This window comes from Mustela putorius, unplaced genomic scaffold (assembly GCF_011764305.1).
Source record: "Mustela putorius furo isolate JIRA1106 unplaced genomic scaffold, ASM1176430v1.1 tig00003845_pilon_pilon_pilon, whole genome shotgun sequence".
NCBI classification, from domain to species: domain Eukaryota; kingdom Metazoa; phylum Chordata; class Mammalia; order Carnivora; family Mustelidae; genus Mustela; species Mustela putorius.
In genome coordinates, this window is record NW_025421998.1 from 14,386,113 (window position 1) to 14,458,201 (window position 72,089).

At 44.9% G+C, this 72,089-nt stretch overlaps 1 protein-coding gene across 1 annotated transcript; it reads right to left on the reverse strand.

Annotated features, from left to right (window-relative positions):
• Window positions 1–33,226: 33,226 nt before the first annotated feature.
• LOC101683204 (spermatogenesis-associated protein 31E1-like) lies at window positions 33,227–39,048 on the reverse strand. The gene is made up of 4 exons (XM_004739714.2): window positions 38,598–39,048; window positions 38,166–38,223; window positions 37,559–37,619; window positions 33,227–37,318 (listed from the first exon to the last, which is right to left on the reverse strand). The coding sequence occupies exons 1-4, from the start codon at window positions 38,781–38,783 to the stop codon at window positions 33,280–33,282; spliced, it is 4,344 nt and encodes a 1,447-aa protein (XP_004739771.2). The 5' UTR covers window positions 38,784–39,048; the 3' UTR covers window positions 33,227–33,279.
• Window positions 39,049–72,089: the final 33,041 nt, after the last annotated feature.

A 72,089-nucleotide genomic window follows, 5' to 3' on the forward strand; every position in this document is an offset into this window, starting at 1 on the left:
CTTGGAAAAAGTGTGGTCACAATTCTCCACCACTCTCCCCGCGTCTCAAATGGACCAACTAATACATTGACGTCTCCCTTGCGTTGGTCTGATTTGCCTCCTAAGAGGCTTTAAAAAGTAATTTTCATGTGGTTTTATTTTCTTCTAACCCTTGAGTAACGAAGACTGGTTTTCCTCTCCCCCTCCAGCTCCGGTGAGGCTGTGCATTGCCTAGAGGTTAGCAAGGCAGTCTCCCAGCCTTGGGGGGGATTGCTTGGTGAAGATGACCATGTGTTGCAGACACCAGAGTGGGGACATGCACTTCTGGGAAGGCTCCGTGCTCAGAGCTAGAATCAGTGTGGAAAGTGAGCGTGCGAGGACAGTGTCCAAGGATCCCGATGTGGCTGAAAGATTGGGATGGTTAGCTATAGGCGTGGAATTATGTGAGGAAAATCCTTCCTCGGCATGTGGTACAGACTGACTTGGAGGAAGGGCAGAGGGTGGAAAAAGCTCAGGCCACCTGGCCGTATGAGATGAAAAGACTCAAGTGTTAGGATCTTTGAAGACACGTTGTTACGGAAGGTCCTAGAGCTTGTGACCTTATCCCTCCACAGATTTAGATGGGCAGGAGCTGTGGACTGAATGTTGGGGTCCACTGGCCCCCCAGTTCATATGCAGAAGCCAATGGTGGTCAGTTATTAAGTCCTTGGGAGATGAACAGCCAGCCTCCAGGGACTTAACCAGACTACCCCGCCAATTCAACACCCTTTTTCAAAAACCAGTGAACAATGCCTCTCTATTAAAATGTAAGGTGTAATACTTGATGGTCTTGAGAACACCGAGCTTTTCTTTTTCTGCATGGTGTCCACATGGCCGTGTTGCCAAGAGGAGGGATAGACACCTGCTCTAGGACAGGTTCCCTGAGGATTGAGAGCTTGATCCTCAGGGAACCTGTCCCAGAGCAGGTGTCTATCCTTCCTCTTGGCAGGTTATGTTCCTACTTAAAAACAACTCTGCCACCCCCCACAAATCCAGCCGTGAAGGGTACCAGAGAAAAGGAGCACGAAACAAAAGTAAAACTCAGTGAGATGCATCTCATGATACCACAGCAGGGCTGAGGCTGATTTTCCAATTAACTAGTGAATGAATGCCACTGAACGCATGTGGGCTGGGCTCTGCCACTGACTGTGTGTGGGCTGGGCTCTCCTCATGCTTTCCTGTCGGTACCTTTAAGGAGAGCAACCTTGGAGTCACCTAAGACAACCCGAAGGAAACAACTTCCGTTATGACAACAACCCTTCATTGTTCTAACTCCTTCCAAACTCCACGAACCTCATGGCGTGATCTAAGACAGACATGTCTTCAAGGATCCATCAAGGGACATTTGGTGAACACAAAGGAATTGTGGGAAGGCATGATACCCGGTCCCTGGAGTCGCAAACATTTACGATTTCTGGGAAGTTCACCACATGACAGTGAATCATACCCTCTTCTCCTTCACATCGGTTTCTTGATCACCCAGTAAACTCAGGATCAGACACGTGATAGATGCAAACACACTCTGCCTAGTTACAGAACGCTGCCTGGGGGGAGGCTCTGGGGGAAACCGAGATGTCCTCCCAGTCCGTCCTGAGAAATTGCATCAGATGGAGCCATCCCATGACAGGAAGAAAAAATATCTACTTATTTCAGAAATGGTTTGGATGTTTCTGGTGAAAATTATTTAAATCCTACATGGATTTCACCACAAGAAAATGGGCTGTGCTTTCCAAGTTTGGAGAGCACCCCCTCCCCCCACACCATGGTATTTAAACTCAAAATGTAATGGACACAAATAGTTCTAATGAACTTTAAGATTTCTTGTGAACAAAGGGAACAAAGAAACAAAAATAAAATGTGCCCAAAGCTTTTAAACATCCTGAATTATTAATCTCCACTAGAAGTCAGACCTTTTTTTTTCTTGCCTTTTTTTCCTGCTTTCAGCAATCCCCAGGTCTACAGGAACCCACTCCTGGCCCAGCACCATCCACTCAGGACAGGGGTGTTGGCAGGTGGAGGATTCCCTGGGGCCTCCTGGGTGATCGGGCACTCAGATGTCTACCCACAGGTGCACCTGTGCTCACAGAGTTCTCCCACACAACATCCCCCCCCACACACACCACTCACTTTCTTATATTTGTTTGCTTATGAGGGTCTCATAGGAGCCTGGAGTGTTGGGGGCCCTTGTGGTATTTTTGAATGCTTTCTGGAATATTCAACAATTCTGCAAATAGTGGTAATCATGTGGTTATACCTGACCACAGGAAGCCATTTACAAGAATTATACTTTTTCTGGTTTTTTTTTGTTGTTGTTGTTTTGTTTTCAGTGGACTTTCCAAACTTTCAGAAGCCTGCTCAGAAAACTAGCTTCTCATGAGAATGCGTGAGCCTGAATTGGAAGTAAGCGTGATTTCAGGAGGGAAGATATCTTAGTAGCAAGAAAAAAAGGGGCCTGGATAAAGCTCTAGTATAGGACGAGGCCACACTGAGAAGATTGGCTTCTTGTGATTCGTATTTCACAAGAGACAGTGGGTATTTCTAGGATGACACAATGCCGTGAGCTGCCTAGAAACAAAGTCACAGGGTCATTAAAGCACAGAAGAAAGTACGAGACTACTGTGTTTTGGGGAAGAAAATGAGATTCAATTTTGAAAACTAAAATTTATCAGGGGCAAATGTCATCACCACATTTCTTGCCTTTTAATCCCCGAATCAGTCAAAAAGTGAGGTGATGTATTTTCTATTATATTTAAATGAAAGATCTTTTCTCCATGTGCAGGATTTATGCTCTAGGTGAAAACTTACACCTGCATTTTCCAAGCCTTCCTTCAATGCTGGCATTCTGTGCTTCTGACATGGGTTTGGGAAAGGCCCTCTGGTTCCACACGAAAGGCCCAGAATCTCACGTGTGACTGCATAACCCACTGTGGTCATGCCGCATGGCACGGAGAACAGGGAGATTATCCGGCAGTGCCTGATACAATGACATGAGCCCTTAAAAGCTAAAAACTTTCTCTGGCTGGTGGCAGAAGACAGAAGCAAAAGGAGAAGTCAGAGTCCACGCATTGCAAGGATTTGACCCATGGTCGCTGGCCTCGAATGTGAAGGACGCCAGGTGGGAGGGAGTATGGGCCACCTCCAGGGAGCAGAGCATGACCCCTCCAGGTGACAGCAAGCAAGATACCAGCATCCTCAGGCCTGTGACCTCGGGGAACAGGATTCTGCCCACGATCCAATTAAGCCACACGAGGCCTAGGGCAGAGCCCAGTCCAGCTCTCCTGAATGCCTGACTTACAAAACCAAGATAATAAACGGATGCTGTTTGAGCCCCTAAGGCTCTGTCTGGTACTTGCTGGGAGAAAACTAAGATAGCTGGCCTGTGGCATTTATCAAATTCCTAGGTGATTTAACACCATTGGAGTCAATGATCAGCTCTGGAATGGGCTACTTACCTGCTGCTTGTTGCCGCCTGTGTTTTTGCACATACGACCTAACATATTCTCTGTTACCATCTTCATCAAGATCAAAAGCTTCTGCACAGCAAAGGAAACAGTCAACAAAACAAAGAGGCAACCCACGGAATGGGAGAAGATATTTGCAAATGACAGTACAGACAAAAGGTTGATATCCAGGATCTATAAAGAACTCCTCAAACTCAACACACACAAAACAGATAATCATATCAAAAAATGGGCAGAAGATATGAACAAACACTTCTCCAATGAAGACATACAAATGGTTATCAGACACATGAAAAAATGTTCATCATCACTAGCCATCAGGGAGATTCAAATTAAAACCACATTGAGATACCACTTTACACCAGTTAGAATGGCCTTCTTTTCCTCTGAACACAAAAGCATATACAGCTGTTTTTAAAGCAGTAAAAACAGGCCATCATGTTGATTGGGTTTTTTCCCCTCTAACTTGTTTGGAATCTGGGGGTCAATTATTTTAACCACTAGCCGAACCCAACAGACACATGTAACGCACAATCCTCTGAGGTTGACTGGTTCTCTCTGGAAAGATGTATCAAGTGTAAGTGCATTCAAACCAGATTTCACTTCATAAAATTCACCTTCCTTTCATTGTGGATGTTTGGGGTTGGGATGGCTTATCGAGTTTCCCTTGCCCCCAGCTCACTGACTCTCCATGTTTTCACCCCACACATGAGGGGAGTCGTCGTGCACACATCATTTTAAAGAAAATCAAACTCATTCTAAGGTTTAGATCCCTTTAAAAAAGTAGTTTCTACAGTGTTCGTGCAAAGTTCCAGCTCAGGCTGGGCACTAAAGGCTGAGTCTCAGGACCATCAGAGTGCAAATTGGAGGCAGTCCCAGGTGCACCAACCAGCGGACAACCTCTTTGCTGTGGCAGGAGACACGGAAGGTGGTATTTGGCATGAGCACAAGTATGCAATCTTGGGAGCGATCCACGACATCGTGTGCATCTGTTCCTTCCTTTTCCTCCCATTGGATGATCAATGTCCTTATTTTTCCCTTGATCTGGCTCTCCTGGAAACATCCAGCAGAGCTAATTCAAGCCAGGACTTAGAAGCCCAGGAGAGGGCAATGCCAAGAAGCCAAGATATAGAGACAGGACATAAAAGTTATAAAAATGTGGGGAGTGGGGAACTAGGCAGATACAATGCTTGAGAAACAATTCCCACCTGCACAGATGGTGTTTTTGGCCAAGCTCTCTAGCAAGTGGTGTGGACACAGCTCCCAGGGCACACACTTTATATTAGGAGAGGCAGAGACCTATGAGCCATCACTTCCTCCTTCAGAGACACCCTCTGGTGACCTGTCCCCATGACAGCAATGATGCCAGGCTACTGAGCTCAAATTCTACCTCCCCTTTGAACACTGTCTTATCACTACAGGGGCATCTGTTGCTGCTTCAAACTTCTGGAGTACATCCTGGATATTCTGCTTTTCTGTAAACAACATGATTTAGTTGTTTGTGGCACAAATGATTTCTTAGCCCAAGAAAGATAAACTATATCTCCTATTCTGTGCTTCTCCTATTTCTTTCTATTACTGCCAAGGGCAAACATAAGAAAGGAATGGGTTTGGTTAAAGTAGAAAAGCATAGCAGGGTGAGTTTGTGGAGACAAAAAATGTAATTTAATGATTCTGGGACCCATGCACATTTGGGGGGAATCCGAGGCGGGGGCAAGTAGGTCAGGCGCTACTGTGTTGCTGGGACATGTTCCTGATTGGTCATAAAAACAAATAAGCTCTGCTCTTCTTCAGTGTCTTCTCCCTCATAATTCTGATTTTCTGGAACAACCTCCTGACCTGTGCATAGTCTTTGGTTGCATGGATTTACTGTGCTCTATTCTCACCAAGTAACCCAGCTGATTTTCCCTCCCAAGCAAGGCTTCCCACTTGCCAATTATTTGGGAGACAATGGAACCAATTAATTCACTTCAAATCTGTTTAAAATAATCAGTAATTTTAGACAGCAAATTAGACACCATTTTCTCCAAGTAAGAATTTGTGATTGAACTCTCGACTTTTCATTTCATCGGTAAAATCCAGTATTTTAGATTTTTGTTCTTTTGAAAGTATACCATGGATTTAAATATTCTGAAAATGAGAGAGTCTCAAAAAGAAACCATTTGCTTCCCTCGTGATGTCAGTCCATGGCCCTGGATTTTTTTTTTTTATTTATTTGTTAGAGAGAGAGGGAGAGAGAGCGAGCACAGGCAGACAGAATGGCAGGCAGAGGCAGAGGGAGAAGCAGTCTCCCTGCCGAGTAAGGAGTCCAATGTGGGACTCGATCCCAGGACGCTGGGATCATGACCTGAGCCGAAGGCGGCTTCTTAACCAACTGAGCCACCCAGGCATCCCCACAGCCCTGGATTTTGTGCGGGTATGGAAAGAGTGCCTTCATCCCATTTACAAAATCTGATGGATCAATTGTGGTTGCCTGGCGCCTGGACTCCACTTGGAGGAGAATGTGGTGATCGGGTAGTCATGTCTGCCAGGAATGGCAGGGGATGGTGTGGAGTGCATAAGAGCTTTGGACAGCGGGTCTCTATTACCAGGGCCTGAAAATGTGTCTTCAATCTGTTTATTTTATGACCAACAGTGCTGACATATTGAATTGTCATGATTTCAAATCTCAATTTTTTCAATGGAGATGTCTTATATAATGACATTTGGCTAAATGTAAAAACAGCAACAGTTGTTAATACCTATTGAGTGACCAGGGCATGCCAGGAATTGTTCTAGATGAGTTCCTGTGTTTCGCCATTATGCTATATATAATCAAAGGTATTGATTGTCTCAAGTATTTTTCTAAAACATGAGAGACAGAAAGGGTTCAAGGGAGGTTCTTGCAAAATAAAAGAGAAGCCCTTTTATATCATTATAGGAAGTATAGTTTTTATACTCAAACAACTGACTGAGAATCTTTAAGGAAGGTAGTAACTGTGATTATATATTTTTTAGAAAGATTAAAGGGAATTCCAATAAAAATGAGTCAGTAGATTAATACACAGATGAACTCTCATTGCTGTAAATGTGAAGTTCTGATAGATAAATTATGTAAGGGGAAGGCAAAGATGAATAGGCGTGCTCTGAAACAAAATCCACCACGCCATGGGCAGGAGGGGGCAAAGCAGAAAGTGAAGCCAAAGTCATGGGGCTGGTGGTCCCAGGCTGTTCACAGGTTTCCCCATGTGTGGAGCAGGAACTGTGTGTTTTACAAGACTTGACACCAGGGCTGAAGGTAAGACTGTTCACACCTGAAACGAGGCAGAGGGGTTGTTTTCAATGAGATCTGAGCCTCTGACTCATATGGAACAAGAGACATGGGGAGCAGGGATGCAAAGATCAGGCTCATGATGAGAGCTGAATGAAGCCCATGCTGTGTCTTCAGTCCCCAACCTCAAAGGGGGTAAGATCTCTGGATCATTGCAAATCCTGGTCCTGATGGAGGGGGCTGGGAGCCTGGGAGTAATAACACCCCATAAAACCCCAGCATACGTATGCATATGTGCGCACACACACACACACACCATATCATCATACCACACACACATCATAGCACACACACACAAACACATATCACATCTAACACCACAGACATCATATCACACACACATGCACACATACGTACATGCATATGCCATATCATCACACCATACATACACACCCCACACACAGACCACACACATATTTCTCTCTCTCACACACACACACACAGAACATATCACCACATACACATGCACATGCCCAAACACCATACATCACACACACATACATGCACACACACACCCCCTGTATCACCACATCACACCACATAATACACACAGTTTATAGGTTGAAGATGCTTCTGCTCATGGGAGCCTACAAGTTAAATTTACTAAACTCATAAAGAAATTTCATGCTAAAAATAATAGCAAAATTGATACCAGAGAATTACCTGAGGGTGTAGACATTGAATTTAGAGAAGCTTTTGGCAAAGATTTTAGAATTAGAATGTACAGGAGCCTCAAGAAGATAAATTAAACAATAATATCCATTAAAATAAAAAAAAATGCAACACATGAACCGGCAGGTGTGACATGAGAACAGGCTAACTTAGAAATGCCCGTTAGGGAGAGGGCACCCTGCCAGAGAGACTGGAAGAAGGCAACCCTTTTACAAAGGGACTTTTTAAAAAATAAAGTCTGTTTGCTAGATAACAACTGGGTGTATGCATTTAAACTTGTCCCCTTAGTCCACTGACCAGAAGCCCACTTTGTGTCTGGTATGGAATGCTGTGGAGGATGAAACTCTCCAGGGCTCTGCATGAGTTTTAATGTTTTCAACTGTAAGAAAGAGAAAACCTGGTTAGAAATATCTTTAAACTGTAGGAAAAGTTAGACCACATAACAAGAAGGCCGAGTAGGGAAGTTCCAGAGTTGATGCCTTCTCGGGCTCAGTGATGTCATCAGGGATCAGGTTGCTTCCACCTTTCTGCTGTACCATCCTCAGTGTGTCCTGCCCAAGAGGAACCCCCACCTCGTGACCCCAGCATAGCTGCCATTGCTCCGGGCATTCACAGGTTGGTGTCGACAAGCATACAGGACACCAGAAGGAGGCAAGGGACCATTTCTTCCAGGTCTATTTCTTGTCTAGATTATTTGTGGTTTACCTGGTGGAGCTGGGCATGGGACCCAGCCCTCTCTGAAGACATGGAATGTGAGCATGTCTTCCATGAGCATGTGTGAAGTAAGACACAGCATCAAATATTAGCACAGAAATGCTGGCTAGTAATTACTTCATCATCTCAGATACCACAGGTCCTCATGGCAAGATCCTGGTAATGAAGGCATTGTGGACTGATGTCTCCTCATTCCCTCACCACAATATCCAGAAGATATCAGGCAGCTGGAATATTCTGGCAAGGACCTCACATGTGTGGTTTCTTCAGAGGCCCTATAAAGGAACCACTGGGGACACTCCACATCCTCAAATCTAGCAGCTCATCTCCTGGGTGATGGTTGCCTTTACAAAATACTCCTCTGTATCTTATGACTGGGTTTTATCCTGAATATAAATGTATTTTGTTTTATTTTTGTTATTGATTTATTTCTGTTTTCTGTTGTCTCCACTTCCCCTCCATTAGTTATACCAGTTCCTGTCCTTTTGTCCTTGACCTCCTCCAACTCACAAACTCTCTGGCGTTTCACTCAGACATAGTTGGGTCTTGCTTTGGGATCTCTTGGGAGGAGCTTTTCTTGTAAGAGACAGATTTGTCCTGTTTTCATCTATTAGTGTAAGGGCCAATTTAGCCAGAGGGAGCCATTTTGTTGTTTATGCCATAAACTTAGATTGACCCTGCCCCTCCCAGAGGAACTTACTTAAAAGCAAGTCTGGGAAACCAGTCCCAGGTAGCAAAGCCCAGATTTAAGGGCCGGTCAGTCCAGGTGGAGACATCCAATCAGTGGGGTGCACATACTGTCTCCCTAGCTACCAAGGAGAGTGGGCCCCATCTTTTGGGTGCCAATTCTGACCAAGGTGATAGGCTGGTTCAAATATCTAGTAGGGTAAATTGAAGTTCAATTGGCCACCCGTGTGTGACCTAGCATGACTGTGCAGTTTTCTCTGTGTGTTGCAATCTCATTGGCCACCTGTGTGTGGCCAGGCTCAACTACATGGCCTTTGCTCTATAAAAGTTAGTCTGTGGGGCTGGGAGGGGTCGCCTCTTTGTAACAGCTGGCCCCAATTGGTTGTTTGATTCTTGATGCTTGGCATGAAATAAAGCTTTGCTTGACCTTTGCTTTGTATCAGTCTCATTCCTTTGATTACAGACCTAACACTGGTATATTTATTCATATTCCTGTGATACATTCAAAGTCTTCCTTTGTTTCCTGTATATTTCCATATTTTTTTCTCTTCTCTGCTTTTGGAATTTATTCTGATAATGTTATGGTTCAGTAAGCATATGTTTGATTACTTTGAAGGTTAACTATTATAATGGTAAATGAAGTATATACATTTTAAGAGTATACAGTAGAGTATGGACATAAAACTCTATTTCCTGATTCTTAAAATCTCTTCCTTTTGGTTCAGAACTCAAAAATGGCATTAATGATGTGGTCTTTGACTGAAGACTATGGAAACTAACAGACTGTAAAAATCACATGGTCTTGGAGGCAGACAGACCTCTCTGGCAAGGCTGGTGCAGGTGACCATCTTTTCTGTGGGTCTATTCTGTGAACTGAAGCTAATCTTTATGGTTACCTTTTGAATGTTTTTGATAATTCTAATTTCTACAGAATAGACTTGAAATTAGATGAATTAACCTTTTTAAAAAAATTAGTAGAAGCTTTGAAAAAGCTCAGTAAAGACCTGCTAGCCTAAAGGAAAACACCTCAGATAAATGAAAAAACATCTTTTCGATGCCTCTTGTGAGAGATTACTTTTTGATTCTAAGTTAGAAAAGGGAAAATGCCTGTTTGATTTTAGAAGCCACTAGGGTGCCATTTAATCCAACAGCAATTTTTCATGAAAGACCATAAACATGAGTGTTCCAGAGAACAAAAGGGCAGTGAAACAGCATCACAAGCAGCTCTAGAGACAAGGCAAGGAGGGCATTGAAGGGACATCTTCTCAGGGCGCCTAGGTGGCTCAGTTGGTTGAACGTCCAACACTTGATTTCAGCTCAGATCATGATCTCAAGGTTGTGAGATTGAGCCCCACGTCGGGCTCCACACTTGGCACGGAATCTGCCTGTGATCCCCTCTCTCATTCTCCCTCTACCCTTCTCTCCCATCACATCCTCTCTTACCTGCTGCTTACCTACTGTCCATGAATTGTTATAGAAATATAAAATAGTTAAAAATTCATACACAACCATGTATGTGAGTGTAAGTTTTAGTATCTGACACTCTATTATAACTTAGATTCCGCCAAACACACACTTTCAGAAGAAGATCTTTATTATGAAAGAAAAACTGATCAAAAAGGAAAAAATATTTAGATATATAGAACAATTGAATGAGCCCAAGAAATTGTGCTCCAATCAAATAGAAAGAGGGAAACTTCCTGAATTTTGAAAGAGTATAATTTCCAAATTTTGTGAGGAAGTAGTCCCTTTTCTTATTTTCTGCTATGTAAATCACATTTTATAGGGCACAGAGCAACTGCTGCATAGATAGTGCATGGTTTTCTATAGACAGAAAAAATGTGTTTGATATTCCTCATAATTCAACTGAGATGATGAATTTACAAAATGATGATCTGCTTTTGTGCTGCAATTTAACTCTTGGGAAGACCACTACACTCCAAGTGCTTTGGGTTTTGATGGCGTAGGTTAAAAATTGCAGCTAATGAGGAAGCATTGCTAACATGGGCCTTTGGGTCAGTGGACCCATCAAACAGATCTTGCATTTACTCATGATTCTCTAGCTTGCCCCAGACTGCTGTTCCCTTGGCCACAAGCTTCTCTGTCTTCTGGGCACGATTTTCATTCTGCATGCTTTGCCATGAGCACAAATACAAGTACAGGCTAATTTCTGTCCTTATTCTACAGAAATTTGTAAGATAGATAAAATGTGCACAAAAATAGTTGTAATAGTAGGAGGGATTTCCTATGAGCCCCAAGAGTGCTATTACTGTGATGGCAAATGACAGCCCCCCCAAAGATATTCACATTCTGATCCTTGGAACCCTGAGCATCTGTTACCATACGTGGCAATGGGATTGCAGCTTCGATTAAGAATTTTTAGAGGAGCTGATTATACAGGATTGTTTGGGTGGGTCCAATGTAATCACAAGGGTCATTACAAGTGAAAAGGAGAGGAATGGCCAGGGTCAGAGTCAGAGAGATACTATGCTGTGTCTTTGGAGGTGGAAGAAGGGGCCAGAAGACAAGAAATTCCAATACATCTACAAGTTGTAAAAGGCATAGAAACAGAGCTCCCTCTAGAACCTCCAGAAGGAACATGACCCTACTAACATCTTAACTGTAGTCTAGGAAGAACTGTGTGGACCACAGTTCTAAAGTGACTAAAGAGAATGAACCACTGTGAATTGTTTTAATCCACTGTCTGTGATGACTTGTTAAGGCAGCAGATAGGAAACACACACACAAAGGAAATGCAAAGAGGGGATCACATTTTCAGCCAGAGCAATAGAGGAGATTTTACTTAAGGAAGAAGCATTTGTTGACCTTGGATGGGATTGTGACCTTCAAGCGAAGTAGTGCCATGAATCAATGGGAAGAGCAGTGACTGTGAGGCATGTGTTGAGGTTCTTGTGAATGGTTGCATTGGCCAATCTGGGGATGTGGGAAGAGGAGCTTGGTGGAAGGACTGGGCAGGGATAGCAGGACATGGAATTGGGAAGCTGGGCTCAAAGTGGAGTTACCTTGGAAGAGTCCAAGCTCAAGAGTGACCTAGTGTATTCTGGGAAACTCATCTGCAGTAGTGTCTGTTAGGGCCAATTTAATGTTAAAACCTGTTTAACTATTAGGGCCTGCTTAGCCAGACCAACTCCATATTGCCTAGGTAGCCATATTGTTGTTTACATCCACGGACTTCATTCCAGGAAAAAACACCCCAGTAGTTCCTGGTATGGTTCTGGCTATCTATCCCGGGAGTAAATGCCTTAACAATAGAAGCCCCATACCTTGGTCGGCAGTTATGCCCTATAAAACTAGCCTGTGAGATCGGGAAGGGGTCGCTCTCTTCAGAGGCGGCCCTGGCTGGTCAGTCTGACTTCTAATGCTTGGCATAGAATAAAGCTCTACATAACTTTCACTTTTTCTCAGTCTCGTTCCTTTGATAATGGACCCCAACAGTGTCTAGTTGGAGAGGGGAAGGGGGGATAGCATTAAACAGGAGGAAGAGGGGTGCCTGGGTGGCTCAGGGGATTAAAGCCCCTGCCTTTGGCTCAGATCATGATCCCAGGGTCCTGGGATCGAGCCCTGTGTCAGGCTTTCTGCTCAGCAGGGAGTCTGCTTTCTCTTCTCTCTCTCTCTCTGCTTGCCTCTCTGCCTACTTGTGATCACTTGTCTGTCAAATAAATAAATAAAATCTTAAAAAAAAAAGAGGAGGAAGAGATGTGGCCATGGACACTGAAAAGTGGGGTGGATGAGAAACTGGAGGCCTGATAATGTGCAATTATTCATTTACTTATTACAGAGATATCTGTCTTAAGTGTTTTCCTATAGCATCTCTCTGACTCTGATACCTGGCCATCCCTCCTCCCCTTTTCACTTATGATGACCCTTGTCTAGATTCAGATCTGGGCACCTATCAGAAGCTGACACATTACAGCATGGGGAGAGGGATACATACTAGCTAAATATCCCCACACATCCAGGTAAAGGCACCATAATAAAAGATGCCAGAAAAGGGGGGGGTGTCTTATACTGCACATTATAATGGTGACAAGGTGAGCTCACCCTACCTGAGATCTTAAACCATTGGCGAGTGATTGAAAAAAAAAGAAAACAACTATAGATCAAGGCCCAAATGATGCCATCCTGAAAATTTGGATTTGTCCTTATTAAAATGTTTACCTTAAAGCCCATACCTTGAGTTCCCTCTTCCTGGGCAGACAGGTAGGTGCAATTGACTAATCGCTCTCGGGTAAGCAAAAATGCATAAATGTCAAGGAGACAATAAGAAGCACATCCTGTAAGAATGTTTCCGTGATTTTCAGGAATTCGCTCTTCAAGTTACGCTCTCATTTTCTACTGTCGCGTTCTACACAGATCCTTCCCTTCAAATTTAAGACAAAGAAAGCCCTTATCTCAGTTAATGCATTTCTTTGTGGTTTTCATCTCGAAGATAATTACTTCTAACATTTTTTTTCTATGTATACTTCACGTTGTTAAGGAGGATGAAGGATGCAGGATTTTATGATAGAGTGTAGTTCTGCTTTTAGGCACATTTTCTTCCTTGTATGAGAAGACCCGGCTGTGTTCATGTCCTGTTCTGGCCGCTCACATGAGTTGTCAGAGGGATGACTGTCTTCTGGAAAGAATCAGTTTGGAAAAAGAGTTCTTTTGGAGGTGGCCTCCACAGCTGAAAACAAGTAGGGAAATCTGCTTTTCAGTGTAAATGAAGAGAAGTTCAGAATGGAGGCAAGTGCCTCAACCCCAGGGAACAGGGTATTTTGTGGGAAATCCCCAGAAAATGGGTCTTCCCATTTTGTGAACAGACAAAACTTCTGGGGTTACGGGATTTGCCGGAGCTTGCAAACTTAAAAGCACTGGGCCCTCACACAGAACGAGGAATGACGTTGTGTGTCAGCAGAGACGCTTATGGAACAGCAACAAAAAAGCTTCCTAAAAGCCACATTTGACAGAAAACAAAGATGTGTCTGGATATCAAGGCTCTTGGGATGAGGTTGGTGACACTTGGGTACACTGGCTCTCATAGACACAGAGCCCTGTCATGGGTTTGGGGGCTTTCAGAGAAGCCCAGGCTCGCATCGGTTGTGTGGTTCATCTGTTCCCAGGTCTTTACATTTGCTTGGGGAAGCTTGTGCCCAGGGATATGAGATTCCAAACCAATTCCTTGTTTCCAGCAGGAAAATCTTTCAGGGCAACTTAGGTGGACAAACGAATCTTGTTTTAGGGCAGCAGCTTGCTCGTTCCCCAAACTGTTTTCTTCTCAGAAAAGGGTTTCTTGGGCCACCTGGGTGGCTCAGTGGGTTAAAGCCTCTGCCCTGCATCAGGGCTCCTCCTCTCTTTCTGCCTACTTGTGATCTCTGTCTGTCAAATAAATAAATAAAATCTTAAAAAAAAAAAAGAAAAAGGTTTCTTTAGGAAGACTTGCTCCAAAATCTTCACCTCACTATTTCCACCAAGCCTACAACTCCGAGAGTACATGGTCCTGACAAAGCTTCCGTGAGCCCCTTGGCTGGGGATGTGAAGCCCATGAAGTCCTTCTGAGGTGTTATTAAGATGTCAAGGTGCCATGCTTCCCCAAGGCCGCTGACCTTCTCAATGCCTGGGTTTTTCTTCGGTGTCCCTTAAAGGGCAATGGTGGGCAAACCACACAGCATCACAAAATATTGTGGTGATGCTTTTGTTACAGAAGCAGTGCTCAGGAGGCTGCTTTTGGCAAACTCCACAAACACAAACCCACCCTAAACAAACCACTGACATCCTCCCCAGGGGCTCTGTGGCAATCATTAGAGAGCAGGACCCGCTTTCAGGTCCCTACCATCTCAGAGGAACAAAGATGAAGTCATTGCATCTGAAGGTACAGTAAGTGGGAGCGGGAAGAGAGAGATGAGCAGACATGAAGAAAGGGGAAAGTGAGATCAGGTCCTGTCAGGGCTCACTTTCTCCAAATGAGAGGCTGCAGAAGTAAATCTCTCTCCTTCCTTCTCCCTTTCTCTCCCTTCCAAGTTCCAGCCCCATCAGTGGGGGAGAGAGACGCAGATGGCCAGTGTTTACACAGAGGGAGACTGGAATGGGGATATTTGAACAGAGAGGCTGGGTAGAGCTGGAAAAGCAGAAGTTTGCAGTGTAGAGAGTAATGTGAAAGTCCAGCAGCCCACCACAGACATAAACGAGACCACTGGGTGGTGTGTCACCGAATCAGACCCTAACCCTAGTGGTCGGTGGCAGTTTGTTCCTGTTTTCTTTCCACAGTTTTGTCTTGGTCACTCTCCCACATTTGTCCCCTGTCCTCGTGTCATCTGTCAGCCCTGTCACTAAGAGGACCGCCCCAGTTGTCGGCACCCCTGTCAGAATCACCTGGTCTTTCTTCTTCATTTGTCCTTTTGTACTGGAGTAACTTGCATCCTGGTACAGCGACTGTCACCGCCTGCAGAAGTGAGACCTTCCTTGATAATAGTCGTGCTGAAGTACACTTAATTAACACACTGAGAGAAGTTATTCTTCTTCCAATAATTAAAAAGAGAGTCTATTAACACTGATTATTTCCATAACTCCAATTAATTACATTTCTTGAAAAATCAAATAAAAATTCATCATATGAAATAACAATTCCTTTTCTTGGTAACAAAGATCCATTTTTCTTACTAATTAGTGTCTTAATTCTCTCCAGGCTGCAAGGAACATATTTGAGCATTTAAAAAAAAATCTTGCCTGTGCAGATTGTACTATAGAAAGCATATGCCTACATAAGAAGTGGTAAACAAAACTCATTTTAAAGTAGAAGTCAGCAGTAGCTGGAGAGTTTGCATGACGGCTGATTTCCTGTCAGTCTACTCCACAGGACTTTTCATTTCTTGATTTTTTTTTTAAAGACTTTATTTATTTATTTGACAGAGGGAGAAAGAGAGCACAAGCAGGGAGAGCAGCAGGCAGCAGGCAGAGGCAGAGGCAGAGGCAGGCTCAGCAGGCAGGGAGCCCAGTGTGAGACTCGATCCCAGGACCCTGGGATCATAACCTGAGCCAAGGGGAGATGCCTAATGACTGAGCCACCCACGTGTCCTTTCATTTCTTGATGTCTTTTTCTCCAGTTCCTTTAAATGCTGCAAACCAGCTTCAGATCCTTTACATTTTACTAGTCTGCCACAAAATATAGAATGCCATGCCAAATATGTTTGGATATATTTCTGTCACTTTTTACATAAATATATATGATAGCTTTATTCATAATTGTGAAAAACTGGGGGAAAAAGAGATGTCTTTCAATGCATAAGTGGACAAACGCTCGTATGCTCATCTAAAGGAATACTACATAGCCATGAAAAGGAACAGACTAAATTCACATTGAGTCTTGAAAGAAGAGTCTTGAAAAGACTATGTATTATAGAAATTCAGTCATAGACATTTTGGAAATTCACTCATAGACATTTTGGAAAAGTGGACAGCTGGGAACTTAGTGGTTGATGAGGGTGGGGGTGGGGAGAGGAGATTACTGTAAAGGGCGACTGGTGGCAATTTTGGGGTCAAGTTTTTGATGAAACTGTTGTCCATGATAATCTTGATGGCGGATATAGTACTCAATGTACTTGTCCAGAGGCTTAGATCTCAGCACCACAAAGACTAAATTGTGTTTTCTGCTCCTTCATGCTCCTTTCCTGAATTCGTTGCCTTCCATCTTGGCTGTCAGATGGATGGCAACATTCTTGGGCAGCGACATTCATCAACAAGGCAACAGGATTCTTTGGATGGAAAGGTCTTGCAATACCTTCCAGGTGTTGACCATTCTGTTTGTTGCAATAAAAAGAAGTTAATTTTTTGAGAAAGATATATAAGCACATTGTTAGCTGAGAAAAGTAATTTCTCTGGAGTAGGTACTTAGAAATGGGATTGTTGTGGAGACTATATGCTCATTTTCCGTGTCAGTAGGCATCGGTCATTTGACTCCAAAGGGGTCAGTATATGACAGTTTCCGTTTCTTTATGATCCAAACAAACCTGATATTATCAGACTTTAAAAATCATGCTCACTTTCTGAATGAAACATGATAATACATGGTTTTAGTTTGGATTTTCCTGATTGTTGGTAATATAGAATATATTTGTCATATAGGCATTAAGATAATTTTCTATTTTACCTGTTGCTATTTGCTTCCCCACCCCCTCACCATGATCACTTACAGTTTTACATATATTCTGGATATTGCTCCCAGTTTAGCGATGAAGAAAATAAAACTAAGTGTGGTTTTAATTATCATGCCTGAAGTTACATGACTGATGATTTCCAAGGCCCTGTTTGTAGCCAAGTGTTTCTGCACATAAGGATTTACTGTAACAGAGCTCATCTCCTTGAGTAGCTCTATTAAAACCTATGTCAGCTTCTTTCGTTTTATACACTATCAATAGGATGACATTATAGGATGATGATCTTACTTTCTTCCTTTCATGCTTTTTCATGGAAATTGTGCATTTTTATGTTACACTAATGCCAACAAACCATGTGTTATCTGATTGAGTATACTCCACTGTGAAAACACTTCAAAGTCTGCCCAGAATTTGAATACAAAGTTTCAATCAGCAAGTATTTTGCCAGTGCTAAATTATTCATATGCTCGTAAAGGAAAAAGGAGGTGTTACACTAACAAAAATAATAGGAACACGGGAATTCCTGTAACCAGTGGCACACTCTAGAAAACAGAATCTTCTTGTAAAACTATCGGGAGACACTTTGTTCAAGTTTCTGGTAGCAGTTTCCATCTTGGGACATTGTTCACACACTGCCCTGCATTATGACATGTGCTGACAGCTGAGGATCCTGCTTCACCAATAACTAGACCCACGATCGAACACCTGTCTCCTGATTTCAGGTCTTCTGATACTTCAGAGGCTCATGAGAGCTATTTTGCCTGCTAGCTCTGACTGGTTTTCCCTAAAGGATGTGTATTCGTTTGCAAAGGGCAGCTGCAACAGAGTAGCCTAGAAATTCAGTGTTTCCCAGTTTTGGAGCCTGGAAGTCTGAGGTCAGGGTGTCTGACCACGGAGTTGGCTCCTTGAGAATCTGCGCCAGCTTCTGTCCCCCACTTCCTAGGGGTTTGCTTCAGCATCCTTGCCTTCCAGATACTTCACTCTGATCTTTACTTTCAGTTTCACGTGGTGGTCGCCCAGGCATGTCTCCAGTCCAAACATCCTCTTTTTACAAGGGCAGTCATATGGGATTAGGGGTCGCCTTAATGACCTCCCTTGACTTGATCATCTGCAAAGATCCAAATGAGGTCACATTCATGGGCACTAAGTTCAGGCTTTAACATCCTTGTGGGGGAGATCCACAGTCCCAAGGTTTTCCTCCAGTATTATAAAGTTCTTCCTTGCTAATTGTTCCAGTTACTATATCCATTGCCTATGTTAATCTGAATCTGTTTTCTGGGGTGTCTGGGGGCTTTAGTAAGTGAAGCATCTGCCTCTGGCTCAGGTCAGGATCTCAGGGTCCTGGAATCAAGCCCCCTGTTGCAGAGCCTGCTTCTCTCTCTGCCTCTGCTCCTCCCCTAGCTTGTGCATGCACTCTCTCTCTCTTAAATAAATAAAGAAAATCTTGAAAAAAATCTGTTTTCTTTTGTCTTTTCCCTTCTTTTTTTGTGGTTTTGTTAATTCTCATTAATGACTTTCCTAAAAGCAATTCTCCATCTTTATCTCCTAAATCGGCCAGACAATCTGCTCTTATGATGCATAATTTTCTTGCTTCTTTTAATGACATTTCATTTTCATAAACTCTGGATATCTCCCATCAGACCCTGCCTCTCATCCTCGCTGCTTTATTTTGTTTTATCTTGTCTCATCATACTAGGTTGCGACCATTATCTGAGCATAGTGATGCTCCAAACACAGAAGTACACTAGACATGCTTCAAAATTGCAAGACTTTGCATTAAAGAATGGGACCCATTAGAGCCATGGAGTACTTTCCTTCTGGATCCACATGGCAGTTTCGATGGTTTAGCGGGAACCATTTTAAAGTCACGAGAAGATTCGTGTATGCACACATGTGACATTCTGCAATCTGTGCTATTTCTCCAGGAAAGTTTGGATTGGTGGATTCTCTGTGCATTGCCCAGGGCCACCCCACTTCCATGCCCAGCCCAATCCCACCATTGGGAGCTAGCCTCCATGGGGGTTCACCCAGCCTCTGGGACCTCAGTCAGCCAGTGGGAGGTGCTGGGGATCAGGAGGGCAGGAGCAGGAAGCAGGATACTCACTCCCTGCCCTCTAGTCCTTTCTTGTATGCAGCTGGCTGTGGCTGGAGGGGCAGAGACCCTTGCACTGCAGGTTCTGGTCCAGCTCCCAGAACACATCCCGTCTCCAGCCCCTTCAGACCTGGAGGTGAGCCGTCTGCTTGCCGGTGCAAGTCCCTGTGTGCCCACACCCCTCAGGGTCCTCTTCACCCTTGTGAGGCCTCCCCTCTTCAGCGAGCACATTGTGCATGCCGTCTGTTACAGTTTGAATCCAGGCCTCCTTTCTCTGTGAACCTTGGAAAGGCCGCAGGTGCCAGTCTCCTAGAACATGCTGGGCTTTCAGACACGGGCTGCTATAAGCTTTTCTAGAACTTTTGAGTTTAATCTCGAACTTTAATCGATACCAGTGGAGTGAGGGAGGCTTGGGATGAATGTTTTTATTATATTCCCCAATTCAATTACATTCATGATAATATTTCCATTTTAGAACAATTTTATCTTTATCAATTATAAAAATGCCTCTAGGATTCACTCACTTGATGTATTAATGTAATTTCCCCCAACTCTGTAAGAAAATGAAATCACTATGCTTTGAATCCCGTCCCCAGGGGGAGGGTCTTTCCACAAAGACGTCCATTTGGCAGAAGTGTACCCTATGTGCAAAGACACAAAGTAAGCTGGACTGTGGCATATGTCATTCCTCTGCTGTTATTTATGACTGGTGGGTTTGGATGACTCTGAATTGTTCAGCTCTCTGCTTGGGGCAGCCCAAAAGAAATCTCAAAAAACCCCAGTTCCCCTCTACTTATTTGAAGGAGTCTCCAAACAGTGAACACAAGATTGGTCACTTTGGTGACTCTGACATGTTACTATGGACCCCATGGCCTATTGTGCATCTGGTTCACTTCAAGAAAATTAAAAGAGTTTATGTTTGGATGCTCAGAAGAGAATGCTTTAGTAAGAAATAAAGAGGACAGAGGAGGTGCACAATGGAGCTCAGTCCACGGTAAATCCCAGCCAGCTCCTGGGCACGCCAGCTGTGCCCTATTGACCCAGCGGCTTCTGAAGGCTGCCCCAGGGCAGCCCCCTGACCTGGTCCTCAGGGAAACGAACAAGAAGGAGGACGTGAGAGGTTTCTCACAAAATGAAGCCTGTTCAATTAGAAAGGCCTGTCCTTCATCCTGAGATTATGTCCTTCTTAGACTTCGCATTAAAATTCACCTTCTTTCAAGACGTCAAAGTCGTAAAGACAGCTTCATATTTTATACTGTGTTTTGTTTTAAATATGTTTATGTCTTTCTTTGGCCAAAGCAAACAAACCAAACAAACAAACAAAAAAAAAGATAAAAAAAAAAAAAGAAAAGAAAAAAAATCACATCTTACTTTGGGAGGTGTTGGTGGACTGGGTCTTTGTGGTTCCCAGGGACAGAGGGGTGGAGAGCAGGGTCTGCTTCAGCGGGCCGCCAGCATGCGCTGACTGGCCTGGGCCCCTCTCGTGGACTTACAGCTGGCATTGTGTGGTTATAACCGAAGTTTATATTCCTCACCAGGAATGCACAAGGGGCCTGCAGTTCCTGCCGCTGACCGGCCAGCTGAAGAGGCCACTATCACAAACAAGGGGAGGGGGACAAGGAGGGATGGCTGTGTCTGTGATGGCCAGGCCTCTAGGGTTCCTGCAGGAGTGCTTCCTCTATGGAGCTGCTGGTGACATCAGTGACCAGAGAAGACCAGGAAAGTCTGACATTGCTGGAAGACTTGGAAACACGAATCAATGAACGTTCTGGGGGCCGTGAGCTGTGGCCCTGGCACCCACAATGCGCTGAGGAAACTGCCAGGGGCCATGGGTCACAGGTTGTGAAGCATACTCGGTACTCAGCATTTCCTTCTGCTCATCATGGCACAGCGTATGTAAGTATGTGGAAGCAGTACACACGTGGGAAGGGCCTTTCATTCCTGATAAGGGGAGCAATCCATCCCAGTTCTGGAGCTCCATTCTGCAGAGCAAGGCCTGCAGACGTGCTGACTCCTGTGGTTCTGGGAGAGCCCATCCCTGCCTATGCAGCACCCTGCCAGCCCTGCAAGCACCCCAAAGGCAGGGCCTTTTCCACGGGCCTTTACTGTGGCACAAAGCCTTTTCCACACAGCGAGGCTGGAGGCACTCCCGAGCCCATCGCAGACGGGGAACACATTCTGAAGTCCACTGGGGCAGTGTCGACCTCAGGCAGGGGCGCTCAATGCTTTTTCACTGGCACTCACCCTGGGGATCTCGCTGTCACCACTGGTGACAGTAATTCACTGAGTGCAAGCCCTGGGCAGAGGTAATGGTTAAGGGAACAACTTTATTACATCGCCAGATGCTGTCCTGTCCATGGTAGCCAGATCAAGTGAATTACCATGTCCGTGGCTATCAGACATGTGAAAAAATGTTTATCATCACTGGCCATCAGGGAGATTCAAATCAAAACCACATTGAGATATCACCTTACACTAGTTAGAATGGCTAAAATCAACAATATAGTAAACAACATGTGTTGGAGGGGATGTGGAGAAAGCAGAACCCTCTTACACTGGTGGTGGGAATGCAAGTTGGTGCAGCCTCTTTGGAAAACAGTGTGAAGATTCCTCAAGAAATTAAAAATAGAGCTTCCCTCTGACCCTGCCATTGCACTACTGGGTATTTACCCCAAAGATACAGATGTAATGAAAAGAAGGGCCATCTCTACCCCAATGTTCATAGCAGCCATGGCTACAGTTGCCAAACTGTGGAAAGAACCAAGATGCCCTTCAATGGAAGAATGGATAAGGAAGATGTGGTCCATATACACTATGGAGTATTATGCCTCCATCAGAAAGGATGAATACCCAACTTTTGTAGCAAAATGGACGGTACTGGAGGAGATTATGCTGAGTGAAATAAGTCAAGCAAAGAGAGTCAATTATCATATGGTTTCACTTACTTGTGGAGCATAACAAATAACATGGGAGGACTTTAGGAGAACAAAAGGAGAAGTGAGTTGGGGGAAATCGAAGGGGGAGATGAACCATGAGACTGTGGACTCTGAGAAACAAACTTAGGGGTTTGGAGGGGAAGGGGGTGTGGGGGGGTGGGAGAGCCTGGTGGTGGGTATTGAGGAGGGCACAGATTGCATGGCACTGGGTGTTATATGGAAGCAAATGAGTCATGGAACTCTACATCAAAAACTAATGTCACACTATATGGTGACATAACATAAGAAAAACAAGAACAAAAAAGAATTACCATGTTCACAGGCCACAGGTGTGGAACCTGTCAGAGGAGTTGGGTGGGTGACCTGTCCTGAGTCACTTAGCTACAGAGCCTCAGAACTCAAACCTGTATGGCCCTAAGCTCTCTTGATTTGCAGACACTGCTGTCACGGGCCCAGCTCCCCACTGGTGCACATAAACAGCCCCCAGCTGACTCTTCAAGTGCCCAATGCAGTCCAGCCCTCTCCGTCCTACACAGCCAAGCCCACGTGTCCCTGGGGCCCCCACTGACCTGTGCTGTCACCCACTGACAGGTGGCGTCTCGGCCTTTCTGCAGGAGCTGCCCAGATGCCCACTTGGGAGGTCAGATGTTTTGCCATTCTCTTGTCCTCTCAGACAATGCTCACTTCTCTGTGGAGGGCCCAGACCCCATTTCTAGGGGAGAGTGCTGAAACTTTGAAGCTGGAAGAGGTGTGATTTTCTTTCTGCAAAACAAACAATCTCCATTGTCATTGTCAAAGGTACTGATGAGCATGGAGAAACAGGAGATTACATTTCAAGGGCCAGGATACCGAGACTACCTAATCATTAATGCCATCAGTGAGAGGTCCCCATGTGCACATTGAAGCAGGGGATGACTTCCAGGGGTCCTGGGGAGAGCCATGAACATAGCACCCACTGGCGCCCACTCTGTGCATGTGCTCCGGGGGCTTGCACAGCAGGGAGTTTGCAGAGAGGGACTCCCGTGTCTCTGCGATTGGGCCCCACGTTGTGTGGTCAAACTCTGTGCTCAGCGAGGAGTCTCTCTGTCCCTCTCCCTCTGCTCCCCTCCGTGGGTGCACTCGCTTGCTCTCTCTCAAATAGATAAACATAAAATCTTTATAAATAAAAGGGTAAGCAGCTCCCTCATTTTTATTTTGTAAGCCATCCCAAACCACCAAGTTCCTGAGCTTCATAAATGTTTCAAATCCGAAAACTCCCAGCGGGGAGGTGAATGGTTCTTGTAAGCACAATGAACTCTTACTAAACGCTAGTTGATCTGCCTTTAATTTTTACTGTTTCTGGATTTTTGACATTCATAATTTTGTGAAGAATATTTTGCAAAAGCACATAGTCAGTTGGAGCCGAGGGTTGAAATTCTTTGATATCTACAGGGAAATTATAAAAAGGGATCAAAATGTTTGCATTCTTCATATCTGCATCTTTCATTTTCATTTCATTCATGATTTTTTTGGTAATTTCGACAAGAGAAAGATATCAGAATTTATACTTTGTTCATACTCATGGCTACTACCACAGCTCAGTGACTTAGTAAATAGCACTAATTTTATTCTATTAAATACACAGAGGTTTAATAACTGTAATTGTGATTTTAAAGATACTGCTCTTCATAGGTGTTTTCTACCATTGTTGAAGATGTCTTTAATTAATTGAGTTTTGTTTTTTTTCCCACTCAAGTCAGTTCCTGAATGATGGCCTAAACTTCATTGTAATTGTTAGTAATTCCACAAAAATTGTCTTCACCTTTCTTCATAGTAGAAGTGACCCAGGAAGAAATCAGAGTAGGTATGGTGTTTATCCCAGACATTAGATATAGAGACAGTGTGCAGGTCTTCAGATTAAAAAAAAACAACGTAAGTCCCAATTGGGGTCACTTAAACCAAGTTTGTAAACTCGTGCTTAATACATAATCCAACTCCAATTTCAACCTCCCCCAGAAACTTTGTCTTAGCAGATCGGTCAGGAACTTTCCAGTGAGCCTGCCATGTTGCCCCTCTCCATGCCCCAAAGAAACATGATGTCATCTCATGATAAGACCCACTGCCTTTTCTCTAGGAAGCAGCCTCACCCAGAACATTTTTTTAGTTTTGCTAGTAACTTTCTTGCCCCTGCCCTCCATCTATAAAAACCCTTCTGTGGCTACAGTTCCTTGGAGGGCCTTCTCAACTTGTGGATGGGGTTCACGAATCATTTACTACACAGCCCATTAGACCTTCAACTTTTTTCGGTTGAATTTTGCTATTTAACAGGGTGCTTATAATGACTAATCATAGAGGTTAAGCTGTACATGTTGGGGTCTGCTATCAAAGGAATGAGACTGAGACAAAGTGAAAGTTATGCAAAGCCTTATTCTATGCCAAGCATTAGAAGTCAGACTGGCCAGGGCCACCTCTGAAGACAGCGACCCCCTCCCGATCTCACAGGCTGATTTTATAGGGCATAACTGCAGACCCAAGGTACGTGGCTTCTATTGTTAAGGCGTTTACTCCTGGAATAGATACCCAGAACCGTACCAGGAACTATGGGGGCGTTTATTCCTGGAATGAAGTCCATGGATGTAAACAACAATATGGCTACTTAGGCAATATGGAGTTGGTCTGGCTAAACAGGCCCTAATAGTTAAACAGATTTTAACATTAAATCGGCCTTAACAGTACATACAGTTTGTTTGTTAAAAACACAGGAACAACCTGCAGAATAGAATTCCATTCACATGGAAGGCATGTACTGAATACGGTGAAGTAGTTGGCCTGATTTTTTAATTAATTATTTTTATTTTTTTATTTTTAATTTTTTAAAATTTATTTATTTAATTTTAATTTTTTAAATTTCTTTTCAGCATAACAGTATTCATTGTTTTTGCACCACACCCAGTACTCCATGCAATATGTGCCCTCCTTAATACCCACCACCTTGTTCCCCCAACCTCCCACCGCCCACTCCTTCAAGACCCTCAGGTGGTTTTTCAGAGTCTATAGTCTCTCTAGGTTCACCTCCCCTTCCAATTTCCTTCAACTCCCTTCTCCTCTCTAACTCCCCATGTCCTCCATGTTATTTGTTATGCTTCACAAATAAGTGAAACCATATGACAATGGACTCTCTCTGCTTGACTTATTTCACTCAGCATAATCTCCTCCAGTACCGTCCATGTTGCTACAAAAGTTGGGTATTCATCCTTTCTGATGGAGGCATAATACTCCATAGTGTATACAGACCACATCTTCCCTATCCATTCTTCCATTGAAGGGCATCTTGGTTCTTTAGACAGTTTGGCAACCATTGCCATTGCTGCTATAAACATTGGGGTACAGATGGCCCTTCTTTTCACTACATCTGTATCTTTGGGGTAAATACCCAGTAGTGCAATGGCAGGGTCAGAGGGAAGCTCTATTTTTAATTTCTTGAGGAATCTCCACACTGTTTTCCAAAGTGGCTGCACTAACTTGCATTCCCACCACCAGTGTAAGAGGGTTCTGCTTTCTCCACATCCTCTCCAACATATGTTGCTTCCTGTCTTGCTAATTTTGGTCATTCTAACAGGCATAAGGTGGTATCCCAATGTGGTTTTAATTTGAATCTCCCTGATGGCTAGTGATGATGAACATTTTTTCATGTGTCTGATAGCCATTTGTATGTCTTTATTGGAGAAGTGTCTGTTCATATCTTCTGCCCATTTTTTGATATGATTATCTGTTTTGTGTGTGTTGAGTCTGAGGAGTTCTTTATAGATCCTGGATATCAACCTTTTCTTTGTACTGTCATTTGCAAATATCTTCTCCTATTTCCTGGGTTGCCTCTTTGTTTTCTTGACTGTTTCCTTTGCTGAGCAGAAGCTTTTGATCTTGAAGAAGTCCCAAAAGTTCATTTTTGCTTTTCTTTCCTTTGCCTTTGGAGACATATCTTGAAAGAAGTTTCTGTGGCTGATTATCGAAGAGGTTACTGTCTATGTTCTCCTCTAGGCTTCTGATAGATTCCTGTCTCCCATTGAGGTCTCTTATCCATTTTGAGTTTATCTTTGTGTACAATGTAAGAGAATGGTCGAGTTTCATTTTTCTACATATAGCTGTCCAATTGTCCCAGCACCATTTATTGAAGAGACTGTCTTTTTTCCACTGTATATTTTTTCCTGCTTTGTCGAAGATTATTTGCCCATAGAGTTGAGGGTCCATATCTGGGCTCTCTACTCTGTTCCACTGGTCTATGTGTCTGTTTTGATGCCAGTACCATGCTGTCTTGGCGATCGCAGCTTTGTAATAAAGCTTGAAATCAGGTAACGTGATGCCGCCAGTTTTATTTTTGTTTTTCAACATTTCCTTAGCAATTCAGGGTCTCTTCTGATTCCATACAAATTTTAGGATTATTTGCTCCAGCTCTTTGAAAAGACTCCACCCCGAAACTACTAGAACTCATACAGCAATTCAGTTATGTGGCAGGATACAAAGTCAATTTACAGAAATCAGTGGCTTTCTTATACACTAACAATGAAAATACAGAAAGGGAAATTAGAGAATTGATTCTGTTTACTATAGCATGAAGAACCATAAGATACCTGGGAATAAATCTAACCAAAGAGGTAAAGGATCTGTACTCGAGGAACTACAGAACAGTCATGAAATAAATTGAAGAAGACACAAAAAGATGGAAGACCATTCCATGCTCTTGGATCGGAAGAATAAGCATTGTTAAAATGTCTATACTGCCTAGAGCAATCTATACTTTTAATGCCATTCTGATCAAAATTTCACCGGTATTTTTAATTAATTTTTTTATTTTTAGCTATCTATCTGTCTATTTAACTTGTTTATTTTAGAGAGGGAGGAAGCATGAGCAAGTGCATGCAGGGGGAGAGGGGGAGAGAAACTTTGGCAGACACCATGCTGGGAACAGAGCCCAATGCAGGGCTCTCAATCTCATGACCCCAAGATCATGACCTGGGCAGAAATCAAGAGTCAGGCCCTTAACCCATGGAGCCACCCAGGTGCCCCTGGCCTGATTTTTAAGGTCTCTGTCTAGTCCATCTCCTTCACAGCTACCCTCACTGCCCACTGCCTCATTGTACATGGTCTCTTTGCTCTGAAGGTCGGCATATGTTGTGCTATGATTTTGAAATTCACTTCTCAGAGAATACCTCTTCTGGGGAAGGATCTAGGAAACATGTTTCATGGAACACAGATTGTAGATTTAACTGTAGTGTGTTGTACAGATCTGTTTGAGGCCTCTAATACTCAATCAAGGTGAAATTCTGTGATCTGCTCCTGGACCTGAAGGCTCTGTCCTCTCTGAGTCCTTGTGGAGCACAGAGCCCACCGCAGGGCCCAATCCCAGACACATGGGAGGCACCGAGTCTGGTCCAGCGAGACCGTCAGGCCAGTGGCCATCCATGGAAGACACACAGGGACAGATGTTACTGACGGTGACCCAGGAACTGAGGACAGAGTCTGGAGGACACTGAGGACATAATGGAAAAAGCAGTGCTTGTCACAGGCCCCATTTCTCTAAAAGGGTTAACAAGAGTCCTTACGGGGGAATCTTTGAAGCCACTGAGCTTCTGTGAAAAGGAGTCGGGAACTGAGTATGGTGTGGAGTGGCATCAGTGAGAAGGATAAAGAAAGGTTCTGTTGACTGACACAGGTTGCAGTAATGCATCAAAAACCCGGAAGAGGAATGCCTGGAGGCTCAGCTGGTGAAGCATCTGCCTTCGGCTGGGCTCCTGATTGCAGAGTCCTGGAATCGTGCCCTGTGTCAGGCTCCCTGCTGAATCACCCCCTTCTTCTCCCTGTCTCCCATTTGTACCCTCTCTTGCTAGTCCTCTCTCTCTCTCTCTCAAATAAATAAAATCTTTACAAAACCAAAACAAAACCTAAGAAACCAGAAACTCTGTGGAGTAAATGAGAAAAACCCCCAGCAATGCCCAAGTCTCCGTGCCCCATGGGAACAGGACCCCAGAGTGCTCTGTCTCTTAGGGCTGTCTGCAGCCGCACTCGTTGTGTGGCCTGCTCCCCAGCTCCCTAGAACCTCAGGGCGCCGGCAGCAGCCACATGCCACTGACTCTTCTTTAGGACTGAGCTGCCTTGTGGACATGGAGAGAAAGCCAGTGATGGCCCTGTGGCATCAGGAAAAGATTGTTCATGACATTATCAGGCAGATGGCCTGCAGATGGGGTTTAGGGTTGGGCTCAAGTCCAAACACAACAAGGAAAATGAGGATTTACAGCCAGGGATGGGGTGGGGGAGATCGAGTAGATGGGGGGTCAGTAAGAGGAAAGGTTCTGGCAAAACTTTCCTACCAGGATTCCTGCTGAGGGCAGGCCTGGGAGAGAAGGCATCCCTGGGGGATAGTGGAGGATTTGGAACCTACTCAGAGAACAGGGGCCCAGGGTGATGCAGCCAAACTTCTGGCAGGGTTCTTGCCAGAATGTGACTCCCTAAGGGAAGACCCAGGAGGCACAACCCACAAAAGAAACAATTGGTAAGCCAGAAATCATAAAAATTAAGAACTTTTGCTCTTAAAAAAAAAGGTCAAGGGAATGAGAAGACAAGACACAGACTGTCAACAAGGTCTGCAAGGGACACATCTCACTGGACTGTCACCCAGAAGACACAGAGAACCAAGGTAGCAAGCTGATTCAAAATGGGCAGAAGATCTGGACATGGCCGCAAAGAAGTTCACGGGTGGCCAGTAAGCTATGAGGACACCCTCACAATCACATGTTAGTAAAAAACTGCACATTAAAACAACCGTGGGACACCATTACACACTAGGAGAATGGCCCAAATCCAGATCTCTGACAACACCAACTGCTGATGAGGCTATGGAGCAACTCTGCGGGGCAGTGTGGCTGTGGAGAACACAAGTGCCTGACTCGGGCTCTCCTGCTTCCCACAGGGAAGGACGTCGGGTGGGAGTGGGCCAGGCTGAGGGAGGGCTTTCTGGCACACCTGAGGTGTGGAGGAGTGCCTCTGTGTGGGAAAAGCAGCAACACACATGGCCAGGGGCTCGATTCCGAAGACCGATTCTGCTCCTGGGAAGGATTATGAATCTGACCTACCTCACAGAGGCAGCAGCAGCTGGGAAATCCTCTGGATCTGGAGGTTCCCCTTGGTGGGAGCACCACAGAAAGTGGAATCCTGTGTATTTGCGGACACTTCCAGAAGTTTCTGGCTATAAAGTAAAAGTGTATGAAATAGAATACTATGGTGACTGATCAAGAGAAATGCTCTTAAGGGTGAACACTGGAGACTGAGTGCATTTTTTTCTCCTGCCTTTTGGGGAAAGATCTTTACCCTGTGGAGTAATAAAAGTTATCACCTAATTGCCACCCTTCATGTTTTGTCCTCAAACATCTGACTTATTGAAGTCAGTGTGAGACCTGTTTTAAATATAAATTATTTTCACAAACAAGCTTGTAACATGTCCTGGAGATCATGGAGAGAGGCTGTTGGATTAAACTCACTTCATTTCCAGCAAAATGGGGATCTGTGTTTATTATTTCCTCTGTTATGTTTAGTTTTTGATTTCTGTTTCTGTTTGGTATCTACGAATGGTGAAACATTCATAAGATTTACAGGAGGTGAATCTTCTTAGAAATAAAATACAGGGAGCCATAAAGTGTGGAAGTATTCACAGTATTTTTCTAATAGATTGAACCCCCTTAACTGTTTCTTCTAGGGTGAAGGTACAAGATTGTGTGGTAGAAATGGTACCCGCAAATCACTGGAGGCTTCCTATGACAGGTGTGCATGCCATGACCGACGGGAATGTTGCTTTAATGTGCATTACTAGTTAATTGAAGTTTTACAGTTTACTCAACTATGAATTGCTAGTGAAGGAAGCACATTCACATGTCATGGGTCTAAACTATTATGGATGTTTTTCTGTGTTTGCAGACTTTGTGGCCAAAGACTGAATAATGATTCCTCCATTAAATATGATTAAGAGACAACTAGAAAAGGGTGTACTGCTCTTTGTAAAGCATTTTCTGGACGAAAATCTTCCTAACTGGTCCCACTTTGCTTTGATCAATAACCTGTTCTGCATAAGTTGCACTTAAAAATAAATACTATCAAGTATTATAAGACATCCACGACCATATTTCATCATTTTGTGATTCAGTGATGTAAGGGAGTAAGGCAGAAAAATAGTTACAGATTTGTAACTTATGGAGGATAGATGGGTATTTCTTGTTGAAATACACAGGCCAAAAAGCGTTCATGTTAGCTCTTCTTCTCCCTGTGAAGACAGACTCTGTCATCCCGATGGATAACCTGAGAGACTTAACCAGGAACACATGCTTGGCAGCTGTCATTAAACAAGTAATTTTAACAAGGCAAGAAAAGCGAGTTGCTTACAAGCAACAAGAAATATGCATATACTCTCATTAAAATGCTCCCTTTGGAAAGTGTTAATTCTATAAGGAAGGATTTTGATGATCATCTCTTTATCACTGTACTTTATTAATGGATGCTTTCTTTCATTTATATATGAAGATGTCCCTTCTAGTAATTAGGTCTTGTGCATGTCTTGCAGACTAAATGATATATTTTGTAAGTTTTCTATTTGAAACAATGTGTCCTTTTTTAGCTCCATAATGAATACAAAGTGGAGCCTGATTGCCTGAGTCTTGCAAAGTGTGCATTTTGAAATAATTATTTAGAAAGTGAATCCTTCCAAGTCCTACAACAGTTTAAGCTAGTCTGAGCATTAGCACTTTGTCACATCTGGAAATATGTACAATACCATTCGAGGGCATTACCACATTTTAAGGAAAAAAATTTAAAAGGTAATTTTTTACCAGAGGATAAAATAGAAATATTTCTAGATACCTGACTCATTTGTAAAAACCTTCACATCACTGTGAGCCTGCTTGGTTTAAAAACAACAGGGCACGGGGGTGGCTCAGTGGATTAAAGCCTCTTCCTTCAGCTCAGGTCATGATCTCAGGGTCCTGTGATGGAGCTCTGCATTGGGCTCTCTGCTCAGTGGGGAGCCTGCTTCCCCCTCTCTCTCTGCCTGCCTCTCTGCCTACTTGTGATCTCTGTCTGTCAAATAAATAGATGAAATCTTAAAAAAAAAAAAGACAAAACTCACAAACGTGACAAAGCTCTTTTGTGCAAAATAACATCCCAGTCCCCCTGGGAGGTAAGAGTCTAGATTTTGCTTATTTTATCCTTCCGGCTCAGTTGCCCTGAGCCTTCGCCATGTTTCCAAGGCAGGCAGTCAGCCGTCTTGAATTCAGATCTCCTCTCCAGTGAAATGAACAATGGGACATGGACATCCTTTGACTAGATGTTAGTAAAAAGGGACAGAGAAGATGTTTTCTCTCATTGGAGGTTGGCGACATTTTGCTTGTGCTTTTGTTTCTCTAAACCGTAGTCCCAGCTCCAGCTAGTGAAAGCCACGGGAGGAGAGTCTGTGGGTCTGCAGGTAGAAGCTGGATTCTTTCCTTCAGGGGGCAGGGAACCCACGCAGGGATAAGCCTTTCCAAGCACTTCTGAGCTGGGAGCCCTGCATTGGAGATGCTGACAACGTCCCAGAGTCTCGGGCTCTCAGGTGGGCACAGCCACCGAGTGCCCCCCATGCTGCGGTTAACCAAGTGGTTTCAGCTCTGTTGTGAAGCTTTTATCGCTGCATGGCTGCCCGGTCCTAAAGAGTGCCCGGGGATGGGGGGCTCTGAGGGGCTCTGGGGGGACCTCTCAGGGAGGAGGCTCTGTGTGGCATTTCCCAGGGTTTGTCTCTGGGGGTGGGGCCCCCAGATGTGACATCTGTCCATGTGGGTCTGTGGTAGGCTTTCTGTAGGTCTCTGGTGTGAATCTCTGGCAGAGATCTCTGTGTAGGGTCTTGCTGAGGGCTCTCTATGGAGTCTCTGTATGGGGTCTCTGTGTGGGTCTCTGTCAGAGCGGTGTGTCGGGGGGCCCTGGAGGATGATGTTGGGCTGGGAATGGTGCACACGGTGGGGTGCCCTCCTAGACTGCACCCTCCTTCTGGATATGTCCCTTCCAGCCAGGGGTGGGACGAGGCCCATCTGAGGGCATCCTGCCCCTCTGGGCTCTGGGGTAACCAAGACTGGGAGCCAGGCCAGTCCCTTGGCCTCTGAGTCCCCACTAGTCCCCTGGGAGCCATCCTTGGGCCACGTGTATGTAAAGATCACAGATCACAAGTCCGTCCCAGGACCCGCAGACCTACAAGCTTATCAAATTGTGCATTAGTTTAGTTCTCTACCTGAAGGCCTTGCTGCCTCTGGGCATCTGGCCATCCTTGTGGGAGCTCAGGTGGCTTCTGTACAACCTCCACCCCACCCCTGGACTTGGCAGCTGGAGTGGGGTGGAGACCCTGCAGGGACAGCCCCAGGGCCTCTAACTTCTCCCCTCTGGGCCCTTGGGTGGCAGTGGGACACCAAGGGTCTTGGGAGTCGTCACCCCAGGCATAGGCACACCCTGTCACTTGGCCTCCTTCCTGGCGTCCCAACCTAAGGGCAGGGTCCCCCCACCCACAGCCACACCCCCTCCATCCCCCAGAAGGGGAAGGGGTTGCCGGTGAGCAGGCCCCTTCAGTGCCCTGGGGCTGGGCAAGGCTGGTCCCTGGGGGTCTCTGTGGCACCCCCCACACATCCTTAGCGCCGGGAGCGAGCTTGTCCCTTGCTGCTCCGAGTGTGAGAAGAGGGGCTGACAGAGCTCAGACGAGATTCCCTGGGGTGAGAAGGCTCCCAGGGAGGCCATCCTCTACTCCCCGAAGGAGACTGTGTGTGGGGGGGGGGCAGGATTTCTCACCTCTGCCCTCAGGGCCAGCCTTGTGTCTCCCAACTGGGGGCCCCACTCTGACCTAGGACTCCATCTTCCTGGAGCCCGAGCAGGATTTCTGCCTTGGCAGACCCTCCCTGCAGCCACACAAGCTCCAGGTGGAGGGAGAGCAGGAGAGGATGGGCAGAGCGAGTTCCCGGTCTGGGTCTTATTCACCTTGTCGTGGAAACTGAAGGAGATGAGGAAGGAGGCGGGGGTGGGCCCCACAGTCACCCATCCTCCAAGGCCCCATTTGTTCCGGAAGCCAAAGCACGCCATCAGGGAGAGTGGACCCTGATCCTTCCCACCCCCCAAAGCAGGGCACACACAGAGGCCAGCACCACTCACGAGAAAAAGAACATGTATTTTGGGGAAGCAAAGTAATTGTGGCACAGAGAAGCCATTAGTCCATAGAGGATGTGCTAATGTGAGAAAAAAAAGTTTTTCTCTGCACCGTTTGCATTTTTTCTTGGAGGAAAGTTGTCCTTCCAGGAAAGGCATGACGAACACAGAGTGGTTGGCCCGGTGTGATGTATCTTTGAAGGAGGCAGTGCCTGGGGCAGTGTGGCTGCAGGGTGTGGCCTGAAGGGCCCAGCACGAGGGACCCGCACTGGCAGGGTCTGCCTGGGCCCCCCCGCACCTGGGCGGGGAAGGGCGACGCGACCCACTCGGTCTTGTTGGCATAGCTGCGGCCCCTGGGGGTGCCATGTGGTCTGGCTGTCTCCCTCATCACCCTCCTCTGCTCTTGATAGGAGAGGACCCTGTGGTAGCAGACACTGGGGCGTGCCGAAGCCTGGAGATCCTTTTGGCACCAGCTGAACTCTGGGGCCCTGAGTCCCTGGTGAGGCACGATTTTCTCCTCTAGGATCTGCCCCACAGTGGTCACGACCACCTGAGCCTCGGCAGAAGTGCTGTCCATGGCCGACCTGCCTGTGGCTTGTCCCCGGCCCTGGGATGATGATGACTTGCCCTTTTGAAGGGAATCTTCCAGTCCTTTGTCTTTACTGGGAAGGAACCACTGGAGCAGGTGCTTCATCCTTCTCCTGAAATAATTTTCTGGAGGTGCCGCCTCCTTTTTCAGTGAGATCTCACAGGTCTTGCTTCCTGAAGCTTCTGCTGACTCCTGGCTCTGTATGGGGCATCTCACCTCACTGATCTGGAGGAGCTTCAGTTCCGACGACTCTTTGGCAGGCTCTCTTGAGAGGGACCTCCTGGAGCTTTCTCTCTCTTCGGGGGGTACACATGACCTGCTCAGGCTCTTACATTGGTGTTGTAGTCCTGGGGGTCCCGGCTGCCTGTAGGGGCTCTGGCCACGGGATCTTTGGCCACGTGGCACCTGGGAAGTAGATGTCTCTTCACTGGACCTGCTCTGGAAGCCAGACAGACATCCCTGAGAAGCCAAGACATCAGCAGCGAGGAACATGTTGGACTGACAGTCTTGAAGGAGATGCTCAGTGGCAAAGTCTTGATGGAGGACCACAGTCTCACAGTCTTGAAGGAGCATGGTGGGGCTGGTGGCCCGAGGCTGGTTCTCTGACTCCATCAACTTCTGGGGCTCTGATCCCCTGTGCTGAGCGTCAAGGCATAGCTCTTTGGGGTGTCGGGCGACCAACTTTGCAGGTGGCGGGGGGCTGTCGCTTTTTCCTGAAGACCCTGATCTTCTCAGCTCTCCACGGATGCCTTGGTTGTTGTCCAGCACACGGGGTTCTAAGGTGACTCTCCAGGCAGGGGCCTCCTTGACCTCCCTGGGCTCTTCGGCACTCAAATCCTGGGGCTCTAAGCTGAGCTCTAGCACGGTCACATCCCGTGAGGCCTGACCCCCATTCGCTCTCCTTGGCTTCTTCATGGCCGTTGCTGGACTTGGACTTGACTCCAAGGTGTTGTTCATAAGAGTCCTCGAGGCAGTCTCACTGTGCCAGATTCTGCCCACAAAGCTGTATGTGAAGGTCCGAGAAGGTGGCCTGGTCCCCTCTCCAGCTGGAGGCCCACCCCCAGGTGCAGTCCCTTCCAGAGCCTGCTGGATTTCCTCACACGTAGGCTGGGGAGCACCAAGGGGACCCCCCCAGGTGGGATACGACTCTTTCATCACCTCTCCTTGATAGGGCTGAGGTGGTTTTCCCTCAAACTTGGTTCCCGAGCCAACCTTGGATACACAGGTGGCTGAGAGGGGACTGGAGGACTGGGAGAGGAGGAAGCCCTTCTTCATCTTGAAGATGATTATAGGCTTGAGAACCTTGAGGGGGAGGCCCCACTGGTGCTTCACCCTAAGCCTTATGATGTGTGTTTCTAGCATCCGCTGAGTGTATGGACTGAGGATGGAAAAATCATGGAAGGTGGTCATGCAGCGTTCCCAACACTTGGAAAGTGCTGGCTTTCCAGGTTTCCGATGAAGGCTTGGCTTTCTGGGAAGGTCCAAGGCATGGTGGGCAGCGAGCCTGGAAGGAACCTGACCCTCGCTGGACTGTCCCAACTTACTGAAATGGGTTTGAAGGTCTTTTTCTGGGTTTTTCTCTTCTGCGCTGCTTGTGGAGGTATTCAAGTCTGTGTCTGACTTCTCACGATTTCTTCCTAGAACCTTCCCTGTAGAGCTCATTGTGACCCTGTGTAGATCTTTCCGGATCCTCCCTGCACTGGACCTTGAATCCTTGCCCAGGCTTTTTCCTGGCACAGTCCTTCCTGGGTACCTGGACCCAGTCTTCTGCATGGCCTGGCAACTTCCATCCGTAGATTCAGACTCGGATGTGGGACTGTGCCAGCTGCGTGCCTGGGGCACCTTCTGGAACTCTTGGTGAGGCTGTATCTTCCGGGATAGATGGATCCTGCGGGGCGGGCCCCTTTCTTGCTTCATGAGCCTCTTCCAAAGGTGCCACTCCAGATGCTTCCGGAGCTCAGAGTCGATCAAGTCCCCCGGAAGGACAGAGTCTGACCCATGGCCCTTGGGGGCCTGGTCACTCTGTGGAAGGTTGGGAGGACCTTGGCTAAAGACTTCCTGAGATCTTTTCACCACAAGGGGTACCTTGTCACTTTCTAGTTGCTTCTTCAGAAAGTGACAATCCAGGTTTTCAACGGCAGTTAACACGTAAGACGGTGTCTTCTGGTCTACAGTGCAGCTCCCCATATCCGGTGGCAGAGAAGGCGGTCCGACTGGGACAGAGGGTGCAAGGCTGGCCTGGGTCTGGGGCTGAGCTAGAGGGGGGAGCTGGGGCTGATCCAGAGGGAGGTGCTGGGGCTGAGTCAGAGGCAGGGGCAGGGACTGGGACAAGCTCATGGTCAAGGGTTGGGGAGGGGCCGAAGGGTCCTGTAAGTCCTGGGTCAGGGAGAAGCATGGAGCCAAGCTGGCCTGAATCCGGAGTGGCAAGGCATGAGAGAACTCATTGAATATGATGGATGGGAGCTCCAGTCGGGGATTGGTCATCCTGACAGTGGCAACCAGGGATTCGCTGTGCAGAAAGGGGAGACCCCAGAAGAGCTGGTTACATTTCTGCTCGAAATGGTCCCCTGGAATCTTGGGATGTGGGAGCTTCTCAGGACCAAGCAGCTGTTTTGCTTTGCCCCTCATGCTCCAGAAGGATGGGCAGCCCATGGTGTCCTGCCCATTACCTGGTGACTTGAGCATTCTCCCGAAAGACATCAGCTGGTATTTTGACCTTTCCTTCTTTTCCTTCTCCTTCCAAAACTTCAGTTCTGTTCTCTTGGTGGTTAGTATCTCCAGAAGCTTCTGGATGTCCGGGTTATTGAGAGGGGGGATCCTAGTCTCTCCCTGTCTGTGTCTGGGGTCTCCCCAGAACAAGGCCTCTGGTGGGCCGCCAGACAGAGGTGCTTGATGAGACTCCAAGCATGTTGAGGTGGACAGGTTCCAGGCATTGGCAGCTGCCTGCCACCAGGACAGGGCTGAAATGGGGTAGTGTGAGCGGCCCATTCCTGAGATAGCTGGGACAGAAGAAGCTGTCCTGTCAGCTGAACAAGGCATGTGCGGAGCTGATCTCTGTGGGATGGGGCATGGCGGGGGTCCCCTTGAGTCACTCTGAGGGAGATTCAAAGGAGAGTCTGGCCGCTCTGGGGCCAAGGAGGCTGTCAGAGGCTGAGGGGAGGCCTCAGAAGGAGGGAGACATGGTGGGGAAGGGGGAGGAGCAAGGGGCTGGTGTGAAAAGCCATCCAGGGGGAGGAAAGGCTCTGCTGTCCAGGAAGTACTCAGGGAGGAGTGTGAACTGACAGAAATTGAGGAGGTCATTGGTCCTGATGGCAGGGTGGAGGCCAGAGGCCAAGGGGGGCCCATCAGTGGAGCGTGGGCAGGTGATAAGGCCACGATGGGAGTAGCGTCTTCCACAGGCTCCCTGCATGGCTGACGAGTTCCAGCTGGCGACCCTTGGCGCACCCGCCCAGGGGCTGCTTGATGTAAGAACTGGTGGAAGCCGCCCTGGTTGGAGAGCCTCGACGGGTGGCTGTGGGAGACAGGAGGCGTGAGCAGCAGCTGGGGCCAGGAGCGGTCCCCACGGCCCTCCACGCCCCACACCCATGTCACAATGCTCCTGCTGTCCCTCAGCCTGGGGCTTTGGTCACAGTTTGTCCCCATGGCTCCTCCCGCCCCCCTCCCATACCCCCAGGGGCGGTTCTCTGCAGCCCGGGGTCACACCATAGACTTGGGGAGGCTCACCCAGGGGAGAAGGGGGCAGATTCTTTACCTTTGCAGAAGAGAGAACAGGTCCTGAACCTCTTCCAGATCCTGTAGGCAATCTTTGAAAACTGGAAACAGGAGACCGGGTCACAGAGGAAGGCGGGGCCTAGGGGTCTTACAGGAGGCTGGGTACAATGTCCCTTTAGGGGAGACCTTTGGGGGATTGGACTTGGAATCCTCAAACAGCACTGTCCAAGGCCATGTACCTGCACGGTTATTACAGGGTTCATGATTGGGATCACTTTGTCTTTTCCAAAGTGCTTCCTCGTTCATGACCGTGTTTCGGGAGGAAGAACCATGTGGCCTCACAGAAAAACCTGAGTGGAGTTGAACAGCTTCCACAGCAGGAGCGGGAGGCCCCGCCCTCAGTCCAGGCCCTGGGGCCCCTGCTGGGCAACACCTCTTCCAGCCCCTCAGGGTTTTGTTCTGGAACAGAATCTGGGAAGCCTCCAGGTTCTCCTCTTCCTCCAAGAAACCCCCAACCCCCCACCCCAGGGTTCTGTTTCCTGAGGGATGGGCTCAGGCCCTGGTGTCCTGGAGATGGTGGGGATGGGCCCTCAGAGCAGGGGGCACAGTGTAACTGGGGCACGCAAGGGTGAGTGGTGGACACTAACCTTTCAGAGTCTGTTTTTTCTTTCTTCTTTTGCTCCTACTCCGTGGCTCCGCTTGGTACTGAGATAAGAGAAAACCAGGAGGCTGGGACTCCCGCCCCAGCAGCAGGTGACCCCATGCTCAGGGGCCTGACCTCTGCTAGAGAGACAGTTCTTAACTTCCGGTTCTCAGCCACTGGTCACTGTGTTTGGGAGGCTGTCCTGTACCCCTCCACCACACCTGGACTCAGGCCTGAGATCTTTGGGGATAAATCCTTGTGTCCCTCTAACCCCTGTCTGGTCTGGCTTGTCCTGGATGCATGGTGGTCTACTCTCTCCTGACAATTCTATTCTTTCCCATCTCAGGAGTCTCTCCAGTGACTCAGAAAAGTGGAAAGAATAATAGAAAAGAAGATAGAATCACATTCTGCTGGGTCTGGGCCGAGGGTTCCTTACCTTCCTGCTCTTCCTCTGTTTCTTGCATGGTGGTGAGGATGGATCAAGCTGGAAATAGGAAAGTAAGAGGAAGAAGATCCCCAGCCCCCATACAAAGGCAAGGATGGTATTAACTACCCAGATAGTGGGATTGGAGCTCAGCCAACTATCAGTAAGGAATTCCTGAGGAAAGAGATAATTCTCCATCTCTTTCCTCTGAGAAGCATTAGTCCCATTGCACTGCTGCCCTCAGGCAACTGAGCCCAGAGTTAGTGACCAGATCGCACTGCTGCCCTCAGGAAACTGAGCCCTGGGTGTGTATGTGCAGACGCAAGCCTCATGCCCACATCACAGAGCTATGGTCTGGTCACAAAGGGCCCTTGAGGGCAGGTAAGGGACACAGGTACCTGCACCACATCTGCTCTCCATCGCCAGCCCTGTAGCTCCGTCATCCTTCCACCTTCCCAGGCCTGACACTTCTACCCGCTCACTCTGCTAGAGACAGATCTTTGTCAATTTGCCTTTCATCCTGCATGGAGCCCAGAGAATACCTGTCCCCCTAGGGATCTCCAGTTGTGCTTCATCAGTTTCATAGCCTTTAAAAATCTGGACTTGTCCTTGGAATTTTGGTTAATTCCCAGGAATTTTGTCCTCTGTCTGAAGCTCCAATCTCCCCACATAATATGTTGTTGCCTTGAATCACCCTAGTAAAAATGGAAATCAAATTTCTTTGTGCTTCTTTAGCCATCTGCACTTTGAAAACATCTTAAGATAATTTATTTCAATTAATCGTCACTAACTTCAGCTAGAGGGACTTCGAAAATGAATGATTATTCCAAATTTACAAAGCTAAGCAAGTACAAAACAAAATGAAATAGTTAAACCTCCCAGGTATGTTTCTCAGTCATTTCTAGTGTTTTTCCCTCTGAGATGAGCAGAGAGTAAACTGCTGAAACACTTCCACAACATTCTGTATAGGCACACTTGCACTTGCTCACGCACATTCCTTAACAAATCCAGCATGTTCAAATCTTGGATTCAAGTTTCTTTTTTTTTTCCAGTTCAAAGATTTCCTTTAGTAATTCTTGTAAGTTTGTGTATTTGGGAATATCTTTATTTTGCCTTCATTTTTGAAAGACAGATTTGCTATGTATGGAGTTCTGGGTTGACAATTTTTTTTGAAAGATTTATTTATTTATTTTAGAGAGAGAGACACACACACACACACACAGAGCATACATGCACTAGCAGGGGGAGGAGCAGAGGGAGCAGGAAAGAGACCTTACACTGAGCAAGGCCTTTGACATGGGGCTTGATCCCAGGACCCTGAGATCATGACCTGAACTGAAATGAAGATTCAGATGTCTAACAGAATGAGCCACCCAGGCACCTGGACAAGTTTTTCTCATTTAGCTCTTTGACTAGTGTCATTTCAGCACATTTCCCCCACTAGCTCTGATTGGAAGTCAGTGGTTAATATAATGCAGCCCTCTGTATATGAAGGGACGTTTTTGTCTGGCAATTTCAAAATTTCTCCTTTGTTTTTCTATGGTGTGACTGTGATGTTTCTAAGAGCAGATCTGCTTGTTTTTATTTTACTGCAGGTAAATATTGACTCTATAATTAAGGGTTTCCATCAAATTTGATTAGATTTCAGCCATATTTCTACAAATATTCTGTCTTCCTCCCCATTTTTCCTTTCTTTCTGAGAACACTCCTTTAAGTAGATAAGAACTTCCAAATGAGTCCACAAATGTGGACTCCCAGGCTTGCAGCAAACTATTATTCAAGAGCCCAAGTTTCTCAACATTCATGTCAGTCTCTAGAAAGTAGCTTCAGTTCTGAGAATGTCTTGGGAATGGGGTGTTCTGCTGACATCATGGGAAGCTGCCTGTGTGATGATGTTATGCCTGTGCCCATGGGCTCTGACTGTGGTGGGATTGTGAGTTAGAGCCATCGCTTTGGAGAATGCTTTATCATGACCTGGTCCAGGCTGAAAAGAGCAGACCTTTTGAAAGAGGTATTCTCTTGCTAGAGCTAGAGAAAACCCACCATTTTGTAGTAATAAAAAATGGGGACCAACCCAGTCCCATCGAGTGGAAGGTATGTGCTCTGCAGTATCATGCTCAAGTTACAATGAACTACAGCGAAACATTGAAAGTGTAAATTATGTAGACAAGCTACTGAGGAAGAGATAAAAGTGACTTGCAGAAAAAGTGTGCAGGATGCTTGCATTTGTTCTAGTTTCAAAACTATACAAAATCAAATATGATTTAGTGATGCATTTACTTTGGCAAAAATATAAAGAAAACACAGAGAATAGCGAACAGGACTGATGGATGGGGGAGGGATGTACAGACAACTCTAAAGATGTGGATGATACCGCATTTCTTAGAAAGGTTGGGATGTCTACCATGGGTCACCCCCAGCTTTCCCATGATGCTAAGTGCTGACTGTCCCTTCAGGTAGTACATAATATCAGAAATGGAAAATAGTATTTAAACTCTTCAAAGATTATTGCTTTAATAAAAATATACAATTTACTTAACAATTCTGAGCTCTGGCCCTCTCCCTAAACAGACCCGGGAAGGTAAGCCATAGTCCCATGGCTTGGCCCCTGAGCCATATTCATAAGTAGACAGCACCCCTCAGACACCATCATGGTCACAGCCAAATTGACATGCAGCCCTGTTGCTCAGAAATCCTGAAGCACCAGATATTGCCTTACCAATGCATTCTCTGATGCCAGGTTTATTGCTCCTGCCTGTTTTCATGTTCATGCTCTATGTAACGGCATTCATTCCATACCTGTGCCATAAATATTCAGAAGAAAGCCAATGAGTGTTTATGAGAAGGTGTCCTGGGAAATAGTTTCCAAGGGAACATTTTTAAAGGTGACAGATTCCCCCCCTACCCCAGAGTTTGGCATGTTTTGGAGGATGGGTTGTTCTCCACTTTCTTCATTATCATTTCAAAATCTGAGATGACATGATGACTCATTGGCCTTTCACTTTGTTTAACTCTGCAGCCTTTCTTATTCTTTTTTTAAAAAATATTTATATATTTATTTGGGAGAGAGTGATAGACAGCACAACAGGGGGGAGGAGCAGAGAGAGAGAGAATCTCCAGCTGACTCCCTGCTAAGTGCTGGTTAGCCAAGCTAACCCTGAGATCCTGACCTGAGCTGAAATCAGGAGCCAGGCCCTTAACCCACTGATCCATCCAGGTTGAGAATCAGCCAGCCACGGGTGTCCATGTTCATTTCTTTGTTACGCATCTCCAACTTGCTCAATTTGACCCACTTCTTATGCTGATCAGGGAGCTAGTCAGAGCTCCCAATATGTCCTGGGAACAGCTGATCCCAGAGCCATGTGCCCTGGACCCGGCGTGAATTCCAATGTGAGTCGCCTGGCTTCTGAGCTTCCTAACCAGGCTCTTCTCCATAAGAGGATAGTGTGTTAGGTGGGGGTGAGGGTCATTCTTAATAATCACAATTGTAGCTTACACTGCTATTCTTTATGCTCAGGTTTATGTTGAGTGTGTGACAGATGGTCTACCAGCAATTCCACAAAGGAAAAAAAAAACCACGGCTGAGCTCTTCAGCGGGTAGCTCTCTGCCAGAGGATCAAACCCAGACTGGCTTGCTCAGAGTTTGGGGAAACCCAGCATCCTGGCTCCAATGCCTCCAGGAGAAGCAAATCCCATGCTCATGTTTTGTTGATGTCTGGTTATATGTCCCTTCTTAGTTGCAGTTGTGTATGTTTCTTATTTGATTAATTTTATTCTTACGATCACTTTGCCTACTACTTCATGCAGTTACTGGATTTTCATCTTGTTTATTTTTTTTTCTGGGTTTTGGTATATAGCCTAGTCCTTTTCTATACTTTCTTTGAAGGTGCTTGTTGAGAGTTTACTAGAGACTTCTGTTAGAATCTTTATAATTAATAACCAAGGCACATCCCAATAATTTCTGAGTAAATATGATGCCCATCTTCCATTCTTTATTTATTTCCTTAATTACAAATGTGAAGCACTTTCTGTAGTAGGGTTCTAGAATGTGTGTGTGTTTGTGTTTACTGAGAGAGAAAAATAGAGATAGAGACAGAGATAGACACAGAAAGAGAGAAATTTATTTTAAAGAATTTGCTGACTGTGAAAGCTGGCATGTTTGAATTCTGCAGAATGGTGGCAGACCAAGCTGATGTGTCAGTTTGAGTCTGAACCCTGCCTGGAGGCAGAACTCCTTCACACTTGGGGGCCCTCAATCTTTTCTTTTAAGGCCTTCAATGATTAGATGAGGCCCACCCACATTATGGAACATAATCTGTTTTTTTCAATATTTAAGTGAAAATTACATATAAAATAATACCTTTGCAGTTACATCCAGACATGTATTTGATCAACTATCTGGGTCCTCTGGCCTACACAAGTTGTCACGTGTAATTAACCATCACAATTAACCCTTGTCAACTTAGGACCCATACGCATCTCTTCAAGTCATGCTTAATTTCCAAATAAAGAGAGTAACAAGGTTATGCTTTTGTCTATCATGACGCAACTAGCTTACAAACAACTTAGAATGCACTAATACATCCCCTAGCAGAGGATACAAAGTCCTTGGAGATGTTCTTTCTTCTGCCTGATAACCTGTAACTTCAATACTAGGGTGCAAACTCCATACGTCATATGTTCTCTGATAAGGGACTAAGAGAAGGAAGAAAAGAGATGGACCAACACAAAAATACTCATAACAAAATAACGAATAAATACTCATAAGAATTACAGTCCTGGAATGCCTGGGTGGCTGAGTTGCTTAAGCATCCGACTCTTGGTTTTGGCCCAGGTCATGATGTCAGGGTCATGGGATTGAGTTCCACATCGGGCTCCAAGCTCAGCATGGAATCTGCTGGAGATTCTCTCTTTCCCTCTGCCTCTGTCCCACTCCCGACTTGCACTCTGAACAAAGAAACAAATGAAAAAAAATCTTATGAAAAAAAGAATTAGAGTCCTTATTTCTGTAACTGGTCATATTGTCATAGCTGGTATTGTACCTGCTACTCCAGCTGCTTGTTCTACATTACATTTGCTGTGAACAAGCACCTCACCTGGTCATGATTCTTTATCTGGTGGAGTGACCCAACCCTTCATTCCTGTGTTTTCTGGACTACCAGTAGTCCTTCCTGGAATGAGTGGTTGTCATTTTTCACTGACATTCACCCCAGAGCTTGGTGGAATCTCTCATACTGCAGACATGCCCTCCATTTCCTCCATGGTGCCATCCATTTTCTCCATGGTGCCCTCCATTTTCTCCATGGTGCCCTCCATTTCCTCCACGGTGGGTTAACAGTCTCATTTTTCTGCATAGTCAGGATCGTTAAACACCTTAACTCTCATTTTATGTGTATTCAAAGGCATGAAGAGCCCAAGGTGGCCGAGCAGCCATCTTCAGTTCCACTTTAATGGAATCACAGTATGTCTCCTGGTGGTAGCATTCTTCCCTTTGAATGAGGGTCTCTAGATCTGCAGGGCATGAGGTCACAGAAACACAAGGATCAAAGATTTTCTAGTGATGTCACTAGGGTAATACAGGTGTCCCTCCATGTCTAGTGCTAGCTTCATGGACCCATGAATCCTGACTATGGGAGAAAGAGATTCACATACGGATGCATTGATTCAGAGCATACCCAGTCTCCTGAAGAATGTTGCCCCAGGACAAATTTTGCTTGCAAGTGATTGCCACCCAGCCAGCTCTGTAACTGAGTATTCAAAAGGCCATTTCGTTGTTCTAGCAAGCCAGTTGCTTTGGATGGTGGAAAGCATGGTACGACCATGAATTCTATCATCATGGGCTCACTGCTGCCCTTCATCTGCTATGAAACATATTCCTTGACCTGGGGCAACACAGTGTGGGACACCATGCCAATGGGTAAAGCATTCCATAAGTCCAAGGATAGTAGATTTAGCAGAGGCTATGTTTGCAGGGAAGGAGACTACATATCCAGAGCAGGTGTCTATTACAGCAAGAACAAAATAAACACCTCCTCTTCCGTGACAAATGTGGCCCAGTGCAATCAAACTGCTACTGGCCAGCTGACATGTCACCCTGGGGAATGGTGCCATGTTGGACTCTGCTGCTGGCAGATCAGACGCTCAACAGTGCTTCATAGCTTGGTTGGGTTTGCTAAGTGGAAAGATGTGTTGCTGAGCCCATAATACTCTCTCCCACCACAGCCCTTTCTTCATGATCCCTTTGAGCAATGGCAGACAAGTCATCCTATGTACTTGCTGATTAAATGCGTCCTGTGCTGAGCATTCTCATGAGACAAATGTCTCCACAATTTTTAGCCATCCAGAGAATTCCATCCATAGACATTTCCCCAGTTTCCCTTGCCACCTATTTCCCAATTGTGCTCAAGCCCTTGACCATCTAGCCAAAGTGTGGACAGCAGCCCCTGAACTGGTATAGAATTGCCACTTTCCCTTTCAGGAAAGGGAATTCCTAGGCACACTGCTTGAAGTTCTGTACCCTGGGAGTATTTTCCTTCGTGGAAGTCCCAGACAGGGGCTGCAGGGAGGCAACCATCACTTCCAGGTGGTGCCTGAGTACATGCCAGGAGCATCTCTGACCCGGGTATGATTTTTCTCTTCTTCTGTCACCTGACCGCAGGTAACTCTCGATGAGGAGGCCATAGGCACATAAAGGGAAGGAAGACAGTGGGTCAGGAGTGGGGAACCACGCGCCCTTGGACAGATTCTTTGTGTAACTTGCATGCTCAGGACTGCCTGGGCCCAGCCATATGTATAGCAGTTCCACTGCACGATGGAACACTGCTTGAAATGTTCTACTTTGTGGCATGGTGGGTCAGGTGATAGCTGCCTAATGGCTGAGTGTCACTGTGCGTCATGTTCAGGTCACCTTTTAACTGGGTAGCCCAAGGTTAAGTTAAGGCCCTCTAATAGGTCTTGAGCTGTTTCTCAAAAGGAACAATTATCCAAAGACAATGGTGGGGCTTGGTCCCCAACCCCTAAGGTCCTGCACTGCGGATCACCTATGAGAATCAGCCAAAGCTCCAAATAGCAATCCTATCTGCCCTTGGAGCTGCAGGGTCATGTGGACTGAGTGGCTGAGCAGCTCTTATAGCAGCCTGGACCTGATGTAGAACTTTCTGTCATTCTGGGTCTCACTCAAAATGAGCAGCTTTTTGGGGTCACTCAATAAATTAACTGGAGTCCCACATCTAAATGAGGACTGTTTTGCCTCCAAAAGTCAAAGGAGGTCATGGGCATCATGCCTCATTCATGGATGTTGGAGGGGTCAGATACAACAAGTGACAAGTTAGGAGGAACATCTCATCGTGCTCCACAGACCAGGACCCTAGAAATTTCACTGAGTTCAAAGGCCTCTGAATTTGTCTGATGTACTTCCCACCTTCTGTTGTACTAACATCTTCCCAACATCTACAGTGGTTGCAGCTTCTTGTTCACGAAGTCAGGTCATCAATGTCATGGGCTCGTGTGAACATGGTCTCTTGTGTGGAAGGGAAAGTCAGTCAAGTCCCTGGGAACTAAACCATGACACAGGGCTGGAGAGTTGATACACCTCTGTAGGACAGGAGAGGGTATTTCTGGCCTGGCCAACTGAAAGGAAACTGCTTCTGGTGGTTTTTACCAACAGGTTTGAGAAGAGAGCATTTTTTAGGCTGAAAGCTGTAGAATCAATTGTGGGGGATGTGTTAATTTGTCCAAGCAATGAGGCTACATCTGGTTCAGGAACACAGAGTCACCATCTGGGTAAAGTTATGAGAACCCATAGTCATTATTCAGGATCCATCTGTTTTCTGCACAGACTTAATAGGAAAGCTGGAGTGGGGAGGAGTTGGCTGTCATCACCCTGCACCCCTCAAGTCCTTGATGTTGGCATTCATCTCTTCAGTTCCTATAGAAATGTGCCATAACCGATGGTTTTCCACTAGAGAAAGTTCTAGTGGCTTCCACATGGCTTTCTCACCATAACAGTACTTACTAATAGGCCATGGAATCAACACAGGGATGCTACTGGCTGCTGGGAATGTCTTTCCAACTATGCAGTCCAGGCCTGAGAAATAACTGCAGGCTAAACTTAGGGATCCACTGGGCTGACTCTGAGATCTGCCTTCGACTGTCTGATTTCCATGAGCATCTACTCTGAGTGCTGGACAACAGGGATGTTTTGGGTCTCCTGAAATTCCTGTCAACTCAGAGCCCATGTTCATAGTCTCTGAAGAGTCTGATTAGTTTCTTTTTTGCAATGCACAGTAACCGTGAAGAGGGCCAGAGGTTCCTTTGTGGAAGTCTGGGTGAGGATTAACAGTAAAAACCTTTGGCATTGTAGCAGAGTCACCCCTCTTGGCCTTACATCCACTCAAGGTGTTTTGGGTCTGCAAACTGGCTCAAGACTGAGAAGCCATCACTCTCTGTTTCCAGGACTCAATTTAAGGTCTGTTCACTCAACTAGCATTGCTCACACAGGTCGAGTATTGGATGTCCCATTTCTTTCCTTTCTAGAACACAGGGATCAAGTGCTGATTACTGTGTTGGCTCTGCTGTCCATGATGGCCGCAGGTCCACACGGCTTTGGTTGTGGGGTGCTACTCCTGGCCCATGCCACCCCCGATCCAACCAATTCTATTGCATGTCAGTTTCCCTGTTATAACCACAGTTACCACTGGAGGGTCCGGCTCATGGTGCAGAGCAATCACAGAACCCTTCAAGGGTGTGGCCTCCACTCACTAGTGATTTCTCACAGTCCTGGTGGAAGGTCTGGGGTCTGGTCCTTCCCAGGGTGGGTCAGAATGTCTTTGTGACAACTACACTCTCACTTCCCCAGCCTGCTGCAACAGATGAAATCTTTCTGTCCGCTGAAATCTCTATGCCAGAATTCTAGTCCCTCATGTGATGGTTTTGGTAGGAGGTCCTTGGGGAGATGATTAAATCAGGAGGGGACAACCGTCATGAATGGGATTAGGGTCCTTTGGAAAAACACTCCAGAAACTGTGGGAGAAAACTGGCAGTCTGCCACCTGGGCCCTTGCCAGAAGCTGACCACACTGGTGTCCTGACCTCAGACCTCCAGACCCCGTGACTGTGAGAAATAAATAAAACTGTTGTGATTACAGCCCCCCAACAATACTGCTTTACCCACCAGCCCAAACTGCCTATGAAACACCCCTGAGCTTTGAATCCCCGCCTTTGTAGGACACCAAGGCCGGCCTGGTGCTTTAGCTTTACTGAGCAGAAGCCACCTTTTGGGTTATGTTTCCACCAACAATCCGATTGGACAAACTGACTCAAAGCTGCCACATTAGATGCAGACTATCTGCTTAGTGGGTCCATCTCAGCAAATGTGTCTTGATCTGCCTTCCTATTCCTTCTATCCTCAACCTCCAGTCCCAAGGCATTTGGGATTGCCTCCTTCAGGCTCAAACTTTTGGAGGAAAGTTGGCTTTCTGTCATGTTACTTTTTAATAGGACTTAACGTAGGAGGCAATCTATGGATTCAGCTGGGTTCAGAGGAGTCTGGCTGTTTGCTAGTGAGATCAGTACTCAATGAGATTAGTACATCACTAATTAGATATGCCAAATGCCTTGAGTAGGTTGGGTGATGTTCAAATATAGCTTTGCATTTGGATGAAATGTTAATACTAATTGCCCTTTAACTCAAATATTGGTGTCAGGCTTTAAATTCTCCTAAGCTCAAAGATCTTCCCCTAAATCAGTAACCAGAAATGGATGCTGGTTTCACTTTAAACCCAATAAACGATCTGCTCCATGCCTCTGGCTTCATTTATCCCCTAGGAGTGGAACACCTCTCCCAGATGCAGCCTCTTCTTAGGAGCATGGATTACTTGTCAGCCCTGCCAGAAACCGTCAGACACACCTCAATTCCACCTGGTTTGAAATGCAGTCAGGTTCTCACTCCTGGTGTTCCTGTCTGATCACGAAGCCAGCTGGAAGCCCAGCAGAATCCCTGATGTCCTCATTTCCTGAGATCCAGTCATTCTGGTCTTCTCATAAGGGTGGTTCAAATCAAGCCACGGAAGTCTTTCTCCCCAGACATCAGCCAAATCCAATTTGCCTATTCTCCTTGAGCCCCGCAGGAGACCCCTCCTGCCCCCATGTTAGACTGATGCTATCTATTCTCCACATGGAGCAAGAATAGTCTTTGCAAAACATTTATCAAATTTGTCTATTCTTGTCTTAATACATTTTTAAAATATTTTATTTATTTATTTGTGTGTGTGAGAGAGAGACGGCATGAAAAGGGGGAGGTCAGGGGGAGAAGCAGACTCCCAGCTGAGCAGGGAGCCTGACTCAGGGCTTGATCCCAGGACTCCAGGATCATGACCTGAGCAGAAGGCAGATGCTTAACCAATGAGCCATCCCAGCACCCTTCTTAATACATTTTAATCCATTAAGCTGTTCCTGGGCTAAGGAGAAAGACCCTTAATGAAACCTCAGTAAGTCTTCAGGGCAAGATACCGAACTCCACTTCTGGCAACATTCTCTAACAGGTACAAGTGTGTGCACATCTCTCTCTACACACACACACCCCACAAACACAGAACTAGCATACACATGATACAGGATGTATAATGCATATATTTATCTGCATCATGTAAGCTTTCATGCACTCACATGGGTAATATATGATTACATAAATATACGATATTATTATAATTTATGATTATGTGTATAATATACATTTAATGCAGAAATATATTTAATATATCATTGTAATGACCACATATACCTATACCACAAAGAAATATTAAACATTTTTAATTATTAAGGTAGTAATGCATGTCTAAGGTGTTATTAAAATCCATTATTTGCTTCCTGACCAAACTATGGATTATAAAGACTTGAGATATACTCTGGTTCTTCTGCTCCAAACGATTGGTCTGAGAGGTTTGCTTCCCTCAGTTGTTGGGACTGAGACTAGTTACTTAGCAAACTGGGGTTTATGACAAGGCTGTGTCCCTTCAGAAAGAAGTCATCTGCTCTCCTCTGTGGTAACCGTGAAGATCACACTTTCATTGAAGTAGAGTTTAGATAACATATAATTACTATTTTAAAGTCTACAATTTACTGGGCTTTAGTTCAGTCACAATCTTGTGCAACAGTTACCTTTGTGTGGAACCAAAATAATTTTGCTGTCCCCAAAGGAGATCCCAAACCATTAGACAGTTTCTCCCTTTTCCCTTGACCCCATCTAGCCCTGGCAAGCACGAACCTGCTTCCTGTCTCTGTGGATTTACCAATTTTAACTGCTTCCTATAAATAGAAACACATAATGTGTGACCCTTTGTGTCCACCTTCTTGTGCTGATCATGGCATGTTTGACAGCCATCCACACTGGAGCACATATTTTACTATTTTTTTTTACAGCCAAATAGTAGTCTGTTGTATGCACAGACCACATTTTTGTTTATCCCGATCCTGAACACAATAACTGTGGAAGTTCTTATTTTTACCTCATTCTGCTTACACACCAGTATCTCCTGGGCCATAGGGCATGTCCAAATTATTTCTTCCTAATTAAAAAAAATAATTCTGTTACTTAGAGTAAGTTAGTCACTTTCCTCTGTACAGAGGTTAATAAAACCAGGGGTCCACAAACACTGTCCTCACAGTGTTCCCCACCATTATCCTCATGTTTCTGTTCTCTTTTCTACAAAACACTCCTTTTGATATGTTTGTGTGTGTCCCCAAAGATGCTTTGGCTGGGTACAATGTGGGGGCTCTGAGCGTGTGCTTTTCCTCCATGTGAACAGTTCTGTGCCAGAAATCTCATTCTCTGTCTTCTTTTCCTGTGGGCTCTGGGGCTACTTATGTTGCCGCCAGTCCTTCTTCCCACTTGGGGCTTTTCCCCTGCCACAGGTTCCATAGCAAGCACCGACTGCATCTGTCGCATCAGTTCACCAACAATAGAAAGTACGTTGTTTCTAATTCCCTGCTGCAACACATCAAGCCTGTGTCTGTGTCTCCCTATGGACGAATTTAAGAGTATCTCTCAGATAGAGGCCCAGGAATGAGATAACTGGTCATAGAACACACACTTTGTGTCACTGAATGCTCCCTGGACTCCTTTCCAGAACGTTCTGTGATTTACACTCCCACAGAAGGGCTCAAAAGGCTCTTTCCTCCCACCTTGGCTGACACATGTTATTATGACCCCCTTATTAGTCAATTTGATGGATGTGAAGTGTATCACATTATTTCAACCTATGTTTCCTGGTTTACTCATGGATGGAGCATCTTTTCACCAAGTGGATTTTTAGTGTTCTTTTCTGGAAATTGCCCATCCATGTCTTTTGTAGATTTTTAAAAATGGGGACTCCTTAACTGTGTTGTTGTTGTCATCCTCATAGCTAATTTGTAAGAATTTTTGGATATAGGATGCCTGTGGGGCTCAGTCAGTGAAGTGCCTGCCTTTGGCTCAGGTCATGATCCCAGAGTCCTTGGTTCAAGCCCCACATTGGTGGGATCCTTGGTCAGCAGGGAGCCTGCTTCTCCTTCTTCTTCTGAACTTTCCCCTGCTTGTGCTCAAGCTCTCTCTTTCTCTCTGTCAGGTAAGTAAATAAAATCTCAAAAAAAAAAAAGAATTTGGGGATATAGTAGACTTTGATTTATTGTATTTTAGATATGTCTCAAAAATATAGAGTCTGTTTCATGTATGTTTTATGTCTGTTTTATGTGGTACCCGTGTGTTGAAGTCTCTCTTAACACTCTGTAGGTGTTTATTGTTGATTAGAAATGCTTAATTGTCTTGAATGTTTTTGCTGTGTTTCTGATGTTTTTCCTTTCCCTGGGTTAGTTTTATATTCTCTTCTTTATTCTTTTGATCTTTAATCTATTTGCAGTCCAACTCTCTATCCAACAGCTGAATTAATAAATAAACATGGAAGAAGGAGAAAATCACACTTACAGAAAAATTCTAATTAATGAGTGAAGACAAAATGAGGGGAATAGAAAATCACTGTTAGCACATCACAGCGATATTGCTGCTGGCAATATCCATGGACAAATGCCAAATATTGATTAATTACTATATTGGTTTTAATATATGTCCACAAATTATTTGATATTCCTCTTTCCAGGGGGTGAAGATTGATTTCCTTTCTGCTGAGTGTGTGGGATAGAATTAATTACTCATTTCTAATAAATAGTGAACAGAAAGGGAAAAATAGTAACTCTAGTGGAGAAACAGGTGGGTGCCAAAGTGTTGAAGGTTCATGTCACCAGTAATAAGTCATGTGACCAAGCTAATGGAAGGACTCAGGCTCATCACCCCGTGACAACCTTCTGAAAATCTATGCCTTCCCAGATCTTCCCAGAAGCCCCATATGGTCATGGGAGGACCCTAGACACATTGAAACCCCAGGGCACTTGAAGGAAAACTTGACCTGGGCTCTTCAAAACATTGGGACCAGCAAGGACAGATTGAGCTGCCGTCTCTTTGGAGAAAACCTGAGGAAACACAGTGACTACATACCATGAGGAATCGTGGGACACCAGGGGAAAAAACAGTTAAATTCCAGTCAAGTCTTCAGCTTGGATGATAATGTGTCAATGTTAATTTCTTAGAATTGGTAAATGTACAATGATTATATTAGGTAATGTTACAGGGAAACCGAGTGAAGGCTCCATGCTCTTTGCAACTTTTCTTCCAAAGTAAATAAAAGGTAAAATTCATTTCAAAATAAAATAAAAAAAATACCCCACAAACACTTTACAGATGATATAATAAACCGGAGGAAATAATTTTTCATAGCAATGTGATGTGGAATGTATTTTTATGACTGACAAATTTGACTACATAATAATCTTTCAATAAAAACAGCAGGACAAAAAAATATACTCTAATTAAAACTAACAGTTAAAGGAAAAAGTGGGGTCCTATAAGACCACACGTAGAAAGGGATCTTGGATGCAGAGCAGCCTGGACAGGAGGCAAACTCACAGGTAAAGAGGTACTTCCGATGACCTTGAAACAATTTCACTTCAAAGTCGCTGTAAGTGTATCTCTGCTTTACGCTGTCCCTGGGTGCTGTGCAGGGTGCAGATCTCCGATGTGTGAGGACGTTCTTTGGGTGACATCCAGTCACAACATCTGTGTGCTATTTCCTCACTAATCCATTCCTTAAAAATCTGAGTGAAATCCATCCTTTCAGCACTCAGGCAGCCTCTGCCCACAGTCTTCGATTCAACGCCTCCTGCGGGAACTTACTCACTCATGTCCTTATTGTGAGTCTCTTCAGTTCATCCAAAGCATGGCTCAACAAGTAAACAAACAACCTTTTGCCCTACAACAGGGCTTGATCTACTTCCTGCCCTGGTCCAAGCCTTGGAGTGCTCCCTTCTGCGAACAAGGCCACTTTAATGCCGACCTCTGGGGTCCAGCCTGGTTTGCAAGGTCACCTAAGGGACCCACAGTGGGGAGGAAAGGGACCCACTCATCTCAGACTTGTATGCAATTGTTAAATACTCTCGCTCTCTGCTTTTTAATTCTTAAAAAAAATTTCAAAAGGATTTTCTAAGGAGGCCAGGTCCAAAGGAATTTAATACTCCGCTGATTGAGTCCTCTCATTACTCCCATTAAAACTGGTCTGTTAACTAGGACTTCAGACAGTTACAAGTGTGGGTGCCTGAGGGCAAGCAAGGGCCCCAGCAGAAGCCCTTGAGCTGCAGCATGAACATGAGCTTGAGGAACAGATGAGCACAGGAGGGCATCCTAGGAACCTGGTGTCAGCAGATGCATGAAGACAGAACAGCTAGCAAAGACCTGGAACATGGAAGTCATTCTACATGATGCCCAATATTGTAGACCTTCCCAGTGCACTGGGAGTGTTAGACAAGGAGAGTCACCAAAATAGGGGCAGGGCAAAAAGTGCAGTGAAATGCAGGGAATCATGTGACCCCATTTACGTAAGAAGTGACACAACTGCTTATGCGTATCGATGGCCACCACCCTAACCACACACAGAATGGATTCTCCCTCTTCCTTCCTCCATGCCCTCTTGCTTCTCCACATTTCCCCTCAGTCAGTGATTTTCAGATTGACTCCCATAGACACTGGGTGTCCCTGTGGTTTTCCTCGGGAGTAGCCTGGCATGGAGGTGATAGATGAAGGCTCCAGCAGAACCCTGACATTTCACGAGTGATTCTGTCCAGAGAAATGCCCTTCTCATCTCTTTCTGTCTTGAGCTCTGTGAAGGGCTGCTTCCCAAAAGCAGAGACGGAATCTCCTGCCCAGGCTAGCCCCATTTCCATTCTCTTGTTACACAGGTAAGTGCTGAACCCGAGGGTGAAAACTACATATCCCGAGGTAGAGAAAGCTTCCCAATTCTTCTCTGGAATGGACTTCATTTAGGGACGAGACAAAGGTGCAAACCCAGAAGCAGGAGGTGAATGGAATGATTCTAGGGGGTCTTCCCCAAATTTATGGGCAGGCAGCTTAGTGCGGGCTTGATGCTAAGGTGCTTTCCTTTCTGTACAAGGGGAATTTGTGGAGAGATGGAATTCTCCAGAATGGAAGGTAAGGACCTCATTCTCCCAAAGAGCCAGAGCGGTTATGTTATTCATTTATGGCAGAGCTAAGGTCCTTGGCTAAAGCTGGTGGTTTAACACACCTCCTGGCTGATTTCCCCCATTAACAGGTATCCATGAAGAGTGAGCTTTAGTTAAAGACACCTGTTATGGTGTGCACTCCGTGGGTTTTGACCAAGGTGCACAGTCACATACCCACCAGCAAAGCCATTTCCTTTGCCGCAAAACTCCCATCGTGCTTTGCTTCCATCATGGAACCCTCTGGGTGCTGGCAAGCCCTGATGGTGATGGATCTGTGCTCCATTCCTTCTGCTTCCCCTTTCCAGGATGTTACAGATGGACTCAGAGACTGGAGAGTGTTTTGGGCCGGTCTTCTTCATAATGAAATGCATTGCCAAGTTGTCCACATGTTTGCCTGGGTCAGGTGTTCCTTCTGTTAATGGGACATGCTCCGTTGTATGGCTGTAGCACAGTTTGTGAACTCACTCCCCTGCTGAAGGACTTCTGGATGGTGTTCACTGTTTCAGGACTAGGACAGAAGCTGGATTTATAACCCTGGATGCTGGTAACCTTTATTTATTTATTTTTTAAAGATTTTATTTATTTATTTGTGAGAGAGAGAGAGTGAGAGCGAGCACAGGCAGACAGAGTGGAAAGCAGAGTCAGAGGGAGAAGCAGGCTCCCGCGGAGCAAGGAGCCCGATATGGGACTCGATCCCAGGATGCTGGGATCATGACCTGAGCCGAAGGCAGCTGCTTAACCAACTGAGCCACCCAGGCGTCCCGCTGGTAACCTTTATTAACTCACAAAATGAGACCAGTAAAGGAGTTTATGTATCCCCATGTACCCCACTCTCCCAAGAGGCCTTCCTGGTCACCAGTGGTCCTTGAAGGAAGGAAGATACAGGGAATTGTGACTTGACCCTTCTTGCTTTCTGACCCCTGAGGGAAAGACCAAATAGTCCTGGAAAGTCTGAAAGAAAGAGAGAAAGAGAGAAAGGGGGTGGGGTGAGAGAGAGAGAGAGGGAGGGAGGAGAGGTGGCAAAACTACTCCCTGCTCATGCAGTGGGAGCCATAGCAAAATGTGAAGGTTGAATTCTCCTCATGAAGGGAAGAAAAGTGCTCAGAGTGTAGACACAGAAAATTCAGACCCTGGAGTCATTGAATCAGTTGGACTCTGCCATGCTTCTCCCTTCTGGAACACCTGCCTAAAAAAAAAAAAAAAATGTTCCTCGACTCCTCAGGTTGTCACAAGCTGTCCCACAAGTTAGTGCTGGATAGATTTTCTTGAGTCAAGCGTAGATACAGGGTAATGAGATATGCAATGTTGAAGAAGTGACATAGGTAAAAAAGTAGTAATGTAAGTCAACAGAGGATGATTGCATATAGTACCTTGAACTGGGAAAATGATCTAAGTTCTCAACTCATTTATTCTGGTGTAATTTAATGAAGGCATGAGAAGTCTTCAGAAAGTTCTAATGAGCCAAGATACTGCAAATTAAATACAAAGTGGAAATGCTAGCACATTTCTCCACAGGATACTCTACATTAAATGAATAAATCCTAAGGCTGGATATTTGATTTTGAAAATTAAACTGTTTCCTGCCTAAACTAGACACTTGGTCTGGTTCCACGTCCTGGGTGTGGCATCCACTCTCTGGAATCTGTGACCCAAATGACATCTCTTCCTCCTCCAGCCCTCCTGGCTGAGGCTGCTGGCCGGGCCTCCTGGTTCCCGGCATTTGATCCCCAGGCCACCTTTGCCCTCTCTCCTCTGGTGGTCCTGTCTTTTGTCTCTTATGCACATCCCACAGCACCTCGGTCCTTACCACACTATGCCAGGAGATGTGTGAGCCACCATTCTGTCATGTCTCCTTTCAGTCTGAAAGCTTCCCCTGGCTCCCTATTCCCTATTACCTAGACAGTGAAGCTGAGTGTCTCTTGGCCCTTGGCCATACAGTCAACACAGTGATGGGCTCACAGAAATTGTTCTGTAATACCGATTGCTTCCTGGTGATCTCAAGCAAGAACACATTCTACGTTCCAGGCTTGGCTGCCTTGTCTTTGCCCGTCCCCCCGGTGGCTGGATCTCCTCTCCCTGCCTGTCCTCATTCTCCACGAGGACCCCTTAGCACTCTTGGGACATGTGCCTCATTGCCGCCTGGACGGGAGGGCTCATAAGACATGGAGGAGCACAAGATGATCAGTGTGTCTGAAATAAAGCACGGATTGAGTGGTGTTCAGAGACTGGCTGTCCCAGTAGCTGGCAGGCTGCCATCCTCCCCTGCCCCATCCCAATCAGATGACTAAGCCACTGCGGACAGGCTGCCTGGTTGCCACACTCCATCTGGAATGCAACTACCGCAGGCGACCCCTTCCCAGCTGTCAGAGCATCTTCCCCAAGCTGTTTTCACTAACAACGCTTTGGACACCAAAGGTCATGGGCGTTTTGTACACCATGGGCCCAGGCTCTGACACCAGCTGGGTGTGGAACAATTCAGATCCATTCTGACATGAACTAACCCTGAGCTGGGGCAGACCACCCAGTCCCACAAGATCATCCCCCACTTCAGAAACCAGTCACAAGTCCTGGGCCACTCGCACTTCTGCTGGACCAGCCCTAGCCTGGGCATTCCACGACCTGCTCCTCTGGTTTGAGATTTGCAAGAACGGCTCGCAGAACTCAGGAAAGGGCTCTGCTCACTACTGTCAGTATATTATAAAGGCTCCAACTCCAGGACAGCCAGGTGGATGAGAGGCATGGGGCAAACCATGTGGAGAGGGACAGGGCACTGCCACACTTTCTTGGGGCACCAACCTCCAGCACCTCCATGCCTTCACCAACCCGGAAGATCTTTTTGAAATTTTCAGGGAGGTTTCATTACATAGGCATGGTTGATTAATTCGTTGGTAATGGGTGATTGACTCAACTTCTAGCCCCTTTCCTCTCCCTGGAAGTCAGGGAGCGGGGCAGAAAATTCCAGCCCTCTAAACACATGGGTGGTCTCCTGGCCATCAGCTCCCATCCTGGAGCCACCAGCCATGTCACTGGAAAGCAGAAGCTACTCTTATTACTCTGATGATTCCAAGGGTCTTTGGAACTCTGTGCCAGGACACAGGGACAAAAGCCTAATACATGTTCCCCCTGTTCTCATGGTTCCTTGGTTCAAACCCTCCTATGGTGGCCCATCCACTCAGAGTAAAGGCGAGCTGCCCAGTGGCCTCCCAGGTCCAGCATGACCCAGCCCTGCTCAGATCTCATCTCCCGCCATCTTTCCCAGTCTCACTCTTCAGCCACTGCCAGCTGCTGCTCCTCACACACAGCTGACATGCCCTGCTTTTGGGCCTTTGCATCTGCTCTCCCCTTTGCCTGGAGCAGGCTTCCCAGATGCGTGTGCGGCTGCCTCTCTCACCACCCAGGACCTCAGCTCAAGCATCCCCTTGTCAAGGGGGCTTCCTTGGAAGGAGACAGCAGCCTTCTCCTGGGCACTTTCTCCTCTCTCCTCTATTTTTCTCTCCGCTGCTCACCATTTCTGACACTGAGTCCCCTTGCTATCCATTGCCTGTCTCGCCTCTGCTCCCAGCACTGAAAATCCAGAGAAGCCCCCTCTGCAGGTCTCTGGGTCTCCCATGCTCTTGCATGTAGTGGTTCTTTCCCCTTCTGTTGGCCAGAGAGGGCACCCCCTCCCACCATGTTGGCTGGGTGGGTGTCTGTGAGCGTCTGTGCTGCAGAGAAGGCAGAGAGAGAAGGAGCGAGGCTGCCTGGGCTCAGCCCACCATGACCAAGTGTAAGTCAGCGGATACCCAGAGATGTGGGTGGGCCTGAGAGAGGAACCACTGTGGCCAAGGTAACAGCATTGGGCACCTGCAGGACTGAAACTTGGACCCCCTCTTTGGATTCCAGATCCCACTTGGTAGGTTTTCCCGAGTCATCATTTGTGTCCTGACCTGAGTACATCTTACTTGTCGGTAGGAGAAACTGCTGGGGATGGGACCACCCCATCACCTGTCCCACGCAGGGGCCAGGCCCACAGGCGGTTCTGGTCCTGGAACAGCGGACAGGCGGGGGTGCTGGTGTCACACGGAGAGCACAGATGGTAAGGGAAGTAGTCTCTGGGGACACAGCCCGCCTCCTGCGCATTTGCTGCAGTGGAGACTCCACTCGGCTCCCTTGTGCCCTGCAGCTGGTGTGCTCATTCCAGCTGGGATCATTCCCCAGTGTGCAGGTGGCCTCGCACTGCTGCAGGTTCAAGTGAGGAGCACACGAGAGACTTCGTGAGCCCCTTTGCTCAAGGTTTTCAGTCTTTCTTGCAGTAAATACAAAGACTCCTAATTTTTTAATACCTCAAAGCATAAGAATATGTCATTATGGAATAGACGGCAAGATATTGGTATTACTGATCCCAATTTCTGTTATGTATGATGCTTACTGTTCAATGGAGCAGTGGTATATCATAGACATACCGATGTCTATGATACATGAAGCACGTGAACTGCTTTTGGCTGCTCTCACGTTAATAGAGATGGTCAGAGTGGTGAGCACCTCCTATTTTGCTGTTAACACCCTGCTGTCTCCCCCTCAAATAATCTGATTTTTAATTGTCCAGCACTTTATAAAGAGAATGTCTGTCATCTTTCAAATCCATCTATAAGTGGTTACTAACCACTTTCTCCACCAAATAGGATTCTGAGCAGCCCCTGGTCAGTGGTCCTTGGAGCTCTTACTCTAAGAGTGTTCAATATAGACATATCGGTGGACAAATCAATCAATAAATGAATTCAAAAGGGGACGGGTTCACCCCAAATTGACTTCTGACTTATGCATCATGTATTATTTTCTTTTTACTTCTGTGTGTGTGTGTGTGTGTGTGTGTGTGTGTGTGACTTGCGATCTGTTCTTCATTTAATCTGCCTGTACAATTCTAACTCATTAATCAAATATTAAACTTTCTAAGCCATTATATGCCATGCACTGAATATGCATTCCCTGTAAATTAAGAATGAAAACATAACAAGCCAGATAAATTAAAGAGTTATAACTCACATAAAATCACTTGTCTCTTTTGCTACAAAAGAAACCATTCCTGCTTTGGGATCATGATCTCAGGGTGGTGAGATCGAGCCCCGAGTTGGGCTCTGTGCTCAGTGTGGTGTCTGCTTGACATTCTCCCTCTCCCTCTCCCTCAGTCCCTCCCTGACTTGCTCTCCCTCCCTCTATCTCAAATAAATAAGATTTTTTAAAAAAGCAATTTTGCTTTCTTCATACCTCATTGGAAGATACTAATAACTTAATAACTTGTAACCAGTAACATCTTAGACCAAAAAGCTGAGAGGAAGCCAACATGGGCAGACTGGTGAAATGATGTCTCTGTGCCTGGGATGGAGGTTCTGTCGTTTGAGAAAAAATATCAGAGGTCAAGAAAGTGAAACAAAACAGAAAGGCACATGGGCATTTAAAAAAAAAAGGGAGGATTTAGGGGTAATTTGTGCTTTTGAAGAATTGGTTGCTACAAACTGTGGAGAAATGTGGATCCCGTATTTATCTATTTATTTATTTATTTATTTGCTGTGTCAATGAACTCTTTTTTTTTTTTTAAATAAACATATAATATATTTTTATCCCCAGGGGTACAGGTCTGTAAATCGCCCGGTTTACACACTTCACAGCACACACCAAAGCACATACCCTCCCCAATGTCCATAATTCCACCCCCCTTCTCCCAACCCCCCTCCCCCAGCAACCCTCAGTTTGTTTTGTGAGATTAAGAGTCACTTATGGTTTGTCTCCCTCCCAATCCCATCTTGTTTCATTTATTCTTCTCCTACCCACTTAAGCCCCCATGTTGCATCACCACTTCCTCATATCAGGGGGATCATATGATAGTTGTCTTTCTCTGCTTGACTTATTTTGCTAAGCATGATATGCTCTAGTTCCATCCACGTTGTCACAAATGGCAAGATTTCATTTCTTTTGATGGCTGCATAGTATTCCATTGTGTATATATACCACATCTTCTTGATCCATTCATCTGTTGGTGGACATCTAGGTTCTTTCCATAGTTTGGCTATTGTGGACATTGCTGTTATAAACATTCGGGTGCACGTGCCCCTTCAGATCACTACCTTTGTATCTTTAGGGTAAATACCGAGTAGAGCTATTTCTGGGTCATAGGGTAGTTCTATTTTCAACATTTTGAGGAACCTCCATGTTGTTTTTTAGAGAGGTTGCACCAGCTTGCATTCCCACCAACAGTGTAGGAGGGTTCCCCTTTCTCCGCATCCTCGCCAGCATCTGTCATTTCCTGACTTGTTGATTTTAGCCATTCTGACTGGTGTGAGGTGATATCTAATTGTGGTTTTGATTTGTATTTCCCTGATGCCGAGTGATATGGAGCAATTTTTCATGTGTCTGTTGGGCATCTGGATGTCTTCTTGCCAAAAATGTCTGTTCATGTCCTCTGCCCATTTTTTGATTGGATTATTTGTTCTTTGGATGTTGAGTTTGCTAAGTTCTTTTTAGATTTTGGACACTAGCCCTTTATCTGATATGTTGTTTGCAAATATCTTCTCCCATTCTGTCAGTTGTCTTTTGGTTTTGTTAACTGTTTCCTTTGCTGTGCAAAAGCTTTTGATCTTGATGAAATCCCAATAGTTCATTTTTGCCCTTGCCTCCCTTGCCTTTGGCGATGTTCCTAGGAAGATGTTGCTGCGGTTGAGGTTGAAGATGTTGCTTCCTGTGTTTTCCTCACGGATTTTGATGGAGACCTTTCTCACATTGAGGTCCTTCATCCATTTTGAGTCTATTTTCGTGTGTGGTGTAAGGAAATGGTCCAATTTCATTTTTCTGCACGTGGCTGTACAATTTTCACAACACCATTTATTGAAGAGGCTGTCTTTTTTCCATTGGACATTCTTTCCTGCTTTGTAGAAGATTAGCTGACCATAGAGTTGAGGGTCTATTTCTGGGATTTCTGATTCTGTTCCATTGACCTATGTGTCTGTTTTTGTGCCAGTACCATGCTGTCTTGATGATGACAGCTTTGTAATAGAGCTTGAAGTCTGGAATTGTGATGCCACCAACTTTGGCTTTCTTTTTCAGTATTCCTTTTCTGGTTCCATATAAATTTTAGGATTATTTGTTCCATTTCTTTGAAAAAGATGGATGGTACTTTGATAGGAATTGCATTAAATGTGTAGATTGCTTTAGGTGGCATAGACATTTTCACAATATTTATTCTTCCAATCCAGGAACATGGAACATTTTCCATTTCTTTGTGTCTTCCTCAATTTCTTTCATGAGTACTTTATAGTTTTCTGAGTATAGATTCTGTGCCTCTTTGGTTAAGTTTATTCCTAGGTATCTTAGGGTTTTGGGTGCAATTGTAAATGGGATTGACTACCTAATTTCTATTTCTTCTGTCTTGTTGTTGGTGTAGAGAAATGCAACTGATTTCTGTGCATTGATTTTATCTCCTGACACTTTACTGAATTCCTGTACAAGTTCTAGCAGTTTTGGAGTGGAGTCTTTTGGGTTTTTCACATATAGTATCATATCATCTGCGAAGAGTGATAGTTTGACTTCTTCTTTGCTGATTTGGATGCCTTTAATTTCCTTTTGTTGTCTGATTGCTGAGGCTAGGACTTCAAGTACTATGTTGAATAGCAGTGGTGATAATGGACACCCCTGCCAGTTCCTGACCTTAGCGGAAAAGCTTTCAGTTTTTCTCCATTGAGAATGATATTTGCGGTGGGTTTTTCATAAATGGCTTTGATAATATTGAGGTATGTGCCCTCTATCCCTACACTTTGAAGAGTTTTGATCAGGAAGGGATGTTGTACTTTGTCAAATGCTTTTTCAGCATCTATTGAGAGTATCATATGATATGGTTCTTGTTCTTTCTTTTATTAATGTGCTGTATCACATTGATTGATTTGCGGATATTGAACGCAACTTGCAGCCCTGGAATAAATCCCACTTGGTCGTGGTGAATAATTCTTTTAATGTACTGTTGAATCCTATTGGCTAGTATTTTGGTGAGAGTTTTTGCATATGTGTTCATCAAGGATATTGCTCTATAGCTCTCTTTTTTGATGGGATCCTTGTCTGGTTTTGGGATCAAGGTGATGCTGGCCTCATAAAATGAGTTTGGAAGTTTTCCTTCCTTTTCTATTTTTTGGAACAGTTTCAGGAGAACAGGAATTCGTTCTTCTTTAAATGTTTGGTAGAATTCCCCCAGGAAGCCATCTGGCCCTGGGCTTTTGTTTGTTTGGGGATTTTTAATGACTGTTTCAATCCCCTTACTGGTTATGGGTCTGTTCAGGCTTTCTATTTCTTCCTGGCTCAGTTGTGGTAGTTTATATGTTTCTAGGAATGCATCCATTTCTTCCAGATTGTCAAATTTGTTGGCGTAGAGTTGCTCACAGTATGTTCTTATAATTGTTTGTATTTCTTTGGTGTTAGTTGTGATCTCTCCTCTTTCATTCATGATTTTATTTATTTGGGTCCTTTCTCTTTTCTTCTTGATAAGTCTGGCCAGGGGTTTATCAATTTTATTAATTCTTTCAAAGAACCAGATCCTAGTTTCATTGATTTGTTCTATTGTTTTTTTGGTTTCTATTTCATTGATTTCTGCTCTGATCTTTATGATTTCTCTTCTCCTGCTGGGTTTTGGGTTTCTTTCTTGTTCTTTCTCCAGCTCCTTTAGGTGTAGGGTTAGGTTGTGTACCTGAGACCTTTCTTGTTTCTTGAGAAAGGCTTGTACCACTATATATTTTCCTTTCAGGACTGCCTTTGTTGTGTCCCACAGATTTTGAACCATTGTGCTTTCATTATCATTTGTTTCCATGATTTTTATCAATTAATCTTTAATTTCCTGGTTGACCCATTCATTCTTTAGAAGAATGCTGTTTAGTCTCCATGTATTTGGGTTCTTTCCAAACTTCCTCTTGTGATTGAGTTCTAGCTTCAGAGTACTGTGGTCTGAAAATATGCAGGGAATGATCCCAATCTTTTGATACCAGTTGAGTCCTGATTTAGGACCGAGGATGTGGTCTATTCTGGAGAATGTTCCATGTGCACTAGAGAAGAATGTGTATTCTGTTGCTTTGGGATGAAATGTTCTGAATATATCTGTGATGTCCATCTGGTCCAGTGTGTCGTTTAAGGCCTTTATTTCCTTGCTGATCTTTTGCTTGGATGATCTGTCCATTTCAGTGAGGGGAGTGTTAAAGTCCCCTACTATGATTGTATTATTGTTGATGTGTTTCTTTGATTTTGTTATTAATTGGTTTATCTAATTGGCTGCTCCCACGTTGGGGGCATAGATATTTAAAATTGTTAGATCTTCTTGTTGGACAGACCCTTTGAGTATGATATAGTGTCCTTCCACATCTCTTATTATAGTCTTTGGCTTAAAATCTAATTGATCTGATATAAGGATTGCCACTCCTGCTTTCTTCTGATGTCCATTAGCATGGTAAATTCTTTTCCACCCCCTCACTTTAAATCTGGAGGTGTCTTCGGGCTTAAAATGTGTTTCTTGTAGGCAACATATAGATAGGTTTTGGTTTTTTTATCCATTCTGATACCCTGTGTCTTTTGATTGGGGCATTTAGCCCATTAACATTCAGGGTAACTATTGAGAGATATGAATTTAGTGCCATTGTATTGCCTGTAAGGTCACTGTTACTGTATATTGTCTCTGTTCCTTTCTGATCTACCACTTGTAGGCTCTCTCTTTGCTTAGAGGACCCCTTTCAATATTTCCTTTAGAGCTGGTTTGGTGTTTGCAAATTCTTTCAGTTTTTGTTTGTCCTGGAAGATTTTAATCTCTCCTTCTATTTTCAATGATAGCCTAGCTGGATATAGTATTCTTGGCTGCATGTTTTTCTCATTTAATGCTCTGAATATATCATGCCTGCTCTTTATGGCCTGCCAGGTCTCTGTGGATAAGTCCACTGCCAATCTAATATTTTTACCATTGTATGTTACAGACTTCTTTTCCTGGGCTGCTTTCAGGATTTTCTCTTTGTCACTAAGGCTTGTAAATTTTACTATTAGGTGACGGGGTGTGGGCCTATTCTTATTGATTTTGAGGGGCGTTCTCTGAACCTCCTGAATTTTGATGCTTGTTCCCTTAGCCATATTGGGGAAATTCTCCCCAATAGTTCTCTCCAGTTTACCTTCTGCTCCCCTCTCTCTTTCTTCTTCTTCTGGAATCCTAATTATTCTAATGTTGTTTCGTCTTATGGTGTCACTTATCTCTCGAATTCTCCCCTCGTGATCCAGTAGCTGTTTGTCCCTCTTTTGCTCAGCTTCTTTATTCTCTGTCATTTGGTCTTCTATATTGCTAATTCTTTCTTCTGCCTCATTTATCCTAGCAGTGAGAGCCTCCATTTTTGATTGTACCTCATTAATAGCTTTTTTGATTTCAACTTGTTTAGATTTTAGTTCTTTTATTTCTCCAGAAAGGGCTTTTATATCTCCCAAGAGGGTTTCTCTAATATCTTCCATGCCTTTTTCGATCCCAGCTAGAACCTTGAGAATTGTCATTCTGAACTCTAGATCTGACATATTACCGATGTCTGTATTGATTAGGTCCCTAGCCTTCGGTACTGCTTCTTGTTCTTTTTTCTGTGGTGAATTTTTCCGCCTTGTCATTTTGTCCAGATAAGAGTATTTGAAGGAGCAAGTAAAATACTAAAAGGGTGGCAACAACCCCAGGAAAATATGCTTTAACCAAATCAGAAGAAATCCCAAATCATGAGGGGGGAGAAAGGGGTTAAAAAAAGGTTCAGAAAGAAAGAAAGAAAAAAAAAGGGAAGAAAAAAAAGAATTAAAAAAAGAAAACAAATAAAAAAAAGTATAAAAAAGAAAAAATATATATTAGATAAACTAGTTAAAAAAGGTTAAAAAAGAAAAGGCTAAATGTTAAAAAAATTTTAGCAGAAGAAGAGGAAAAAATGAAAAAGAAAATTAAATTAACTGCAAGAGTAAAGAATCATAAGGAGAAAGCCATGAGTTCCGTGCTTTGCTTTCTCCTTCTCTGGAATTCTTCTGCTCTCCTTGGTATTGAAACTGCACTCCTTGTAGGGGAACTTGGTCTTGGCTGGATTTCTTGTTGATCTTATGGGAGAGGGGCCTGGTGTAGTGATTCTCAAGTGTCTTTGCCCCAGGCGGAATTGCACCACCCTTACCAGGGGCAGGGCTGAGTAATCCGCTCGGGTTTGCTTTCAGGGGCTTTTGTTCCCTGAGCACTTTCCGTAGAGTTCTGGAGGATGGGAATGAAAATGGCGGCCTCCTGGTCTCTGGCCCGGAGGACCCGAGTGCCCGGGGCCCCACTCCTCAGTGCGCCCTCAGAGAACAGCGCCCAGTTACTCCCGTCTGCCTGACCTCTGGCCGTGCTCCGAGCTCACCAAGCCTGCGACTGGTTCAAGGCATCCCCGAGCTATGAGCGCACTGTCAGCTCTGTCTCTGTGGCCGGCTTTCCCGTTCTAATACCCGTAAACTCTGCGACACTCAGACACCCCTGATCCTTCTGTGACCCTGTGGGACCTGAGGCCATGCTAACCCCGCATGGGCTTCACCCTGGTTTAGTCTCTGGAGCGATGTTCCTCAGTGGAACAGACTTTTTAAAGTCCTGATTTTGTGATCAGTTGCTCCGCCGCTTGCCAGGACCTGGCCCCTCCCCCTGGGGTCTATCTTCCCATTGCTTTGGATTCACTTCTCCACCAGTCCTACCTTTCATAAAGTGGTTGTTTTTCTGTTTCTAGAATTTCTGTTCTTCTTCTCTTCGATCTGCTGATGGATTTGTAGGTGTTTGCAATCTTTAGATAAGCTATCTAGCTGATCTCCTGTTAGCTGAAGTAGTCTCAGCCTGCTACTTCTCTGCCATCTTGACTCCTCTCCTTATCTATTTATTTTAATAAGAGCACAGGTTCAGGGTTTTGTCCCAGAAGCAAAGCCTCAGAGAGTGGTCTGGAAGGAAACTTCTGCTGCCCCCATCCCTGTAGGCACAGAATCATCCTCCTTACAACAAAGGCATGCACCACAGAGATTGTATTGGGAATGACACTGGAGAGTAGTGGGAGCCACAAGGACTGGATGAAATGCCATTCCTAACAGTGGATGGCCATTCCAGGAACCCCAAGAGCCGGCTGTCTTCCCCCTCCCAGGCATGTCTGCCAGCTCTGGGCACTGGCTGAGGAACAGGGGTTGGCCAAGGCCAACAACTGCCTCTGGAGACAAGAGAAACCAGCGGAGCTCTCACATTCATCCAGAGTCAGACAATGGGAGCTTTCCAGAATGTGAGAACAGGATGGTTTTCCTCAGAAGACAACTGCTGAATGTTGTGTGGAAGGAGCTGGCAATGCCAAAGCTTCTGAAAAGCAGAGTAAGACCTCCTGTAGCCTCAGGGTCTTCAGGAAAGAAATGCCTGAGATGAGACCTCTACAGGGAGGATCGAGTAGATACTGAGGGTCTACACTTGCCCTTGGCCTGATGGTTTCTGCTGCATTTGGTGGGAGACCTCTGCTAGGGGTGTTTGCATGAGATTAGAGTAACAAGGTTAGAGACGTGGGGAGGGGGTGCCTGAAGCACAAAATGGTTTCTTCACTGAAGACGTTGGGGAGATTTTGAAGCTGTTGTCTGTTTGGCTCAAAGGAAGCTAAAAAAGGAAGTGGATCTTCTTAACCCAACCAGATCCACCATGGATTCTCAACTGAAAGGACTAGAGGGGAACTGAAGGTACACTGAATCTCACTAAAATTTACCCAAACTGCCACCCAGTTCTGATTGAGTGTTACTCTGACTGGTATAAGGCTAAATAGTCATCTGAATAAAAAAAAAAAAAAAAGGAAATGTAAGATGTTCCCTGGTGCATAAGGGAAGGAGAACTCTGTCCTCCTAATGTCTCTGTATCATTTTGTTTAGGAAATCTGAAGTTATAAAAGTGCTCTGCCTGCCTCTACAAGATGTTCAGAAGCTAAACCAGACTCCTGGCATCCCGAGAATGTCCTTCTTGAAGATCTTGGAGGTATCTCTTCAAAATACAAACACCAAGGAGTATGACACCCCATCTTTCTGCTTTAGGGGGTTCAAGTTTCGACACTTAGCTCCAAGTGGTAACTTCCTGTTTGTGAAAAAGACACTGCAAGTTCTAATTTTCTTTTTGACAGTTAGGGCAATGTACAAGGATGCAATGGACTGAGTGTCCCTGGCTGTGGGAAAGGGTGGGATTTACTCTGCCCTTGCAGCATCTTTAGCAGGTTGTCTAATGGTTGTACGAAGTTAATTTAACACTTATTTGATACCAAAACTGTTCTCTTGCTTTTTAAAAAAAAAATTCGTGGAAATGTTTTCTTGGTTGGCAGCAGGCTTTATTTTTGTATTTTCCTAAAACGATGTGAGGAATCAGCCCCCACACATCCTCTGACATAGAAGAACCCCTCCAATAGTGGGGAACATCCCTGGGTCCTCTAAGGACATACCTGGCACACTCTCATAGTGCAGCCATGCAAAGAGGCAAGATGACAGAGCCAGTAACCAAGTGAGATGGGGGATGATAGAAACAGAATCACAGATTAGCTAGCTATTAGCAGTGGCAGACAAGGGCTTTTAAATAACTGATCGATATATTCAAGATACAGATGGAGAAGATGGAAAATGGAGGGTTTTATCAGAGGTTTGGAATGCATGAAAATCAAATAAGCATTCTAGAACTGAAACAACACAGTATCTTAAATTATGATATCAGTGGGTGAATGTAAGAGCAGATTGGATTGTTGCACCTGAAGACAAATCAATAGAAAATATCCAAAATAAGTAGGAAAGAAAATAAGCATGGGGGAAAATAAAATCACAAGAGACAGCTAGAACATGCTCAAAGTTTCTACGGGATATGTAATTAGAATCTCAACAGGAGAGAAGAAACAGAATAAAGCAGAAGCAAAACTCATAACATTTAAAGAAATACTGGCCAAGGACTTTATAGAACTGATGAAAAAATATTATTAACCCAAAGCCAAAACCAAAAGAACAAAACAAGACAAAACACCAGACATTGGTCTTTTTTTTTTATTAAAACTGTTAAAAATCAATGACAAAGTGAGGCACCCGGCTGGCTCAGTTGGAAAACCATGCAGCTCTTGATTTCACGGTTGTGAGTTCAAGCCCTATGCTGGATATAGAGTTTACTCAACAAATAAACTTAAAAAAAAAAGTGAAAAAAAGAGAAATCTTTAAGGCAGCTAAAGATGAGCCAGAACACTGAAATATTCCTTTCCTTCCTAACTACTTCATCAAACCATTCAAAATATAAATACAAATGGAACCACCACACTGAAGAATTCTTACCACTGTATCATTGGTAATAAATACACGCTTGTAGAAAATTTGTTCCTGATGAGTGAGGTTTGTTATTAAATTTGTGAGTGTTCTTTACTCCTATGAACATGGTTCTGAAAGCAGGACCTTTGGATGAGAAGGCAAAAATCATAAAGCAAAGAGGCTGTCAGCTGGAAAGTCATAGACATCAACCTCCAAGGAGAAAAGCCCAGAAGAGAAATAAGTCTGGTGCAGAGGAGACATGGAAGAAGAAGCTGGTACTCCAGATGCAAAAGAGCACTGGAACTAAGAACAGTTACATTTATAAACACATCGACAAGGAAACGTGTACAGCAAGAAGGGTACGGCGTGTTGGCCTGTCATCTGGATTTATGCACATACAAGTATCCTGGAGTTCATTGACAAGTCTCTCTCCTATGTTACCCAGATTAAACAATACCACAACATTTCACCACCTTTTTAGTCCTTTTGTAATTCGGCATCAATATTAAAAAAAAAGAAAAGAAAAGAAAAAAAAAAGCTCCACTGCCTTAAAATTGTTTAAGAAAAAAAAAAGGCATTTGCTACGAATCAACTTAAATCACTTTTTGGGTCATATTTATCCTTGCCAAGTCAGTCTGCTATACATTTTTAAAAATTAATAGTTTACCGATTTAGCTAAAACAATGTGAGAATTCCAGTCTTTGTGGTTAACTTCTGACCTTCCTGATAAACACTGACCAAAAGGAATGAATACCCCAAGCTATTTCTCTTCTATCACAGGAGATGGGGAACCTTTTAACTTTCCCGAGTCTTGCTTACTTTTCTTGAAAACTTTGTAATTTCTTTCTGTAAGAAGCTCACTTTTGGTACACTTATCATGATGGGGGGAAAAGCTCATTTTTTTCTCTGATGCTGGCCAATGGAAGAGCTGGCTATGTGGGAATCAGTGAGAATAACACGGCATGCAAACTGAGTGAAAGATTTGGATTCTGCCCAGTGAGCCTGCAGTTTGTAGATTGTGAAAGAGAAACACTAATTTTAAAAGCAACACATAGAATCAAAAAAATCTCTAACAGATGCAAATAGTATATCTTATTAAAGGTGATCTTTGAACAGTAATCATAATAATCATTTCATTTGACCACGAAGATGTTATTGTTATGTCCATGGTAACCTGGTATGGTGGGAAGAACATAGAGTCAAATGGGGATTTGAAATCCAGTCCACTTCGTCCTGGATATTTTGTCCTTGGGAAGATGTTCAAGTCATTCATTTCTTGGTAAGTAAAATTAAATGAGTAATATTTCCATCAGACAGATGCTCTGATAACTGAGAGAGAAAAAACAAGAAAGCATTGAGTACAACACCTGACACAAATGTCAGTCCCTGGTTCCCCCATCCCGCCTCAATCATACAGATAGATACACATAGAAAGGGTACTAAGTCACCCACTGGAGAAAGGGAACATTAAGTAAATGGCCATATTTATGCTGCTAATTGATTAAGGGATCTGAGCAGTGTGGAGCTAAAACGCCCCCTCAGCATGTGTTTTAGTCCTAAATCTTGTCATCTTGTCAGAAGACCTACTTAGATTTAGGGCACAAGAAAAAAGAAAAATAACTAGAAAAAATCAAATGCAGGGTTGGGCTCTCACATTCAGATTTAGGCTTTTCTCATTAAAAAAAAAAAAAAAGAAAGAAAGAAAAGAAAAAAGAAAGCCAAGTCATGAATGGCTACCATGTACTGACTGTTAAGTATGTCCAAGTAACTGTGAGTTTAACTGTGTACTCGTCAGCCTACTCAGTCTCCATGCAATTCTGAGAAAAGGGTTTTGCTCACTTTACTTTACAAGTGAAGAAACTGAAGCTGTGTGCGAGTAAATAAATGTGTCAAAGTCAGGTACCCAGGTGGCACATTCGGTTTGGTTGGTTAAGTGTCTGGCCCTTGGTTTGTGCTCAGGTCATGATCTCAGGGTCATGGGATTGAGCACATTGGGGTCTGTGCTCATCAGGGAACCCAGCAGAGATGCTCCCTCTCCCTCTGCCCATCCTCCCACTCTCATGCACGTGTAGGTGCACACACACTCTCTCAAAATAAACAAATAAAATCTTTTTTTCTTTTATTTATTTTCAGCATAGCAGTATTCATTATTTTTGCACCATACCCAGTGCTCCATGCAATCCATGCCCTCTCTAATACCCACCAACCTCCTACCTCCCCACCACTTCAAACCCCTTAGATTGTTTTTCAGAGTCCATAGTCTCTCATGGTTCACCTCCCTTTCCTATTTCCCCCAACTCCCTTCTCCTCTCTAACTCCCCATGTCCTCCATGCTATTTGTTATGCTCCACAAATAAGTGAAACCATATGATAATTGACTGTCTCTGCTTGACTTATTTCACTCAGCATAATCTCTTCCAGTCCCGTCCATGTTACTACAAAAGTTTGGTATTCATCCTTTCTGATGGAGGCATAATACTCCATAGTGTATATGGACCACATCTTCCTTATCCATTAGTCTGTTGAAGGGCATCTTGGTTCTTTCCACAGTTTGGCGACCGTGGCCATTGCTGCTATAAACACTGGGGTACAGATGGCCCTTCTTTTCACTACATCTGTATCTTTGGGGTAAATACCCGGTAGTGCAATGGCAGGGTCATAGGGAAGCTCTATTTTTAATTTCTTGAGGATGAAAAGGGAGAGATCACAACTAACACCAAGGAAGTAGAAACAATCATCAGAAGTTATTATTAACAGTTATATGCCAATAAGCAAAGCAACCTAGATGAAATGGATGCATTCCTGGAAAACTATAAACTCCCAAAATTGAACCAGAAAGAAATTGACAACCTGAATAGACTGATATCTAGTAACGAGATTGAAGCAGTGATCAAAAACCTCCCAAAAAGCAAGATCTCAGGACCTGACGGATTCCCTGCGGAATTCTACCAAATTTTCAAAGAAGAAATAACACCTATTCTCCTGAAGCTGTTTCAAAAAATTGAAGCAGAAGGAAAACTTCCAGACTCTTTCTATGAAGCTAGCATTACCCTGATCCCCAAACCAGGCAAAGACCCTACCCAAAAGGAGAATTTCAGACCATATTCACTGCTGAATATGGATGCGAAGATTCTCAACAAGATCCTAGAAAACAGGATCCAACAACACATTAAAAAGATTATCCACCATGACCAGGGGGGATTCATCTCTGGGCTACAAGGATGGTTCAACATTTGTAAATCAATCAGTGTGATAGAACAAATTAATATGAGAAGAGAGAAGAACCACATGGTCCTCTCAATTGATGCAGAAAAAGCATTTGACAAAATCCAGCATCCGTTCCTGATTAAAACACTTCAAAGTATAGGGATAGAGGGAACACTGCTGAACTTCATAAAATCTATCTATGAAAGACCCACATCAAATATCATCCTCAATGGGAAAAAACTTGCAGCCTTCCCGTTGAAATCAGGAACACGACAAGGATGCCCGCTCTTACCATTCTTGTTCAACATAGTATTAGAAGTTCTAGCAACAGCAATCAGACAACAAAGAAAAATAAAAGGTATCCAAATTGATAATGAAGAAGTCAAGCTCTCTT

What these genes read in the sequence shown, in the direction of transcription:
- LOC101683204 (XM_004739714.2), bottom strand. Translation starts at nt 38,783, where the DNA reads ATGGAGAATTATCTCTTTCCTCAGGAATTCCTTACTGATAGTTGGCTG. An exon ending in GAAAAAACAGACTCTGAAAG is followed by an intron (nt 37,620 to 38,165) that starts GTTAGTGTCCAC and finishes TCCTGTTTCCAG; the next exon opens with TTTTCAAAGATTGCCTACAG. An exon ending in CTGTTCTCTCTTCTGCAAAG is followed by an intron (nt 37,319 to 37,558) that starts GTAAAGAATCTG and finishes TGTCTCCCACAG; the next exon opens with CCACCCGTCGAGGCTCTCCA.